General features: G+C 36.1%; 11 protein-coding genes across 14 annotated transcripts; 6 read left to right on the top strand and 5 right to left on the bottom strand.

Annotated features, from left to right (window-relative positions):
* Positions 1-1,932: 1,932 nt before the first annotated feature.
* Positions 1,933-4,818, top strand: LOC131000873 (uncharacterized). Of its 3 annotated transcripts, XM_057927004.1 has the most exons (7): positions 1,960-2,206; positions 2,622-2,663; positions 2,732-2,848; positions 2,927-3,185; positions 3,836-4,015; positions 4,125-4,280; positions 4,359-4,818. In XM_057927004.1, the coding sequence occupies exons 3-7, from the start codon at positions 2,763-2,765 to the stop codon at positions 4,536-4,538; spliced, it is 861 nt and encodes a 286-aa protein (XP_057782987.1). In that variant the 5' UTR covers positions 1,960-2,206; positions 2,622-2,663; positions 2,732-2,762; the 3' UTR covers positions 4,539-4,818. The 3 variants fall into 3 exon arrangements, with proteins under 3 accessions (XP_057782986.1, XP_057782987.1, XP_057782988.1); XM_057927003.1 differs by having other exon boundaries at positions 1,933-2,206; positions 2,622-2,848; XM_057927005.1 differs by lacking the exon at positions 2,622-2,663.
* Positions 4,819-11,160: 6,342 nt separating this feature from the next.
* On the top strand, positions 11,161-15,023 carry LOC131000858 (polyadenylate-binding protein RBP47-like). Its single transcript, XM_057926979.1, has 6 exons — positions 11,161-11,700; positions 12,519-12,996; positions 13,543-13,574; positions 13,651-13,781; positions 14,469-14,565; positions 14,665-15,023. Exons 1-6 carry the CDS (start codon positions 11,383-11,385, stop codon positions 14,785-14,787), a joined length of 1,179 nt encoding a protein of 392 aa, XP_057782962.1. The 5' UTR covers positions 11,161-11,382; the 3' UTR covers positions 14,788-15,023.
* A 1,634-nt stretch (positions 15,024-16,657) lies between these two features.
* Positions 16,658-18,785, top strand: LOC130998055 (serine carboxypeptidase 1-like). The gene is made up of 7 exons (XM_057923492.1): positions 16,658-17,018; positions 17,120-17,227; positions 17,310-17,581; positions 17,654-17,899; positions 17,984-18,102; positions 18,182-18,274; positions 18,341-18,785. The coding sequence occupies exons 1-7, from the start codon at positions 16,658-16,660 to the stop codon at positions 18,591-18,593; spliced, it is 1,452 nt and encodes a 483-aa protein (XP_057779475.1). The 3' UTR covers positions 18,594-18,785.
* A 4,281-nt stretch (positions 18,786-23,066) lies between these two features.
* LOC131000926 (uncharacterized) lies at positions 23,067-23,810 on the bottom strand. The gene is made up of 2 exons (XM_057927076.1): positions 23,601-23,810; positions 23,067-23,529 (listed from the first exon to the last, which is right to left on the bottom strand). Exons 1-2 carry the CDS (start codon positions 23,745-23,747, stop codon positions 23,236-23,238), a joined length of 441 nt encoding a protein of 146 aa, XP_057783059.1. The 5' UTR covers positions 23,748-23,810; the 3' UTR covers positions 23,067-23,235.
* A 2,774-nt stretch (positions 23,811-26,584) lies between these two features.
* LOC131000844 (serine carboxypeptidase 1-like) lies at positions 26,585-28,812 on the top strand. Its single transcript, XM_057926963.1, has 8 exons — positions 26,585-27,143; positions 27,244-27,351; positions 27,431-27,702; positions 27,778-28,017; positions 28,093-28,202; positions 28,278-28,373; positions 28,454-28,559; positions 28,633-28,812. Exons 1-8 carry the CDS (start codon positions 26,801-26,803, stop codon positions 28,789-28,791), a joined length of 1,434 nt encoding a protein of 477 aa, XP_057782946.1. The 5' UTR covers positions 26,585-26,800; the 3' UTR covers positions 28,792-28,812.
* A 44-nt stretch (positions 28,813-28,856) lies between these two features.
* On the bottom strand, positions 28,857-31,875 carry LOC131000827 (pentatricopeptide repeat-containing protein At5g39710). The gene has a single exon (XM_057926927.1). The coding sequence runs from the start codon at positions 31,772-31,774 to the stop codon at positions 29,456-29,458; it is 2,319 nt and encodes a 772-aa protein (XP_057782910.1). The 5' UTR covers positions 31,775-31,875; the 3' UTR covers positions 28,857-29,455.
* Positions 31,876-39,994: 8,119 nt separating this feature from the next.
* LOC131000917 (uncharacterized) lies at positions 39,995-40,949 on the top strand. The gene is made up of 2 exons (XM_057927064.1): positions 39,995-40,350; positions 40,427-40,949. Exons 1-2 carry the CDS (start codon positions 40,116-40,118, stop codon positions 40,684-40,686), a joined length of 495 nt encoding a protein of 164 aa, XP_057783047.1. The 5' UTR covers positions 39,995-40,115; the 3' UTR covers positions 40,687-40,949.
* A 1,375-nt stretch (positions 40,950-42,324) lies between these two features.
* LOC130998057 (uncharacterized) lies at positions 42,325-43,955 on the top strand. Its single transcript, XM_057923493.1, has 3 exons — positions 42,325-42,394; positions 42,766-43,653; positions 43,753-43,955. Exons 1-3 carry the CDS (start codon positions 42,325-42,327, stop codon positions 43,953-43,955), a joined length of 1,161 nt encoding a protein of 386 aa, XP_057779476.1.
* Positions 43,956-45,533: 1,578 nt separating this feature from the next.
* LOC131000868 (peptidyl-prolyl cis-trans isomerase CYP40-like) lies at positions 45,534-50,192 on the bottom strand. Of its 2 annotated transcripts, XR_009093809.1 has the most exons (10): positions 49,778-50,192; positions 48,813-49,313; positions 48,620-48,707; positions 48,458-48,510; positions 47,587-47,691; positions 46,457-46,532; positions 46,307-46,344; positions 46,150-46,210; positions 45,929-46,049; positions 45,534-45,829 (listed from the first exon to the last, which is right to left on the bottom strand). XR_009093809.1 is itself a non-coding variant. In XM_057926997.1 (9 exons), the coding sequence occupies exons 1-8, from the start codon at positions 49,949-49,951 to the stop codon at positions 46,157-46,159; spliced, it is 1,089 nt and encodes a 362-aa protein (XP_057782980.1). In that variant the 5' UTR covers positions 49,952-50,192; the 3' UTR covers positions 45,534-46,049; positions 46,150-46,156. The 2 variants fall into 2 exon arrangements, 1 of the variants encoding a protein (XP_057782980.1); XM_057926997.1 differs by having other exon boundaries at positions 45,534-46,049.
* Positions 50,193-53,494: 3,302 nt separating this feature from the next.
* Positions 53,495-55,727, bottom strand: LOC131000856 (la-related protein 6C). The gene is made up of 8 exons (XM_057926977.1): positions 55,121-55,727; positions 54,970-55,051; positions 54,789-54,883; positions 54,657-54,728; positions 54,512-54,591; positions 54,345-54,426; positions 54,222-54,269; positions 53,495-54,147 (listed from the first exon to the last, which is right to left on the bottom strand). The coding sequence occupies exons 1-8, from the start codon at positions 55,466-55,468 to the stop codon at positions 53,764-53,766; spliced, it is 1,191 nt and encodes a 396-aa protein (XP_057782960.1). The 5' UTR covers positions 55,469-55,727; the 3' UTR covers positions 53,495-53,763.
* A 6,414-nt stretch (positions 55,728-62,141) lies between these two features.
* On the bottom strand, positions 62,142-64,143 carry LOC131000861 (transcription factor HHO6-like). Its single transcript, XM_057926984.1, has 5 exons — positions 63,659-64,143; positions 63,331-63,536; positions 62,855-63,245; positions 62,693-62,769; positions 62,142-62,615 (listed from the first exon to the last, which is right to left on the bottom strand). Exons 1-5 carry the CDS (start codon positions 63,861-63,863, stop codon positions 62,337-62,339), a joined length of 1,158 nt encoding a protein of 385 aa, XP_057782967.1. The 5' UTR covers positions 63,864-64,143; the 3' UTR covers positions 62,142-62,336.
* Between the last annotated feature and the right edge of the window lie 4,785 nt (positions 64,144-68,928).

The following is a 68,928-nucleotide window of genomic DNA, read 5'->3' on the forward strand; positions in this document are numbered from 1 at the left end:
TATAGTGAGTAAAATGGGGGCTATGAATAGAATTACCCAACAAGAAAATGTTAGCAATTATGCGTGGCAACTGATTCGGTGTTAATTGGGCCTCAACTCTTCTTCGTGGCTATGGCCGACTGATTTTGCATTTTTATGTCGTGGAGATATACTGAAGCCCAATTTAAGTTGTTGGTTTGCACAATTCGAATTTCACAGTTTTAGGCTTCTAGCATCATGCATTCCTGCGTATTTGCTTCCAATGCCTAAACAAATTAAAAATCAAACATATCTACGCATGAAAAAATAAAAACAAAAATATACTGAGAATAATATTAAAAGTAGAAACTGTTGAATTTATGATATTATGAGCCAAACTACCTAACATAACACCAACTGACTGAGATGGTATTTATGTGTTTTTGATGTGGACCTGTATTTATGTTTAACTCAAACGGAAATAGATATGGTTGGTAATTGCTTCCATTTTTAAATGTATAGGTGTTATTAATTATATTTATACGCGGTTTAATTATTCTTTCTCGAAACCTTGTAGTTTCTTCAGTTGAAATTTAGCTACTTTTATTTAGCTTTAGATTAAGTTCGCTTCTTTAGCAAGTTTTTGGCGAATCCAAAAATCAAAATTTGTTTTGTCTAAAGTTATTTGAACATAATATGCATATAATTAAACACAAATATACATATATGCATCTAAGTAAACATAAATATATATATGTATAAGTCAGAGCTTCCCGTGAATGTAATGATACACATGCATCATGATGCATGGATGTCCCGAAAAAAAAACAAGAAGCAAAAAATCATAAACTTAGTGTTGTTCACGGGCCGAAAACCCTCGGTTCCGAGCCTAAGCCGATGGTTCACAGTTCATCGAAATGGTGAACCATAATCGGCCCATTTGAGTAGGGGAACGGTTTCGAGCTAGGTGTTGAACTGGCGATTCAAGGTCCGATTCCAAACCAACGTAGATCCTAATGATCGAATGACTAAAAATGATTATTCGTTCTCATTTTAAATAAAAAATTCTCATTTAAACCTTTAGGGATTGATCAAATAAAATCTTCTCTTAACATAAAAATAGCAAATCACTTGCCCTTGTCCTATATAGTACTCCCTCCGTCCCAAACGAAATGTCCTGTTTTTTTTTTTTGGGTTATCCCAAACGAAATGTCTTGTTTTCTTTTTGGGAAAAAATAAGGGATAATAAGTGTCTAATTAAGTTTTTAATTTAGTCTTAATTAAAACCTTAATCTCTTAAGCCTAAACTAAATGCTTTATTGTAGGACCCACTAAATTTTTAACTTTACACAACACCACTTATATACTCTAATTAATTTGCTCCTTAATAACCGTGCCCAAAATAAACAGGACATTTCGTTTGGAACGGACGGAGTACATGCAAATTCCAAAGAAAATACAATTATATGATCACGAAAGTGCAATTCATTTATACATTAACTACATTTACTCTAATAGTTTATTATTATTATTATTATTATTATTATTATTATTATTATTATTTTAGGCAGTTACTCTATTAGTTAAATGCAAGGTTCATGGTTAGTTTTTAAATTACATACGAAGTAGTATATATTTAAAAGAATCATGCCTAATTGCTGTTGTTTGATTGGCAAACATCTTCAATACAGTATGGACTAATAGCTCTAAATGAACTAATTAAACCTTTTTTTACTAACCGATTATATTGGTAATGACATTAGACAGCAGTGTTTGAAGAGGATTTATTGTAAGAGTAATCCGTGTCAGTAGGAATTTTTGTATAATCTACAGTCTAATAATTAGTTTTCATAATTTACGTTTACATTATTTGGATTATCTTTTTATAATTCTTGGGCAATTGATGCTAGTAGCTTTCACCTATGTAGCAAAATTAAAGCTTTATACACAATACAAATCCCCTCATTCTAGAAAACAATATCGAAAAGGGAGCGTGGCAACGGTCTTTACAAGCACATCATCATAGTTGTTTTCACGAGAAAAAGTCCAGTCCAGACCTCTGTCCTTCTCTCTCTAGCTATAGATACACATATACGTACACATGCCCATATATATATATATGGCCTGTTGCATGTCGAGAGTCACTAAAGGAAGAAGAAAAATGCTCAAAGCAAAATGGTAAAGACCACCTGTTTAATCTGAGCTGCCCTTTTTAGTCGTAAGCAGAGAACTCATGCCAGAGGACCTGGTATGCTCTATTTTCCCCGCATTTTCATTTTCTTTGTTAATAATCGGATTTTGGAACACTCCAATTTACCTCAAGATTTGGTATTTTGATAAATTTGATCATCAATTATTCAATGTATATCTCTCGTTTTGGATCTCTGCACGATGGAATTCCGTACAAATGGGACTCTTTTGCTGTTAATTCAATTTGAAGATGGTGTGTGTATTGAAATTATCTAGTGCAATATTCACGGGGCTTCCAAAATTTGTGACTTATTTGTATCTGAATGTCTAATTTGAGGCCTCGTTCATTGTTTTGCTACTCTTGAAGCAAAAACATAAAGACTATATTCTTTAGTTGTGATCATTTGGGGGGATTTTGGTTCTAATCCTAGATTTCAGTTGATTTGACATTGAATAAATTGATTAAATTTCAGGATAGCTTGATGATTATCAAATCTTCTAAGAGAAAACCCCTGGTATTGAGGATGGTGGTTATAATTTTCGCAATGGCATCTGGTATTTACATATGCTCAATCTGTCTTAGGCAAATTGGTGGACATTCAATTGGAAGTTCTATGAGCATTCAAGTTGTACGGAGGCCGTGTGAAGCCACAGATATCGAACCTTATGTCCATTTCCCCAAACCAAAGACTTTCAGCAGGTTAGATTGATGATACTTTGAAGCTGCATTCTTGATCCAGATCACATCTGTAACTGAAGTCGTGTTGCTGATTGATAGGGACGAATGTGCGTGCAATCCTGTACGATACTTTGCAATTTTATCTACGCAGAGGTCTGGGAGCGGATGGTTTGAGACACTGTTGAACAGTCATGTCAACATAAGCTCCAATGGGGAGATATTCTCGGTTAAGGTCCGGAGGAGTAACATATCCACTATAGTAGAGACTTTGGATCGAGTTTATAATCTTGACTGGCTTTCGAGTGCATCAAAGAATGAATGCACAGCTGCTGTTGGGCTCAAGTGGATGCTTAACCAGGTTAGGAGGCTTTTTTTGTATAAACTCTCATATTCTGTACCTCAACAAACAGCAGACACTAATCTTTGTATTTAGTTATATGCAAATGAACGAGAATTTATACATTGTTTTTGGCAGTGGCAATATCTCTTAGAGTTAGAGGTTCTCGGCCTTCTGCTTATTGTAGCATGATCTGCGTGACAATTGAAAGGATAGAATGTTTAATAACAGAAAAATGACAAGGACCTACTGCCTACTATAGAATATAAACAGAATGATGATTGCCAGTTTGCCACTCACATTAATGATTCTGCTTTGGTGGCTCTTGACCCTCTTTCTGTACCAAATCATTCAATTAGACATTATTATCAACATATGTATTTGACATCTTCTCTTTGTACTCTATTCGACTAGTTGATATTGATTAATTATCCGACGGACCAATGCCAATTAAGTGTTGCTTTTACATTTTCTATAACGCTAACCCAATTCTCTGCACTTTGTTTCATCTTCTTGCTGTTTATTTTCTGGGCAATTTTTCTTAGGTCTTAGCCTGTTGGGAACTGTATTAGGCCAACCTTTTCCTAAAGAGTCGTTTTCATTTGAAAATTACTCCGTTAATTTGTCTGGCAAAGGACTTACACTTATTCCCATTCCTACACTTGTTGCAGGGACTGATGCAACATCATGAACAACTAGTGGAGTACTTCAACTCCAAAGGTGTCTCAGCAATTTTTCTTTTCCGGAGGAATCTCTTACGCCGAATGGTTTCCATACTTGGAAATTCTTACGACCAAAAAACGAAGCCTCTCAATGGGACACACAAATCTCATGTGCACTCGATCCATGAGGTCCCCTTTCTCTGTCTGTCTCTCTCGTGCAAAAGGCCAATATACTGTAGTATTATAGTAAACAAATGAAGGGGCATCGCAGATCCTAAATACATTTAAACTGGTGCAGGCTGAGATGCTGGCTAGATACAAGCCAACTATAGATACGAAGCTGCTTATACCCAATCTCGAGCAAGTGGAAGACCTGGTTATGAGATCATTGCAGTATTTGAACAGCACCCGACATATCATCCTCTACTACGAGGACATAAGAAACAACCGAACAGTAAGGCTTGATGGCTGAAAGTTTGCATTGCATTTCCTATGTTTCCAATGCTTGCTTCACATCCTTTCTTTTTTTCAGAAACTGGTAGATGTTCAAGAGTTCTTGAAGGTTCCCCAACGAGAGCTAAGTAGTCGACAAGTCAAGATACACAAAGGAGCCTTGTCCTCCCAGATTGAAAACTGGGAGGAGGTCGAGAGGACACTGAAGGGAACGCGTTATGAACGTTTCCTAGATGACGACTACAAGGTATATATGTGAGGTGCAGTGTGTGTATATATATAGAGCTTTTAATTAGCTTAGCTTTATTTATTGGTTGATTGTTTCTTTTAGGTAGCAGGGCTTTTCTCCCTGATAAAATTTTCGCCATTGTATTGTTGCCTCTACTTGTCTTCTTTTCCCTAGACAAGTATGGTTTGGTTTGGCTAAAGCTGATCGTTTTAGAATTTGTGCTTTATCTCGACAAACTTAGCAAATGAATTGGAGAGTTGGTAACTTAAAATATGCAATTCCGATGCTGATACTCTAGCATTTTGTTGAATCTTTTCCTTTTTTTCTTTAATACATTGAGAAAACACTTATAATCAAAATTAAATCGTCGGTCCCGTTAGATGGTGCGACAGCGCGGGTACTTTTTAGATCAAACATCTAAAGTAGGGATGTTAATAAAGTTCGAAATCCACAGGCCAACCGACCGATAAAGAAAGAGGGGGCTGGAATTTTTTAACCCAAAAAAAGTTCAGTCTGAATGGTCTGAATCGAAAATAGCTTGAGTCCGATAGGGTTGGCCCGATCAACCGAATTTTTTCTTAATAATTGATTTTCAAACTTTATTACATTACATTTTAATTCGATAATAAGATTTTGATGTTTGTGGAATGTGTTTTGGTTTTCTCCAACGTTTAATAACAAACATTTATGACGTAAAAATTAAAGAAAGATTTTTCAAAAAAAAAAAATCAAAGAAAGAAAGATACTAGTTATTTAGGTTATCAAATTCTTATAAGTAAAGAAGTTATATATTAGTTATTACGTAAATTTACGTTGAAATAATACTAATTTTTGTATTTAGAAAATGATGTGAAGTGAGGGGCGGAGCCAGACTTTTGTTCTAGGGGGGTCCAAATTTTTTTTAAATAAAAATAATAATTAAATTTAAAAATAATAAATTAATTAAAATAAATTAAAAATAAATAATAATCATTAACACAATTATAAATATCTTTTAAATTACAAAAATACATTTTGTTCATACAAAACAACTTCAAAAAATCAAGATGGATAAAACTTGGGATTTTGGCAAATAAAATCATGAACGATTTCGAATTAACAATTTTAATGAGACTTTTAAAATGTGACGAATTAAATCATTATCTTTTCAATTTTTGCAATTTTGTCCTTCGCAATTTTTTCTGATCGTCGGATTGTTGACTTGGATTTTTTGTGGATTAATTCTCCACGTAATATTCATGTTACGAAAATAATTCGCAATAAAATTACTAAATATTGAAAATTATGGTGCAAATACAGGATACATCCCTTGCTTATTTAAAGAATTTTTTAATTAAATTGTATGAAACAACGTCGTTTAGACCTCACAAAAACTGTAAGAAGATAAAATTAGAGTATTTTTTTAATACTAAAATTACGAAAATATACCTACTATTTTTTAAAATTCCAGGGGGGCCCAGTGACCCCCCTGCCCCACCCCTAGCTCCGCCCCTGAGTGTCTTGATTGAAAAATACAACATATTTTTCTTATAAAAATATGATTATCAATTAAAAAAACATATATCTAAAAGAAATTATAAATTTATAGGCCTAACGATCTAGACCGAAATCGAATGGGTTAAAATCGAAATATTTTAACCTAAAAGAAAATTAAAAAAAAATGATTAATTCGAATCGAAAATAATTCAAAAGGGAATGAACTAACCCAAAAGTCCAAAACCGAGTGAATCGGCCTATTAACATCCCTGATCCCAAATTAGAGAGTATGAATTTACTCGGTGCATTGAAAATAACCGCAGCGAGTTCTCGTGCATAAATTTCAAAGTAGTTGAAATTTATAATCTACAATATATTAAAAGAGGATTTTGTAATTTAAAATCAATTTTAAAATTAAATGATAATTTTGTAATTATAATAAAATTAAAAATTTATTTGTAAATTATCTTTTTTTTTTGTTTTTTGTTTTTTTGCTTTTTATCGTTTTCGACATTTATATCAAATTAAAGATCACTCACAAGAGCTTTAATTAAGTGATCTTTAATTTAATATATTTTATGTAAATATTAGGTTTGAAATATAAACGTTATATTTATTTAAAGATTAAAACTTAAAAAAATATGTCTCCTTTTTTAATAAATCTATTTTTAAATTTTTTCGCTTTCATTTTCATTTTCATTTTAATTTTTTGTTTTCATTTATTTTATTTTCTTAATTTTTTGCTTTTTCATAATATCAATTGTTATTATTGTGAATTCTTTTGATTATTTTCTATATTCATTTCAAATATGTTCAATTAAAATTATATATTTTTATATATTTATAATTTTTTATATGATAATTAAGTTGGTACCAATTATATATGGAAGAGTTACCGTGAGAGCACCTCTTAAAATAAGAAATAAGAGCTAAGAAAAATGTATGAATTTTATGTAGAACACGTATGAATTCGTTGTATAAAAGTGAGAATTGCGAAAAATAAATTTTTGCTATCTTTGGGATTCGAACTCAGGAAAATGAATTCATCCAACATGATGATGAATCAACCGTATATCTTGATGATCTAATGCCTGAAAATGATTCTTATTTTATATTTTAAGAAGTGTACTTATTGTAGCCCTCCACTATATATATATATATATATAGGGGCGCGCTCCAGTGAGACCCCCTATTTTTCGTGTAACATGAGTACAATGAATAAGACATATAATACTAATAAACAAAACGTATATCTAATGAACAAGATGTATATACTGATGAAAAATAAAATTTAAAAAATTCGTAATGAATAAGACATGTATACTAATGAACAGGGCCGTATATACTGATGAACAATGCAGTATATACTGATGAATAACAAAATTTAAAATATTCTGCTCCCTCCAGGATTCGAACCCTGCGAAAAAAAATCACCCTCCAGATACAATATCAGCCATAGGATTGATAAAATAAACGTACCAGATCGTGCCCTAGATCTCACTAAAATTAGGGGGTCTCATTGGAGCGGCCATATATATATATATATAGGGGCGCGCTCCAGTGAGACCCCCTATTTTTCGTGTAACATGAGTACAATGAATAAGACATATAATACTAATGAACAAAACGTATATCTAATGAACAAGATGTATATACTGATGAAAAATAAAATTTAAAAAATTCGTAATGAATAAGACATATAAACTGATGAACATGGCCGTATATACTGATGAACAATGCAGTATATACTGATGAATAACAAAATTTAAAATATTCTGCTCCCTCTAGGATTCGAACCGTGCAAAAAAAAAAAATCACCCTCCAGATACAATATCAGCCACATGATTGATAAAATAAATGCACCAGATCGTGCCCTAAATCTCACTAAAATTATGGGGTCTCATTGGAGCGGCCCTATATATATATATATATATATATATATATATATATATATATATATATATATATAGAGAGAGAGAGAGAGAGAGAGAGAGAGAGAGAGAGGAGTTCAACAGAAAATACCAAATATTTAGAGAATGGAGAATTCGTGAAACAAAAACGAATAGATCTATAATTTTGATGAACAAATCAATGTACCGCATGAACAACATTTTAGCCTGGGTTCGAATCCTGATGATAGCGAGTTTTTCTCTATTTTTACTAAATACATCTGATCATTAGTTATATTGATCTGTTCGTAAAATGTATATATTTGTTCATTCTCTCGAAAAAGATAATTCTCTATGGAACTCAACCATATATATATATATATATACTATACACTATATACTCCCTCCATCCCGCCCAAGATGCTACATATTCATTTTCGGGCCGTCCCAACGAAGATGCTACATTTCTATATTTGGCAAAAATAAGGAATTTTAAACACTTAATTAACACTAATTAAGTACTCCCTCCGTCCCAAACGAAATGGCCTATTTCTTTTCGGCACGGAGATTAAAAAATGTGTATAAAGTAGATAAAGTTGGTTGGTGGAAATTATTTAAATATTAAGTATAGGGAGAGAGTGTATTGCCAAAAAAGAAAATAGGACATTTCGTTTGGGATAGCCTAAAAAGGAAAACATGACATTTAATTTGGGACGGAGGGAGTATTTCTTTATTACATTCTCTCTCGTACTTTATCACTTTATTACATTCTCTTTCTTACTTTATCACTTTATTATTACACACTTAAAACATTAATCTACAACTCCTTAAATCTCGTGCCGAAAAACAAATGTAGCGTCTTGGCCGGGACGGAGGGAGTATATAAAGATATTTTTATTGATCAAATTGAAGCCGGTCAGATTAAGTTTAATCTTTCATATATAGAATATAAGGTAAATGTCACTTTTTCTCCCACCGTTTAAGCGAATTCTAAAAAATGTCCCAACCTAAAGATATTGACAAAACGATACACAACCTACCCAAAAAATATTATTTGTGTCTTATTAAAAAATTTCGGTTCCAAAAAATTGACGTGAATTGTCGTAGAGCCTACACAAATTGAAAAGAAAGGAGATAAAAACGAAAATACACATTTCATTGCTTTCTCATTTTTTCTCTCCAAAACCTTTTCTCAAAAGCAAATCTTGTGCCACCCCAACAATGGCAAAAAGGTCTCAATTAAAAAACAATGGCGGAAGGCAGAAAATACATCACCGACGACGAGCTGGCCACCCACATCACCTTCGATGACCTCTGAATCTCCATCCAGGGCAAAATCTACGACGTCTCAAACTAGATCAAAACCCACCTCAGCGACAACCTCTCTCTTCGGTCTCAATTTCATGACGATGTCCCTGATTTCGTTGTCTTCCACCACACGATGCCGATTCCAACAAGGCAGATTGCTAGAGAGGATATGGATGAATCGAATATGATTAAGGGTGAGCATGGTTCGATAGCGGCCGGATTCGTGGTAGAGGAAGCCGCCACAGAAGGCGTGGATGGGGGGTTGTTTTGCCGAATAAGGCAATTTTGGTGAAGTCGTGGACAAGTTTGCGGTAGTCTTTGGAGATTTTGAAAACAATGTAATTTTGGAGGTGGAAGGCAGGCCCGGTCGGGGTGGTAGGCAGCGTTAAAGAGGGAGAGTACGATGTCATTAACAATTTTGTTTAGGTTATTTCATTTTTTTTAATACTATATAACCTACATTCCATGTAAATTAATAAATCCATGTAGGCAAGCCGAGTAGGAACTCCGACAATCCATGTTAATTTTCGGGAGCTGAAAATTCTTAGTAGGACACAAATAATATTTTTTTGTAGGTTGAATATCGTTTATATCATTAGGTTGAAAATTCGCTAAATAATGTACTCTCTTCGTCTCACCTATCTTAAGGTTTTTTTTGAGCCGTCTTACTTATCCGAAGACATTTCCTTAGTTGATAAAAATTTTATTTTTTATTTATTTTTTTATTTTTTCACCTACTACAATACACTAATATTAATTTCTTAAATTTCTTACTCAAAAGTTTTATCTCAAGATATATGGGGCGGATGAAGTAATCAAAAATTACATTTACCATAGTAATATATTAAATTATTAATTTATTGATATAATATCACCCTTAAAGTGTCCGATCCGCCCTATGGAGATCGAAAATGAACCGTCCATCAATTCAAAATCAGCAGTATTAGATCCAAATGGCAATGGGCCCACCCACGACTCCAACGCCGCCGCAAGTTGCTATTTATTAACCTTTCCCGTCATTGAACGATCATCTACCAACGGTCTAGATTCGGCGGCGCCGAAATCAATGCAACATCATATTCCTTCAAAATCATCAACTATTTTATTTTTTTTATTTTTTTTTGAAAAAAATCATCTATTTATTTTTTATTTTTATCTTTTCGCATATAAATCTATCCTTGAGGAATGGGATTAGGATGGTCTAGAGTGAAAGGATAACTGGATAAGTATAACTTAGAAACCAAATTTTCAACGATATCCGTGAATTAAAATTAATCTGATTATCATAAGAAATTAGTGTAGTAACAACACATCGATGGTGCACATATTACTTTGCACTTGTACATTAACAAATCAGTTTTTTACTTTGGCATTTTTTATGACTATTAACCTTCATATATATTCATTCCCCCAAAATGAGATTAACACTTACATAAGTACTTTTATAAAAAAAAAACACTTATATAAATACTTCTAATAATCTAAACTATACTCATATACACAAAAATAACTCAACTATTGATGTTACTAAAGATAATGCAAACTATCCATTTTTTTCTTTAATAAAACATCTATTAATTTATCATGGCCGAAACTATCAGGACTGATAGACTCCATTCAAATTTATTAATCTAAAATCCAAAGGAAAAATACAATCAAAGAAGTCAAATTATATTGTTTATAACCAAATTACTTATACTGTTATAATTATTTAAAAATAACCTAAGCTATTTTTTTTCACTTTAATTTAACATTTATTAATTTGTCATGAACAAAATCTTCATAATTGGCTAAAAATAACGAATGACGAATTAGAATAAAAAATTAATAGTTTGAACTATTTCTTGATAACAATAATAATAGAGGTCATATTTTGTGTAAATGACTAAATGAGTATATATAGTTTAAATTAGTAGTACATGTTATCAAGAGTTTTGAAATATTAAATCAATATATATGTGTAATATTTAGAATTTGTAACATAATAAAACACGAAAATCTAAACTAAATCCTATTCCTATCTGTATAACTGTATTAGCATTAGAAGACCTCTCTCTTGGAAAATAAAAATAAAAAAGGAATCCACCCTAGATCCCTAAATATCTCTCTTTATTTTCTCGTCACCCAAACTTGACAAAAATCTCGCTCTCTAGATTCAGAGCGGTTTCCCTACTCTTCCGTAATTCGAGTTTGAAGAGAGGATGAGCGGCGGAGATTCAAATCAGCAGCAGCAGCAGCAACAGCAGATGCTGCAGCAGCAGCATTGGGCGGCGATGCAGCAGTACCAGCAATGGTGGATGGCGGTGCAGTATCCGGCCATGGCTGCGCAGCACCAAATGATGTATAACCCGCATTACTTGCCATACTACTCCCCCCAGCAGCAACCGAAGCAGTACCCGCCCAAGCACCGCAATCAGATTCAGACTTCCGGCGAGGACAACAAGACAATCTGGATTGGAGATCTCCAGCAGTGGATGGATGAGGATTATCTCCACTCCTGCTTTTCTCCAACCGGAGAGGTAAGACTTGTGTACGCATATATTCTAGTGTTGTTTTTGGTGCTCAAGATTCTTCGGTGTTTCAATCTTGTTTTAGCCTTAGGGGTTTTGAAAATTTAACTTCGTTCATGTGTTGCACTCTCGAATTCTTTGATTTGATGAATGATGTCATAGATCTCGTGTGTGTACAGACACACACCACCGCTCCTACAATTTATATAATAACTAAAGATAATCAATTTAATAGTTCTTAGCTTTTCGGAACTTAATTTGAATTAGATTGGTATGAATCACTATCAAGATAATTATATCATGCTATGAACTTTGTTTAATTTGAATTAGATTGGTATGAATCACTATCAAGATAATTATATCATGCTATGAACTTTGTTTCGTTAAGCTTATAGAATATATGGAGACGTCGTTATGTATCATTTGATACAACTAAGCCAAACTAAATGATATATATGAAAACTTCACTGGCTGGAGACTGAGTGCTGATAGATATATTTTACTAGTCAAAGGGACCTGCAGATGAGAATGAATTTGCGTAGCAAACCACATAGCCAATTCTTAGATTATAACCATAAAGTCTTTTTCTTTTTACATCACAATGAGGGGAGATGGAGATAATATAGAAAATGAATTTTATCAATTTAAGACTGGGAAAATAAGTTATCTATCAGTTCGTGACCTAAAAGATGAAAACTATTAATCTTTAAGTCTATAACTGGAAAAAAACATGTATTGCATAACATATTTTTATGTTATCGGTCATTGTCATTTATTATGGTTGTTGTTGGTATATTTGATTTGATTTGTTAAATCAAAACATGCAGGTCCTTTCTGTAAAGATAATTCGTAATAGACAGACTGGTCAATCAGATAGATATGGATTCATTGAGTTCAATTCTCATGAGGCAGCAGAGAATGCTCTGCAGAGCTACAATGGCACCATGATGCCCAATGCAGATCAACCTTTTCGCTTAAACTGGGCTGCCTTCAGCACTGGTGATAGGCGCCCTGAAGCTGGTTCTGATTTGTCTATATTTGTTGGAGATTTAGCAGCTGATGTTACTGATGAACAGTTGCATGAAACCTTTGCTAGTAGGTATCCATCTGTCAAAGATGCAAAAGTGGTGGTTGATTTAAATACTGGACGTTCGAAAGGCTATGGCTTTGTCAGGTTCAATGATGAAAATGAAAAGTCTAGAGCTGTGACTGAAATGAATGGTGTTCAATGCTCTAGTAGGCCTATGCGAATTGGTGTAGCAACCCCCAAGAAATATTCATCTCAGCAACAATATTATTCTCAAGGTGCAATGTCATTCCTACTGTTATATTGCTGTGAATTTTGAGCCGAGAAAATTTCTCCAGATTTTCGGTTCCTTGATGTTTTTTCACATAAATAAATGTTTATGTTTTCCCAAAATCTGATTTCCCCAAGTATCTGTGTTATTTCAATAAATAACTTGTTGCTAAGTCGTCAATATAACTAGTTTTTCCAATTTTATTACAGGCCTCTGTGCTCCATTTATGTTACTCCATAAATCCTAATATTGCTTTAGTTATTGTGCATTTTACACTTTAAGTCACATCTCACATACAAGTGTGACAAAGGTAAGTGTGAAAACTTGTCAATTACCATCATCTAATTCTAATATTGCTTATGGCATCAAAAAAGTTTCACCCATAATTTAGTCTTTTCTTTCTCTATTTTTGGTTTAATTTGGGAAATTGCTTCGTTATATTTATATTTCCATGTGAGCTATATTTATTCTCATACTACATTTATTCGAAGAATCCTGACCTTTTATTTTGTCCCGGCTGGTTGATATCCTTCAAATGATGCTGTATGTGTAGGTCAGTCAGAGAATGAGGCATCCAGCACAACTGTAAGTAGAGCCCTAATATTGCTAGTTATTGGAAATTTGTATCACAGTTAACCCGATATACCTATGCCTGTATTAGATTTTTGTTGGAGGGCTTGACTCTGAAGTCACTGATGATATGCTCAGAGAGTCTTTTATTCCATTTGGTGAGATTGTCTCTGTGAAAATACCAGCTGGAAGGGGATGTGGTTTTGTACAATATGCAAAAAGGTAATTTTGTTGTGTGGTTTGTGCTTGTGGCTGCAACTTCTGATATGTTTTTTTTCTCCGTTTTTCCCTTTCTGGTTTAGAAATACAATTTCTATCTACATGTAGATTTCATGAAAACCATTTGTTAAAGTGTAAAATAAGAACCGGGTTGATGACCTGATTGTGCTGCTTTATACATTAAGGGCTCCTTTGCTATGTGGTATGGGATAATGTGTAATATCTTTTGAGTGTGATATCTATTAATTTATTAGATATCAATATCATGTTTGATAAGATATATAAAAAAGGTGCAACACCATCACACCTCCCAGATATACCAAAAGATATGGATAGTAGATAATAGGCCATTAATTTATTAAGGGCTTTGATTTTTTAAGCAAACAACGTATAAGGGTGTGTTATAGGTATCTATCCCACACTTATCAATTATCATGCATAGCAAACAAGCCCTAAGAACATCCTGATTATGGAGAATGTGGTGAATGATACAAATGAAATATATGTATACATATTTATGGATTGTTTCTGCCAAGCAGTTGGAGACTGTTTTTCTTATACAAGTTTTACATTATGGGTGGGCAACAAGGGTTTGCTATTCACTAAGCCCTGAAGAAAAACACCTCTTGATAATTCTGCATATTTGATATATAAACAATAAATGACCTATTTACTTTTCCATTTCAACAGAAGCAATGCCGAGGATGCAATTCACAGATTAAATGGGACAGTTATTGGTAAGCAGAAGGTTCGCCTTTCTTGGGGCCGGAGTTTAAACAACAAGCAGGTAATTCTGAAGTCTAGGATAACAGTTGTTTAGTATGTTGGGTGAAATATTTGTAGAGGCTCCCATATTATGTTTTATTGGTTGATTTGTCTTTGGCAGTTGAGAGGGGATCATAACCAGTGGAGCCCAAGGCAGGGTTACAATGGATACGGTTATGGTGGTCCGGCCTATTGGGTGGCTTCTTCAAATGGTCGTAGGAGCCGCGAACAGTCAGTCAGCTAATCTCAATACAACGATCGCGGTCAATGTTGTAGTTGAACCAGTTATCCAGTCAGAGGAGTCTTTTGTTTGTTTGTTTTCTTTCTTTATTTAAAAAAAATAACTACAAATTTGGATTAAAAATTTTGGTTTGGAAGAGCTTGCTGGAATTGGTTAATTACTCATTCTTTGTAGGTTTGCAGTGTTAAATTTAGCTCACTGTGGATTATCTGTGGTATGGTATATTATGATTTATGAGATGATAATGGGTTTATCTGCTTTTCTACTCAATAATAATGAGGTGATAATTAGGCGCAATGCTTATTTTCTCTTCAAATCTTAGTTGTATATCAGGATTTACTAGTAAGACCATCCGTGCGCACGACGAAATAGAAATTAAATGATATGTTTAAATAAATAAATATAAATATTAAACAGAAACAAAATATAATAAATGCAAAATATGGTTTAAAAATAAAATACTAATTACTCAATAAAACTTCGAATATAAAAACGTAATTTTCAATTATATATAAAGTGTAATGATAATTATTGTTAATAAATTATTTTAAATTATTTGATAATGAAAAATAATTACAGATTATTATTATAGATTATTTCACATAATAATAAATAAATAAATATTTTCATACACAAACATAAATAAAAAATTGTAAAATTTTAATAAAGAAACGAAAATAAAATATTTTAAAATTTTAATAACCTGTTCTTTTTAAATTCATTTTTAATAATTTTTGTACCATATTAAAGATCTTCTAATGAACTTAAACTTAAGATGTATTTTTTATAAATTAAATTTGACAATGTTTTAAAAAGAGCTAAAATTGTAAGAAGAAAATAGAAAAAAAAAATATTAAAAGAATTGATGGGGGAAGAGAGAGAAAAATAGTGGGAGAAAACTTCTTTTATATATTATTATATAGATGTTTTGTTTTTGGCTCATGGTTTGATTTGAATGGAATCGTCTTTTGTTCAAGATTGTGTTTTTTTTTTTTGTTAAATTTGTTGGATATTGTGCCAATCATGATAGTGTTGAGTTTACATAGTACGTGAATAATATTAAGTACAACATAAAATGCAATTTGAAGAAAACAACAATTTAGCATTTTTATTTTTTTGAGTTAGCATTTTCTATACATCTTTGCTCGCCAACGCCAATTTCATCAACTAGGCACCCCAAGGGGGTTTTAACTGTTACAGGTATATATATTTTCAAGTTTATGAGTATCCTTTTATTTCATTTAATTATTTTTTTTTTGAAAGGGGTATGTCATTTAATTATTAAGATGTAATGACATGCCTCATAAAAGTACATGTATGGTGATGACCTTCTTGTGTTAGCTCCAACGTTCAGGGTTTAAATCTCATCCTTCTCCTTTTCTACGTCCAAATAAATAATTGTAGCCCCCAAACTAAATAAATAATTAAAAAAATATTATTTTACCTTTATAGTCCCTAAATTAAATAACATCTTCATCACTACAGCCTCCAAAATCATTAAGATGATCACAAATGAAGTCAGTGTAGCTATTACATACTTGGAGATGAGTATATGTGAAGTTGAAGGCCTCTTAATAGGCATCATCATCTTATCATCAAATCACTACATAAAGTTAAAACACACTTAATTGGCAAGTAATGAGTAGTGGCATTAGTGTTTGGATATTGGGTAAATCTCCAACAATTTGCCTAATCAACATCGTCCAACAATCAACTACATTATAAACAAAACCAAGAGCCGGCTGATGTTGTGAGTTTGGCATCATGACAGCAATCATACTCACATACAGCCCTCGATCACTCTAAACAATGTACAACTCCCATCACCCACCAACTATAAAATCCACCCAAAACTTACATATCCAAATTAACAATGAAGTCTGCAACTGCAACTATTTTGCTGCTCTCTCTTGCATGTCTTACAGTTTGCGCTCAATGTTATGGAGGGAGAGCATTTGATCCTCTCACCAAATTTATGAAAGCACGAAGGACAAATACATCACCAAATTATGGTACCACTAAAGATGTCTCAGGCGAATACAGACCAGTTTATGCTGATGAGGGACTCAAGGCAGCTGATATGGTTGTAGGATTGCCGGGGCAACCGCAAGTTAACTTCTCTCAGTATTCAGGGCACGTAACCGTTGATCCTGATGCCGGTAGAGCTCTCTTCTATTACTTTGCTGAATCAGAAGACTCTTCCACAAAGCCTCTTGTCTTGTGGCTTAATGGAGGTAATTAATATGCTTTCTTTTTTAATTAGTGTATGTTTTTAGGATATATTTTGCCAAAAATTAAATGGTTTAGTTAGTGAATGAATGTTGTATAAGTGCAGGGCCTGGTTGCTCATCTCTGGGAGCTGGAGCAATGACAGAGCTGGGACCTTTTCGAGTGAATCCAGATGGCAAAACTCTTTGGTACAATCAATACAGTTGGAATACTGGTAATTAAGTTGATATAAATCAAACTTGTTTATTTATATATATATGAGAATCGATGTTTAAACAAAATCTGTGCTGATGCAGTTGCAAATGTTATCTTCCTCGAGTCCCCGGCTGGTGTTGGATTTTCTTACTCCAACAGATCATCAGATTACAACACCGGAGATGCACAAACAGCAAAAGATGCTTACACCTTTCTAGTTAACTGGTTGGAGAGGTTTCCAGAGTACAAAAGCCGAGACTTTTACATAACCGGAGAGAGCTATGCCGGCCACTTCGTGCCTCAGCTTGCTTCACTCATCATGCAAAACAACAAAATCACTAACCAAACTGTCATCAAGTTGAAAGGAATTGCTGTGAGTTGAGATATTAAGAATCATATATATATAGCTTACAAGAATGTGATTTTAGTTTAGAATTAATTTCAGATAGGGAATGCATTGGTTGATGATGAGGATGAGGATAGAGGGTATTTTGAGTATATGTGGACACATGCTCTCATATCTGACGAAATCTATCAAGGGATCGTAGAAAACTGCAACTTTACACCAGGAGCCAACATATCAAACATGTGCGGAAATTACGCATCTGAGGCAGAAGCTGCACAAGGCCATGTCTTCCCTTATAACATTTATGCTCCCTGGTGTTCCTCCACATCCTCAAACTCTTCTTCGGTAAACTAAACCCTAATCCATGCACTATCAATTTAAATGTTGGTTTGCGCTGATAAACATATATGCATGTTGTTGATGGTGTAGATATTCGGATACGATCAATGCTCTGATAATTATGTGGATTCATACCTAAACACTCCTCAAGTACAAATGGCCCTTCATGCTAATGTGAGCGGCATTCCGGGACCTTGGAGCCTCTGCAGGTAACTTCATATTCATGTTCATTTCCTAATGTAATTAATTCCACTAAATAATGTTGTGTATGGTTTTGCTTTTGTGCAGTTCTAATTTAGTTAACTGGATGGACTCACCGGACACAATACTACCTAGCATTAAGGAGTTGATGGCTGATGGTCTTAGAGTATGGATATATAGGTATGTGATCAATGATGCACTAAATTTAATATTCATCACAAAATATGATGATATTGGTGTGTGCAGTGGAGACACAGACAGCGTAGTGCCAATCACAGCAACGAGGTATTCCATGGCCAAACTGGAGACGCCGGTGAAGACTCCATGGTACCCCTGGTACATCCAACAAGAGGTAGGAGGATACGTTGTTGAGTACGAGAATGTAACGTTTGTGAGCGTGAGAGGAGCAGGACACTTCGTACCCAGTTATCAGCCACAGCGCGCTCTAACTCTCTTCACTTCATTCTTGGAGGGAAGGCTTCCTCCATCTCACTCTTAGTAGCCATCAACAAATGTGTCAATAATGTACTACCACATTAATAAGCTGGCATTTGGGTAGAGTCAGCCACACCCCAAAGGGGTTTTGCTTCAAATTCCCATGTATAATAAAATGTTTGTTTCCCTTTTTTATATCTATATGATTATAAGACAACTGCGATTCAACTACAAAAGTTGATTCATTATCTGTATTTGATGCATTATCTGACAATTCGAGTTCGTGTTACATGTCTTATCACTTATTTTCATAGACATAATTCGAGACGAACCAAAATAAATGTCTTACAATTTAACATAATTCGACAATTCGAATTCGTGTTAAAATTACTACAATCATGCATTTTTAAAAAAAAATCAAAATTGGTCCAATGTTTGTGTATTTATGCCTCAATAACCCTTTATTATAAACGTTTGATTTGTCCACATTAGCAGATGTGCCAAATCAGCTTTATTTGGCCGAAACAGAATTCATTTTAAAATGACTACAATTAATAAATTGATGTATTTTTTGACACTTTGTAAAGTTCGTGTTAAAAATCAGAATTGGTCCAAAGTTTGTGTATTTTTGCGCCAATAATCCAAATCTATTTGATATATATTTGAAATTCTTTTTAGAATATATACTAAAAAAGATAGATATTAATTACGTTAAAACACACGAACTTTGGCCCGATTTTCAAATTTTCCATATACTTTAAATTTTGTCTGGATTTCCCTGAATTTAGACCCGCGTTCAATTTTTCCACAATTTTTGCTCCGGCCAAGTGCCGAACTGACTTGTCTCTGACGTGTCTCTTACCTGGCAGTATAGACGACGACGTCGTTTTGCGAGCAATATTAAAAGACGTCGTTTACATAGTAAATAACCTAAATGACGTCGTTTCAGGCTAGGGTATGAAAATTCTTGGTTTACCTTAAACTTATTACTGTTCCCGCTGTAAATTCCATTTCACCATTGTTGACTTGCACTGTGGAGACGATTTTGACGCGGAGAAGACGACGATAACTTTGACGAAAGGAGACGCTGACGAGAAGTTGTTGTTGCGCTGAGAAGCAAATTTTGACGAGAAGAACCGCGAGTTGAAGGCTCGAAAATCTCGCGTTTGGTATTTCGATTTTGGAGGGAAAAATGGACGACAGGTACGAGCTTCACTCATTTCATTTGTTTCTTCATTTTCATCGCCTATTGCTTAGTCCATGAGAGCTTCTAGGGTTTAGTTGAGTTTCGAAGTTCCGAAATCTGTAAGTCCATTTCGACCTAAATCCTCTTTTTTTGTGTTTCTTTGGCAATGCAGCGATGAATTTGGGTTGTGTATATATCACGGAGGGAAGTTCGCTACGATAGGAACAAGCAGCAGATTGTATTCTGGTGGTGAATTGACATCTAGATATGGCTTAGATAGAGATAGGTTTGGCTATCTTGATTTGGAGGAGGAAGTACAGAAATTAGGATACGTATCTTGGAAGTGTCTAGCATATAAGGTCCCTAGAACTCTTGTTTATATGGAATTATCTGAGGATAAGCATGTGATGCAAATGTTGAAGCACATCTCCAGGTCTTGCCGATCTATCTCTGTTTATGTAGATGATGGGAAGAGGGAAGTGGTTAAGGCTGTGACTGAAGTGGTTACTAAGACAGTGACAAAGACAATCACTACTACTAAGAGGAGTGTTGGCAAGGGAGGGGGGAAGTCTGAGAAGGTTAAGGAGAAGGTAGATGTGGGAGGGCAGAAAGTAGACAAGGGAAAGGGTAAAGTAGAACAGGGAGGGGAAAAGGGAGAAGTGGGAGATGATGTTGTGTCACAATATTCCCAATTGACAGATGCAGCAGAATGGAGCACTGATGAGGATGATGATGATTATTGCCCAGGGGAGGAAGATGAGGAGTTAGTGGAATCTGAAGACAGTCTAGGAGATATGGAATTAGGTTCTGACGATGATGAATATGAACAAGCTAGGGTGAATCTGAGAGAGGGTTTAGGTGTCTTGGGAGATAATATGTCAGATAATGAATTGTCACTTGAGGCTGAGAACTCAGATAGTTGTGATTCTGATGGGCAATTAGTTAGGAGTAAGCAGCCTAAGGTGGTATATGATCCCAAAATGGATATTGCAGATTTGCAATTGGTACTAGGAATGAGATTTGAGGATGGTTTTCAATGCAAAAAGGCATTAGTTAGTTGGAGCATAGTGAAAGGGCATCCTATCCATTTCAGGAGGGTCAACAAAGAGCAATGCGAGGCCTACTGTGAAGAGCCTTGTATGTGGAGGGTATTTGCAAGCACTGTTCAGAAGGAGAAGAGTCTTGTAGTTAAAGTGCTTGGTGATGATCACACTTGCACATTTGCTGTCGAGAATAGACAAGCAAGCTACAAGTGGATTGGTGAGCAGTACATTGAGGTGTTTAGAGTAAGGCCTCAAATGATGGTGGAGGAGTTCAGAAATGATGTCAAGAGAAGGTTCAATATTGCTATTCCTAATGGCAGATTATATAGGGCTAAGGCTTATGCTCTAGAGACACTGAGAGGATCAGTGACTGGCCACTATGCAAAGCTAAGGAGTTATATATCTGAGCTTATGAGAGTTGACAGAGAAGGGAGATTTGAATTACTGGTAGGTGATGGTACAATATTTAAAGGGTTGTATATAGGTTTTAGTGCTCTGAAAAAGGGATTTGTGGAGGGATGTAGACCCATCATAGGCCTAGATGGTTGTTTCCTGAAGACTCATCTAGGAGGGCAGCTTCTTTGTGCTATTGGAAATGATGGAAATAACCAGATGTATCCAATTGCTTGGGCGGTTGTTGAAGTGGAAAATGAGGCATGTTGGGCATGGTTTATCTCTATGTTGCTTGAAGAACTTGGTGTTACAGATGGTTCAGGTTACACGTTCATATCGGATCAACAAAAGGTAAATAATTCTACATATACTGAATTTGTTGAATTTACATATACAGATGTTACATTTACTTATACAGATGTTATTGAATTTGTTGTAGGGTTTGACAAATGCTATAAAGGATTTGGCTCCTTTTGCTGAGCATAGGAACTGCGCACGCCATGTTTATATGAATTGGAAAAAGCAGTTCAAAGGAGTAACACTAAAGCACATGTTCTGGGAAGGTGTTAGAAGTTCATACAAGGAGGAGTGGGATGCAGCAATGGACAAGTTGAAGGCAGAGAACATGGTGGCTTATGAGAATTTCATTGAGAGAGACCCATCCAGGTTCTGTAAAGCCTTTATATCTACTGCATGTGTGAGTGATATGGTAGATAATAATGTGTCTGAAACCTTTAATGGGTACATACTAAATGCTAGAGGGAAGCATATAATACATATGTTGGAAGCAGTTAGAAGTGGCCTTAGGGAGAGACAATTTCAGAAGTTAAAACATGTTGAAAGTGTGTCTGATGTGTTAACACCTGCTGTTAGAAAAAAAGTTGAAAAATTGAAGAGTTTGGCTAGGTTCTGTACAGCTCACCCTGGGTTAGGGGGTAAGTTTGAGGTTGAGAACAAGGATGATAGATTCATAGTTTCTTTACCTGAAAGAAACTGCAGCTGTAGAGTTTGGGAGCTCACTGGCATTCCATGTATCCATGCCATTTCTGCTATCCATTTCATGAAGGAAGATCCAGCCAATTATGTCCACAAGTACCTGACTACTGAGACCTACTTGAAAGCATATTCATATCCATTGGAGCCAATAAATGGTGAAAGACAATGGCCCAAGGCAGTAGGCTATCCAGTTCAACCTCCAAAAGTGAGGGTGATGCCTGGGAGGCCAAAGAAGAAAAGGAGAAGGGATCAGGATGAGAAGGATCCCAAAAATCCTTCTAGACTGACTAGGGCAGGGACTGTTATGACATGCCAAAATTGTTTTCAGTTAGGTCACAATTCCAGAGGGTGCAAGAATGAGACTGTGGAGAAAGAGAAGCCAGAAAAGAGAAAGCCAGGAAGACCAAGGAAACACCCTAGGCCAGATGATGATGTGAACTCAGGTGGAGCAAGTAAGAGTAAGAAGAAGAGTAAGAGTAAGACCCTAGCTATGGAACGAGCACAGGTACAAGCATCATTTTCATATTTTCCAGTCATGCAGAATTTGTTTGATTCAATGTTGATTCTAACTATGTTTCTAATGCTTGTTGTAGGCATCAAAGGGTGTAGGGCACTTTGTGGGAGAGGAGACAGGAAACTCTTACATTTGCTCTGGGAGTATAGTGCATCAAGTACCAAGAGGGGAAGAACTATCATCTCAAGTGCCAACCCAACAATCCCAAACCAAGAACTGACTGTTGAAGCTGTCCTTATTTTGAAGTGGTTTTAAATGTCCAAAGTTAGCTCAGAAACTTGTTTTTGAAGTTCAAACTTATGAGACTCCTATTACTATGTATTTTGTATTTTCTTTTGCTGATGAAAGACAAATTCCATATTATATGAATGGAGCCATATTTTATTTTGAAGATGCCAATGTGTCTAATACAAAATGCCACTGCAGATTTCCATATTTTCATTACCAACAATTCAATGTCCATTGCACTTGAAAATTGGACAATACAATATGTATATGAAAATAGGATACTAAACAACAAGTTGAAGCACTAACATGTTCAATCACTAACCATAGCTTAATCTAGTAATCATTTCTACAAAATGAGTGACATCGAAACTGCATAAACCAACACTCCAAAACAAGCACCATACATGAATTGCTTCATGTTGACGAATAGCTTCTTGTTGTCTTTCTTTTTCTTTTTGAGATGCTTAATCTCAGCCTCCAACTGTCGGATTCTCATCATGTCCGCTTCAAGATACTGTTGTTGTCGGTAGTATTCGCCAATCCAGAAAGTTAGTTTCGATTCACCATCATCTTCTTCTTCTGCCTCTCCTATCGGAGTCTCGGGATCAACCCAATGCCAAAATCGACACTGAGCCTTAATCTGCATAATAGGGTTATACATTGTGAAAATCGACACTTAAACTAAACCCATTAATGAAAATCGACACTTACATCTTTCTTCGGACAACATATGAACCTCCGTCCAGGGTTTTGTTGTGTTTGCGACGTCATAAGCACGACGCGGCTTCCGCAGTAACACTTTGTGGTCGTGTCGAACATGGCCGAACCGCCGGAGGAGGAAGATTTAGCACAAGCCATGGTAATTGTTGTGAGAGGAGAATGATCGAGAGAACCCTAATTCTCACAATTTCATTTGATTTGGAATTCATAAACATAATCTCACGAAATAAGTAGATGATCAAACAACACAAAACGACGTCGTTCGTGTCTTTTAGAACGACGTCGTATAATATCCCGTCCGGCGTGTCCACGTCAACTTTTCGTTCAAGCAAAATATGCCATGTCAGCTTTATAATAAGGCCGGAGCAAAAATTGTGGAAAAATTGAACGCGGGTCTAAATTCAGGGAAATCCAGACAAAATTTAAAGTATATGGAAAATTTGAAAATCGGGCCAAAGTTCGTGTGTTTTAGCGTAATTAACCCTATAAATAAATTAAGTACATATCACGCATACACTAAACTTGGCCAGACCACCCAATGACCCAAATGGGTCTGGGCTAGGCTTGAGAGATTGCAACCCTATCAATTTTCGGGCTAGGCCGGCCCGACCTGGCAAGTACCAAAAGTCCTGGGCGAGTCGGGTTGGCCCGACCCACCCATTTTGCCACCTCTATTCATAGCATCCGTGAATAACTTATTCTAAAACTCGTACTAGGGGTTGCTCAACATGTCTTAGCCGTCGTCGAGTTTCACATCCGACCGCTTGCCGCCCCTCAAGACGTGGGTGGGCTGTCACGCCGCTCTTCGATGGCAGCATTGTCTGCAACAATCATGCTAAGTGCCATTTTATCTCTGATGAAGTGGCTGAGAGCATATTCTGGCTGTGGTGGATCAAGAATCACATGATGCCGCAGACTTTATTTTTAACAATGCCCACGGCGATGCTAGGTCAGAGAGTGAGCCAGAGCCTCCCAAATTTTCCAGAGCAGCTTGTATCTCGAGTTCCACGGTGACCTTCACCACTTTTGAGTTGATGAATACGATGGCTAATTTCCAAGCATATGCTTGAGCTTCCACCTCTTCAATTTTTGGACTCTTATACTATCTTCAATTTCGTAGATGAAGTGTGGTTATAACGAGAACTGTATTTTTTATGAGAACGTGATGAATTCGTTGTAAAAATTAATACATTTACTGTTAAAAAGTAATGTACTAGAAAAAAAAAATCACTTCCTTCAAGATTCAATCTAAATGATGATCCAGTAAGATAATGCATCACTATAAATCTTAATGATTGAATAGTTGAAAAAATTCTCTTTTCTCATTTTTATACAGTGGTTCTTATAGGAACAAGGAAAGAAGAACTACATTATTATCATGTATCTTACAAAAAAATAGTAAAGGTGGATGCATAAAAACTGCTTACTATCCATCCTATATAGGAAAACTTAAAACGAAAATAGTGAAGGCGCTCAAGACTTAACAATTAATCGTTTTGCACAGTGTATTACTTATAAATCGTTGAGCGTTCAAGAACATGTTTGGATCACTTTTATTGTAACTAGCAAAATGAATATACATTGTACGTATAATTAATGTTATTTTATTTGATAAAAAAATATATAAATATAATATTTGATAAAATATTAACATTATGAATACTATGATAACTTGTTAATTAATTAACTACAGTATATTTCTCCCAATTAGGGTATATAATTAATTTTATTTTTATTTGTTAAATATTCATTATTAGAGTTGATAAACCTAAAGTTAGGGTATTTAATTTTTTTTTTAACTTCAATTCTTTAAAATAGAATTAAGTATGATTCATAATATTAGTAATAAATTTTATTTTTGGCGGGAAATATAATTTTTTTTATAATTTTTACTGAATATCTTTTTCTTTAGAATTTTTTTTCCTTCTTAAATAGGATCAATAATGGATTTCCATTTGAATCATTCTCTCGTGACTCAAACTCTCAACTTAATAATTGAAGATAAATCTTTTATCAATTGAGTTGCGCTTCATTGACATTTTTTTTAATATTGCTATTACTCGGAACCTTTACTTGATATATGTTTGCCATTTCCCTCTAATTACTTTTTTTTATATGTTTGCCATTTCCCTCTGATTACTTTTTGAACAATAAACAATAAATAATAAATCACATATAGAAAACAAGCTGTTATGAGTCACTATAATAATTAGGCTATAAACGAAACCAAGCCAGCTGCATTCTTGTGAGTTTTGGCAAGATGCATCAGTCTTCATTTGCTACTTTACTAGGAAAATAAAATTCGACTTCATCTCTGATAATCCAACAGACAAGAACAACCACAACACGACTTGAGAAATTGTGATTTTTATCACCTATCTCTTCCTTCCCAGCTACAATTTATTTTGAATTGAATACAAATGCACCTTTGTTTTCTCTAAAAGACAAGAAAGAATGAAATAAGTTGAGGAGCTACGAGGAATTGCAAGTTTGGGTAGTAATTATGTTAATTTATTTATAATCGGAATAAAAAGAATAATTAATTACTACACGTTTCTTGTTTCTACTAATTATGGATAGGGTATGATGAAGCGAGTAGGGACTTCAATTTCAGGTTTGGAGTGAGCAAGACTCCAACAACTCTCACCACAAGAATGTGCAAAGCACAACATGACTATCATTCATTGCTTCAAAATACAAAATACAAAATATACCCAAACCACTATTTAAAACAATAATTAACCAATTTGGCTACTGATAACAATTAACAAGAATAGGAGATTACAATATTACGATACAAAAATAAAAGATTACGAGATCATATCAAAATCAAATCCCAACCACTAGTTTCCTGAAAAGAGAGGAAGTCTGCCTAGCCTGCTGTAATATAAAGAGACTGGGCACAGCTGAGTTCTTCAGAGAAGCTGCAATGTATTACAAATGGAAAGCCAGTTATTAGGATTTAGGAGTGACTATTTAAGTTTATAAACAAAACCAAGCCAGCTGCATGCGTGTGAGTTTGGGCAACATACATTACAGCAATCACAAATATGCTCTCTAGCTTCATTTGGTATTTTACTAGGAAACTAAAACTCACCTCCAAACAACAAAACTTTAACACCTGAGGCCTATATAAGGATGCTCCATTCCCTCTCTACGTACAGCATTGAGAAGGAAAAAAGAAAAATAGAATGAAGGGTGCAAGTGCAAGTATTTTGCTGCTCTCTTTTGCATGTGTTTCTGTCTGCGTAGAATGTTATGGCGGGAGAGGATTTAATCCTCTTCTCGAATTTATGAAAGCGCCAAGGACAAATACATCACCAAATTATGTATCAGGTCCTGTTTATGCTGGAGTCCAGGAGGGACTCAAGGAAGCTGACATGGTTGCCACTTTGCCGGGGCAACCGCAAGTTAACTTCTCTCAGTATTCAGGGTACGTAACCGTTGATCCCAATGCCGGTAGAGCTCTCTTCTATTACTTTGCTGAATCAGAAGACTCTTCCACAAAGCCTCTCGTCTTGTGGCTTAATGGAGGTAATTAGTATGCTTTCTTTTTTAATTAGTGTATGTTTTTAGGATATATTTTGCCAAAATTAAATGGTTTAGTCAGTGTATGAATGTTGTATAAGTGCAGGGCCTGGTTGCTCATCTCTGGGAGCTGGAGCAATGACAGAGCTGGGACCTTTTCGAGTGAATCCAGATGGCAAAACCCTTTGGTACAATCAATACAGTTGGAATACTGGTAATTAAGTTGATATAAATCAAACTTGTTTATTTATATATATATGAGAAATGATGTTTAAACGAAGTCTGTGCTGCAGTTGCAAATGTCATCTTCCTCGAGTCCCCGGCTGGTGTTGGATTTTCTTACTCCAACACATCATCGGACTACACTACCGGAGACGCACAAACAGCACAAGATGCTTACACCTTTCTAGTTAACTGGTTGGAGAGGTTTCCAGAGTACAAAACCCGAGAGTTTTACATAACCGGAGAGAGCTATGCCGGCCACTACGTGCCTCAGCTTGCTTCACTCATCATGCAAAACAACAAAATCACCAACCAAACTGTCATCAACTTGAAAGGAATTGCTGTGAGTTTTTGTAATTAGTTGATGACTCAAAATATGCATGTTTCCCAGCTGACAAGAATGTGATTGGTGTTTCAGCTTGGCAATGCATTGATTGATTTTGAGGATTACAGGAGAGGGTATTTTGAGTACCTGTGGACACATGCTCTCATATCGGACGAAATGCATCAAGGAATCTTAGATTATTGTAATTTTAGTTCAGGTCCGGATTTATCAGACAAGTGCATGAGTTACAAATATGAGGTTGATGATGCAGTAGCCGATGTCTACCCTTATAACATTTATGTTCCCTGGTGTTCATCCCCAGACTATTCCTCCGTAAATCTTCATCCTTGCCTATCAATTTATCCTAAAAACTAGCAGGGTAATATAAACATGTTGTTGATGCTGTAGATATCAGGCTATGATCAGTGCTCTGATGATTATGTTGACTCATACCTAAACACCCTTCAAGTTCAAACAGCTCTTCATGCTGCGATTACCAGCCCTTGGGCCGCCTGCAAGTACTTCACCACCCTTGTTCATTTCGGTATTACCATAATTTCGACAATTAATTAATCCTGTTACAATTTGTGCAGTCCTAATATAGGGAGAAACTGGAAGGACTCACCAGACACAATACTATCAACCATTAAGGAGCTCATGGCAGATGGTCTTAGAGTTTGGATATATAGGCATGTGAATATGATGCACTACATTTAATATTCATCACAAAATATGATGTTGTCATAATGGATGATATTGGTGTGTGCAGTGGAGACACGGACAGCGTAGTGCCGGTCACAGCTACAAGGTATTCAATGGCTAAACTGGAGATACCGGTGAAGACTCCATGGCAACCCTGGTTCATCCAACTAGAGGTATGCAAATGCAATGCAACAAACACACTCTGCTTGCCATCGAATTATTTGTTTCAACGATGATTGGTTTCAGGTAGGAGGGTACGTTGTTGAGTACGAGAATGTAACATTCGTGAGCGTGAGAGGAGCAGGACACTTTGTACCCAGTTATCAGCGGCAGGGCGCTCTAATACTCTTCTCTTCATTCTTGGAGGGAAAGCTTCCTCCACCTCTGGCTCTGTCTCAGCCCTAAACAAACATCTCTCTACTGCAATAAACTTATACTGCATTTCTTATCCTCGATTGTATATGTATTCATGTATGCAATGTCTAATGGATAACATTCAATAATTTATCAACACTTACAGGTATATTTTGATACATCGCTACCTGCATGCTAAATAATGCTCAATAAACCTGCGCAACTACACTAACTCGTGATAAAAATTATACAAGAAAATATATCAGACTGATTGTCCAAAATCGAGACAAATAATATTGATTTCTCTATGAGATATATTTCACAATACAGATGAAGCAACTCCTGTCATCATCCTATCTCTGTTCATAACTCTAAGCAGTTCTTACCTCCATTGAAACGAATATGTCACTGATTCACCATTTTCTTTGGCTAGGAAAAAGAATGGCTTCTACTACTCCACCATCACAGTAAGTCAGTAAGCTAGCAGCCATACTTCTAATCTTCTAAAAACTGGCTCAGTATCAGGACACAATGTCATAAATAACAGAACAACGCCCTTAAAACTTCAGTCAACTTTAGTCCAGAACAAAAAAATGATGCGCGAGCAAAAGCTTGTCGGACGTCTGTAGCATATCCAACCCATTGTTCTGATGCAATATCACATCTGTTTTACACAGACAGCTGAGTGATGCCATATAAAATCACATTCACAAGCCTATGCAGTCCTAAAATCATTGGGAAGTAGGCCATCCTTGGACATCTCCTGCAGGATGTGAAAAACATTATCCATGTTTCCTTCTTTGTAATTCACCTCCAAAAGGACTTTGGCTCGGTCACCATCAATAACCTTACAGCTTCTTAAGGTATCTTGTAAAATTTGATTCAGCTCTTCCGTCCTTCCCACTTTGTGAAGTTCCCTAGCAAGAGCAATAATAGTAACTGCGTGAGGAACAAGTTCGATTTGCACCATTTCCCTGTATAAATCGATTGCTTTCTGCAAATTTTTAGCTTTACAATGACCATGTATGAGGACATTGTAAACTGCTTCACTAGGCTTGTGGTTGCTCTGAAGCATTGCCTCAAAAACTCGATCAGCTTCATTCATCAAACCTTTCAAGCAGAATCCCTTCATGAGAGCTACGCCGCTCTGAAATTCAATGCTAGTACAGCTTTCTATCAACAAGTCACAAGTGACATCATAAGGAACATGCTCTTCATAGAACAGCTTGAAAAGAAGCCGCTTTGCTTCCTTACTGCGAACCTGCTTATTAAGCCCGTTTATCAACACACTGTAGGTAACAACATCAGGAAGAAAGCCCTTATTGATCATTTCATTGTGGAGATACATTGCACTTTTCATATCATCTTCAGCACAACAAGCATTGATAAGAGTAGTGTATGTACACTTATCGGGCTGCAGACCTAGTCGCCACATATCTTCAAACATTTCACGAGCATCAGTTAGTCTCCTCTCAGCACAAAGACCTTGCATCAAAGATGAATAAGTAATAGCATCTGGAATAATCCCCTTCTTAACCATCTCCTCTCTCATTTGGAATGCCTCCTCCAAACGAGAATCTCTACTGAAACCAGATATGATTGTACTATAACTTACTACATCTGGAGATACTCCTTTTGCAGTCATATCTTTAATCACGTCCACTCCATTGTCGATTCTACCTGCCACACAATGCCCGTTAATCAATGCATTGTATGTCACTATAGAGGGCGAAAAGCCCCTAGCTATCATTTCATTCAAAATTCTGTATGCTTCATCCATAAACCCCTGTTGGCAGAAACCATCAATTAAAGTTGTATAAGTTTTCTCATTAGGATTCAGTCCCCTGACCTGCATCTGGTCGAAGAATTCCATGGCACGACGGAGGTTTCTTGCTTTACACATACTATTGATCAGAGAAGTATAAGTGACTACATTGGGAGACAAGCCATTCCTAACCATCTCCGCGTGCAAAACAAGAGCTTGGTGAAAATTCCCCTCTTTACAGTACCCGTTGATAAGTGTATTATATGTAACTTCATTTGGAACCAAGCCTTGATCCTTCATCTCCATAAAAACCTTGCTCGTCTCCCTCATCCTCCCTTCTCGACACAATCCATTTATGATAACGTTGTATGTAATCACATTCGGCTCCAAATTCTTTTCCCACATCAGTTCCAGCAATGCATACGCCTCGTTGATGTTGCCCGATTTACAATAGGCATCTATCAAGGTATTATATGTAACCACATTGGGCAAACAACCCTTTTTCTCCATCTTCTCAAAGAAATCCAATCCCCTATCTATATTCTTATTTGCACACAGCCCTCTGATCAATATATTGTAAGTGAAAACATTGGGTGAAACATCTTTATCTATCATGTCATCATACACAGTTTTGGCTAACTCAACACACCCACAAGCCTTACTCCGAATAATGGCCTCCAAAATCGAATTGTATGACAACACACTAGGCATGAACCCGTGACTTCTAGCCAAATTCACAAAATTCAAAGCTCTATCAATCTGCTTCAAATTAGACAACGCTTTTACCATCAAATCAATCACCGCGGAGCTGGAGTTGCAGACCTGGTACGTGTCGACAAGACACGAAAAGACCAAATCGCCCCTTTCGTCGGGGGGAAAAGTCAGGGCGGCTTCGTCCGCCAGTGATTGGGCGGTTTTGTAGAGCTTGAAGCGCGTGAGAATGTGAATGGAGAGACAGAGGCATTGGAGCTGGTTGCTGAAGAAGGGAAATTTGCGAGCCCAAGTGAGGAACTTTAGGATTAGGGTCTGGTTGTTTTGGGATTGGAGGAGTAAACAGGAGGTGGCTGCAGGGGTAAATTTGGGAATTAAGGGGTTGAGGAGTGAGGGATGGTGGTATTTGAGGATTGATATGGCATTGTCAACGAGGAAGGTATCCGGCGGAGAGGAGTAAGGCGGCGGCGGCGGCGGCGGCGGATGTAGTGAATTGACTGCTTTGGATTGGCAAGTGAGGGCGTGGAGCGCTCTGTGTAGAGATTTTGGGAGAGGCATCTCCGACGAAAGCAAAATCACAAGTCGTTTTGGCGCCGTCCAACAAATATACCAACTAAGGGATGCGTAAATCTAGCCCCAAAACTTGAAATTTTTAATTCCATAAAATTTGAGTATGAATGATAATCCAATAATCTGATATAGTTGACCTGAAAACAGTTCTAATTCTATAAATTGATTCGAAAACAATGTGTTGGTCAAATTATTACGTGATTATATTTTGATTCAATATTTAAAAGTTATATTCATTATTTTACTTTCATATGTTTTTAGTCATTTAAGAAAAAAAGAAAAAAGAAAAATGTGTGCAACATTATTCTTCTAACAGTCATATATAAATTGATGTTAAAATGTCACTTGTTTATTTGTATATTTATATGTTACAATATAGAATTGACAATAGGAATATATTAGTTAAATTTTTTTTATAAAGCTTGAAGCCTGACTAACCCGATGGGTCAGTCCGAAATCCAAAAATTTAAGATTAGGATGAAGAATTTATAATTTGAAAAAAAAAATCAACCAAATAAATGAATAGAAGTGGTCCAATTAACTGACAAACATGATTTTTGTACCTCAATTTTACATGATTTGTTGTCATTTTCCTTCATATTTTGCTTGTGAATGCTTGTTTGTGCCCTAATGTTGAGTTTTATGAAGATTTGATTTTTTGGTGTAGTTTTGGAGTGATTTCAAAAAAAAAATAAAGGATTAATTGAAGGATTTTGAAGACATGATATTGAAGTATGTCTCGAGAGAAATCCGTGAACGCAAACGGCGACCAAATCCAAGTCCGGACGAGGGAAAACGGAGCAAAACCAGCGGACTGCGCATAAAGCCCAGGACCCCGCGGGCCCCTGCTCCAGAAGCGCCAGAACGCGCCCACGGTCCGGGCCGCGGCCGCGAGCCCCTCCAATAGCTTTCACACGGTCCTGTACCGCGGTCAAAAGGTGGAATTGCTCATTTTGTGGGCCCTAGGCGAGATTTTCAGCCCATATACCTTTTCAACCTTCAATTTGGGGGATTCATCACATTCTCTACCATTCTTCACCTCTCCAAACCCTAGCCTCCAATTTTCTTCTCCAACCCATCATTTTCTTCTACCATTTTCTCTCTTCCACACATTAGAACAACACCAAAATCAAAGAAAGAAGGGAAAGACTTGGAAATGAGTTCATCAAGACTACATGATTGAAGATCAAGATTATAGGATTTGTCTGTGAATCTCTATCTCTCTATATCTTTATTTAATTATGTTTTCTTATGACTTGAGATTTGCTTTTATTATGAATATGATTGGTTAAAATCTCTTATCTTAGGGATTAGATTAGATGGATTTGTAATTGATTGATTTCTTTGTTCAATTTATATCTTGATTGTGCTTATTGTTATCTTTTCAAGCCCTAGATTTATCTATTGTATGATTGGTTGGCCACCTTTTGTGCATTTCTAATTTGTGATTTGAATCGGGAGAGAATAATTACAATAGATTAGCTAGGAGTTTGAAACATATCATCTCAATAACCGGGAGGTTGAGAGTTGGGTGAGGGCTTGTTGATCTTTTGTGCTCTTGGGAATTATAGGTTAGAAATTGAACGGCGACGGCAATTATGACCCGTAGTCTACTGTTTTAGTCGTCCGGGATGGGGCTAAAACTAGTGGGGAGATCGCCCTAGATAAGTAGATAACTTTCCTTCGAGTCATTCCCCAATTTATTATCTAAGTTTATGTTATTGGTATTTAGTTTACTTGCTTTAATTTAGTTTTGCTTTAGTTATCAACATCTCTTGATTTTGGTTGTCTAAATAGAATGAAAACAACTTATTAGTATTTAGAAGTTTGAATTCACCAATCCTTGTGGGATACAATCTTACTTCCACTTATTGCAACCATGCACTTGCAGCGTAGCAAAAATAATAGCGAACAATATCACATGCAATCTCTGCTGCGTTCTATATATTGAGTTAACCTTTAGCTATGGAATCCATCAAACTATAATAACCCCCTAGCCATCGATTTATTCTGCTTCATTTTCTAGTAAACATTATATATTGATAAATGACGTCATGGCAACATCACTGGAGAATGTGTTGGGAAAAGTGGTGAATAAATATTCAAGAGTGTCAAAATAAATGACACTTGCACAGCGGAACCAGGATAATGCTTTTCCCTCTTGCTGGATTACAAAATGGGATCCAAACCAAGAAAAATATTTGGTGCAAAATATAAGAAAATATGAGACAAGAATTTTTACGTGGAAAACCCAAATTGGGAAAAACCACGAGACCGTAGTCTAGAAATCTTCCACTATGTATATAGTAGGCTTACAAAATTCTCCCTACACAAAATAGGGGAAACACAAATCTCAAGTTTAATAACTTGGAAAACACAAGAGGACTGAGCTACTATTTTAAGAGAGATGAAAAATCCTATGATTTTTCCTCACACTTTTCTTCTCTCAAAAAGCACTCACCACACTCTCTCTTGTTTTGCCTCACACTTCTCGCACTTCTGCACATCTTTCCTTCTGCAGAATGAGCTCAATTTATAGAGGAATTGAGCTGATGTTTGTTGAGAAAATGAGCAGCAATTGTTGAAGAGTGAAGGTGGGCTGCAGTTACCAATTGTTGAACAACAACCTCAAATGTCAAAAGTTGTTTTCATTTGTCAAAAGATGTTGGCCCACATGAAGTGGAAAGTTCTCAACAATTCTCCCCCTCCACGTCATGTGGAGATTCAACTAGACCTGCTTCACGTTTGCAGATCTCAAACTTATCTCGGGGTAAGGACTTGGTAAACATATCTGCACCATTCTCATCGGTGTGGATCTTCTCGAGCTGCATTAGTTTTCTTTCAAGTGCATCTCGAATCCAGTGATATCTCACATCAATATGTTTCGAAAAACTCGAATTCTTACTGAAGTGAATTGCGCTTTGACTGTCGCAGTAAAGCACATACTTCTCTTGCTTCAAGCCCAACTCTTGTAGAAACTTCTTCAACCACAACACCTCTTTGCAAGCTTCCGTCACAGCAATGTACTCAGCTTCCGTTGTGGATAATGCCACGCATTTTTGAAGTTTCGATTGCCACGAGATAGCTCCCCCTGCAAGTCTCATCAGGTATCCAGATGTGGATTTCCTGGAATCTATGTCACCAGCCATGTCTGCATCCACATATCCTTCAAGTAGAATATGGTTATCACCAAACTTCAGACAAAGTTTAGAAGTACCTCTCAGGTACCGAAATATCCATTTCACTGCTGTCCAATGCTCTTTTCCTGGGTTTGAGAGAAATCGACTAACCACACCAACTGCGTGAGCGACGTCAGGTCTAGTGCATATCATAGCATACATTAGACTCCCCACCGCAGAAGCATATGGAATCTTTTGCAGTTCTTCCTTTTCTGTCTCACTTGTCGGGCATTGTGCTGAACTTAGCTTCATATGACCCGCAAGTGGAGTGGCGACTGGCTTCGACTTGCTCATTCTAAATCTTTCAAGAACTTTCTCAATATATTGTTCTTGAGATAACCAGAGCTCCTTGCTCTTCCTATCCCTGAAGATCTTCATTCCAAGGATCTGCTTAGCCGCGCCTAAGTCTTTCATCGCAAAAGACTTGCTTAGCTCTTTCTTCAGCTTATCAATCTTGCTGGCATCATGGCCTACAATTAACATATCGTCAACGTAGACTGACAATATGATAAAATCACCTCCTGTGAACTTCTTGAAGAAAACACAGTGATTTGAGGTGGTCTTGTTGTAGCCATGGGTTGACATGAAGGACTCAAACTTCATGTACCATAGTCTGGGAGCTTGTTTCAGGCCGTACAAGCTCTTCTTCAACCTGCATACAAGGTTCTCTTTTCCTTTGACTTTGAAACCTTCAGGTTGGTCCATGTAGATTTCTTTGTCTAAATCTCCATGTAGAAATGCAGTCTTCACATCAAGTTGCTCGATCTCCAGGTCCAAACTGGCAGCAATCGCGAGCACCACTCTGATTGAAGACATCTTCACCACTGGTGAGAAAATCTCTTCAAAATCAACACCATTTTTCTGACTGAAACCCTTCACAACCAGTCTCGCCTTGTACCTTGGTTGTGAGCTATTCTCCTCAGCCTTTAATCGGTAGACCCACTTGTTTTTCAGCGATCTATTGCCGGCTGGCAACTTCACTAAGTCATAGGTGTGATTTTCAACTAAGGAGTTCATCTCCTCTTTCATGGATTCTAACCACTTCTCCTTTTGGTCATGCGCCATGGCTTCTACAAAACTCTGTGGCTCTCCTCCATCAGTGAGCATTACATACTCATGTGGGCTATATCTGGTAGAAGGTTGTCTTTCTCTGGTAGACCTTCTGACTGGAGGGACATCATCTTGTACAGGTGGAGTCTGATCGTCACCTGCTTCATCATCAACCGGATCACCATGCTCCGATTGGGTATCTCCCCCGTAATTCTGGAGTGTCGGTGAAGGAACTGGATCTAAGTTGACAGGAACTTCTGAATTAGATTCAGGCTTTTCCTTCGCATCATCAGGAACTTGATCTTCAAGGAATACAACATCCCTGCTTCTGATGACTTTCCTGTTAACTGGGTCCCATAATCTATAACCAAACTCTTCATGAGCGTATCCCAAGAAGATACATGGTTTGGTTTTATCATCAAGCTTGGATCTCTCATCTTTTGGAATGTGAACAAAAGCCCTGCAGCCAAACACTCTCAAGTGTTTGTAAGACACGTCTTTCCCTGACCAAACTCTATCTGGAATGTCACCACCCAGAGGAGTTGATGGAGAAAGGTTGATCAAGTCAACTGCGGTCCTCATAGCTTCACCCCAAAAGGATTTTGGCAGTTTGGAGTGCGACAGCATGCATTTGATTCTCTCACAAATTATTCTGTTCATCCTTTCTGCCACGCCATTATGTTGAGGGGTCTTTGGGACGCTTTTCTCAAGCTTGATACCATGGTTCCTGCAGTGTTGCTCAAACGGGCCTTGGTACTCACCGCCGTTGTCTGCACGAACACACTTCAGTTTCCTTCCCGTTTGTCTCTCGACTTTTGCTTGAAAATTCTTAAAGACCTCCAACGTTTGGTCTTTGGTTTTCAAAGCAAAACACCAGACTTTCCTCAAAAAATCGTCAATGAAAGTGACGAAATATAGTGCGCCACCAAGAGTTCTGTCTTTCATGTAGCACAAATCTGTGTGCACCAAATCAAGAGGTTGAGCTCTTCTTGAGGGAGAGAAGCTCTTGAATGCAACTCTGTGTTGTTTTCCGGCCAAACAATCAACACAGGTTTCCAAGTGCATTCCTTTAACCTCAGGGATGAGGCTTCTTCTAGCCAAGATCTCCAGACCTTTCTGGCTCAGATGCCCAAGCCTCTTATGCCATGTCTCAATGGAGGAATTTTTGACGACTGCATTCACCTCTCCATTGGACAACGTTGCATGCATCATGTAGAGAGAATTTTGCTTTCTACCCTTTGCTGCAATTAGAGAGCCTTTGATTAGCTTCCACTTTCCTTCGCCGAAATGGTTGATGTAGCCATCATCGTCGAGCTTGCCAGTGGAAATAATATTGAGTCTGATATCAGGAACATGTCGGACATCTTTTAAGATAAGCTTACATCCAGTGTCAGTAAGCAGGACAATGTCTCCTATACCAGCAACTTCTGTCACACCATGATTGGCCATTCTGACTTTGCCAAAGCTGCCACCGGTGTAGGATGCAAACATATCACGATGTGGTGAAATGTGATATGATGCACCCGAATCAACGATCCAGTCTGTTTGTTGGCATGACGAACTCACAAGAGCATCATCGCAAACTACGACAACATCGCCATCAGTTGCAACTGCTGTTGTGTCTTTCTCAGTTTTTTTCATTATTTCCACGCGCTTGATCTCTTTTCTTCTTTCTGCAGTCTCTCTCATAGTGGTTTGGACCACCGCAATAATGGCATTTGAAGTCTTTTCTGGGTTTAGACTTCCCCCTGGATTTATCTCTCGAGTATTGAGAGCCTTTACTTTTACTTCTCCCTCGATCTCCGTTTTCAGCAATCATCGCCTTTGTCTCAGAAGAACGTTCTTGATCTTTTCTTCTGGATTCTTCATTAAGAAGACAATCTTTGACCATCTGCAAGGTCAGTGCTCCACCTGGAGCCGAGTTGCTGATTGACACTACAAGAGTGTCCCAACTGTCCGGCAACGAACTAAGTAGCAATAAAGCTACGACTTCATCATCAAGAGAAATCTCCATGTTGGTGGATTGGTTGATAAGACCCTGGTATGCATTGAGGTGCTCCGTCATGTTGGCACCCTCCGCATATCGCAAGCGAACGATTTTTCTGATGATGGAAGCTTTGTTTAAAGCATTTTTTCTTTCAAACATAGCTTCCATTTTCTTCCAAAGAACGTCAGCTTTTTCCTCATTAGCAAAATGATGAAAAATACTGTGTTCAATGAAGCGCCGGACGTAACCAACTGTTTTTCTGTGCATGATGAGCCATTCATCATCACTCATATCCTTTGGTTTGGCATCATCTCCATGTAAGGGCAAATAGAGATCCTTACAATAGAGAAGATCCAACATGCTTGGCTTCCAAATTGAGTAATTTGATCTGTTCAATTTGAACATACCACCAAGCGACGACGATTCCTCCATTTTTAATCCGCCTCAGAACCAAGATAGCTCTGATACCACTTGTTGGGAAAAGTGGTGAATAAATATTCAAGAGTGTCAAAATAAATGACACTTGCACAGCGGAACCAGGATAATGCTTTTTCCTCTTGCTGGATTACAAAATGGGATCCAAACCAAGAAAAATATTTGGTGCAAAATATAAGAAAATATGAGACAAGAATTTTTACGTGGAAAACCCAAATTGGGAAAAACCACGAGACCGTAGTCTAGAAATCTTCCACTATGTATATAGTAGGCTTACAAAATTCTCCCTCCACAAAATAGGGGAAACACAAATCTCAAGTTTAATAACTTGGAAAACACAAGAGGACTGAGCTACTATTTTAAGAGAGATGAAAAATCCTATGATTTTTCCTCACACTTTTCTTCTCTCAAAAAGCACTCACCACACTCTCTCTTGTTTTGCCTCACACTTCTCGCACTTCTGCACATCTTTCCTTCTGCAGAATGAGCTCAATTTATAGAGGAATTAAGCTGATGTCTGTTGAGAAAATGAGCAGCAATTGTTGAAGAGTGAAGGTGGGCTGCAGTTACCAATTGTTGAATAACAACCTCAAATGTCAAAAGTTGTTTTCATTTGTCAAAAGATGTTGGCCCACATGAAGTGGAAAGTTCTCAACAGAATGATTTTACAAATTGCAAATTTGCCAAACATACGACCTTCCATTTTCAGGTAAAACCACACTTTGATAATTCTACTGCACATTCTGTCGATCGATTACTTCTTCCGCCTCAATTAGTCAATTTCACTCGCAAGACTTGTGACTTTATAACGCTATAAAAGCATGCGCCTGAGTTTACTTCCAGTTGATTTTTTTGACCTTTATAAGTTGACTATGCTGTCAACATTTTAATATAAATTATTTCCTTTATAAAATACTTATTTTTTTACTTCTTTGAATAAGGAAGTAGAAAGTATATGTCACGTATTGGTTTTAATTATACATAGCGATTTTAGTAATTTAATTAAATATCGGAGTGTATTATACTGATACACGATCTATTTTCTTGCTACAGTTAATTAATGAGCTGTATATCTTAAAAAGATTCTAAATCATTGTATAGTTTGTAATAGGCATGTAGAATATAGCATAGTCTTTTGCATACGGTCCATATATATATATACTCGTGATATATTTGCTGGAAAATATATCCGGTCCAGTATTTATCCCTATCTTATTCCAATTAATTTTTCCAATCCATCACATTAATTTACAAATATAAATTAAAGAGCCGCTTTAAAAAAAAAACTAACAGAGCACGGGGGTACATCTTTGACATCCAATCACACATACACTTGCATGAGTATATACATTTAAAATAGATGATGATAGAATCATAGAAGTATTACGTATATCATAATCGATGAAAAAATATTCATAAATCATAATGGGTTTCTTCTGCCTACAAAATGAAAATGTCATGCGTTAATCATAAAACTGGAAGAAATTGGAAAAGATAGAGACCTTAATTATAAATTTGATTATAATACTTATTTTACCAACCAGCAACGAGAGGGTTGGGGGATTACAACTTGCACTCATACGCGGTAACTACCTAATTTATCTCTCTATATAAACCCTAAAACACCTTCCTTGAAACACCACGATTTCCTATAAACATTTCGAAAAAAGGAAAGAAAATGGGTGTGAAATGCGAAGGAGCATTTGTTCTTATTGTTATTGCATCGATGTTTGCAGCGGGTGCAGCAAACAAGGAGTGGAGCAGCGTGGCCGGAAACTGGAACCACAGCCACAGCCATCCAAATGCAACTTCCAACAGGTTCATAGTCGGTGGCTCCGAAAACTGGCATTTCGGCTTCAACTACACTAAGTGGGCCATCAACACCGCTCCCTTCTTCCTCAATGACACCTTAGGTAATTAGCTAATTACTAGTATTACAAATGAGTATTTAATTGTACGTGCAGTAATTAATCAGTATTTGAGATGCAGTGTTCAAGTACGACCCACCAAACGACACGACCTTCCCTCACAGTGTGTATCTGCTGCCGGACTTCTGGAGTTTCAAAAACTGCGATCTGAGAAGAGCGCGGAAGATCGGAGAGGTGAGTGCAGGCGGCGGCGACGGCTTCGAGTTCGTGTTGAAGAGGTGGCAGCCCTACTATTTCGCGTGCGGCGAACACGGCGGTGCCCACTGCAAAGATGGCCTCATGAAATTCGCCGTCTGGCCCTTGATCCGTTGGTTCTACTGAATGCAGATTATAAACTCACCAAATTAATTAATTAATTAATTAATCATAATCTGAATAATATAAGATAAGATATTTGTTTGCATGTGTGCCTGTGATTTTGATTGTTTTTCTTTTCCACAACATCTTTTGTTACTCATCTTGCTACGCTACGCACCGTGAAGCAAAATTTGTAACAAAAGACTCCTTTTATATTGTTGTTGAATTTGTATTCTTGGCTTTCAAATTTATTATTAATGAAGTGATGACGTTGTTTGGCTTTTTTATTGCTGAGGGAGAAAATAATCTTCGTACTTGCACATTACTACTACGATATTATAAACCACGTGCTGCGGAGGAAATGCATTTAATTTCTTAGACGTGACTAAAAGAGATAATTGACAATGGTCATTTACTCTTTCAACAGAGTTTCAAGCATGATCAAATATTGGTCTCTCCTCGCGTATTACCAACAAATTACCTAATTCAATATTTTGTAATTGTAGACTAAATAAAATGTCCAACTTCATCCAACACCATTGCCATCCTTCAATTAATTACGGGAATTTATGATAAATTTGAAAATTGATCTTTCCACCGTGTATAAATCTCTTTATCCTATTTTATGAGAAACAAAAAATGAAGATTTCTTTTTGAAAAAAACAATCAAACACTCCGACCTATAGGGGTGGCCCAAAGAGAGACGAAATATATAGTTAGAGCTGGAAGCAAAGCAAATAGTTAAATTATATTCATATTGTCACTTAGACCAAATATTCTTTTCTGTTTACTGGTGTTATTCCCATTGAATTCTAACGGAGCTTGGACGGTTGGACCTAGTGAGTAGTGACCTTGATGTTAATTAAGTTTAGTTGGTAGGTTATAAATAAGGACCTTATGTTCAAATATCATAAGTAATTCATAATTTCCTTACTCAAAATAAAAACTCTTTTTTCTCTCTACACAATAATGCAATTCGAATTCAATTTTTCCTTCGATGTCTTAACTCCATTTCATTTTCACAAATTTTTAAGAATTTATCCGGACCCAACAGATACCTCACATATATACAAAAACCACAACATATATATGGAGTATATATGTTAATTACTGTAGATGTGTAGGATCACATTATTAATATAAATAGTAACATTTCGTTTCCACCAATAGTTGACAAAATACACCATTCCGTTTGTAGCTTATTTGAGATCTTTTTGGTGTCCTAGTGAGTAAACACGTTTTGGTATGAGGTTGCGGAAAACTTACGGTTTTGAGGTGATAGCGCACTAGTTACAAATTCAATTCAAACTAACCTATTGATGGATTATTTCTTCCTCGTTTAACTTTTGTTTAGTAAACTATTGTGGTAATTTGACTTTGATAATTAAGCGCGGGACACACCGGAGTTTACTTTGATTCCATTCTTAGAGCTGTTGCGTTTATGTTTCTTTTGTAATGGGAAAGCTATTGCGCATATTGTCTTCTCTTTCTTTGGTAGGAGTTGGTTCAACTTCTTTTTAGAACAATTAGTCAAATTATGGAGAACTTTTTACACTCTCAAAACACAAAAACCCGATATGGGTTAAATTTGTGTGATGGAAGAGCATCAACATCGGTGGGTGCGAAGCCGGGATCGATCCCGATCTATCGCACCCGCAACCGATGCCGCACCCGGGTGCAATGGAGGTGGAGCTATGGAACGCTCCTGCTGCGAAGGTGGAGCGAAGGGGATGTGTGTGCTACACGCGCCCCATTTCCGTAACTAAAAAAAAAATTAAACGGATTAAAAAAATAAATAAACGGTCAAATGATTGCCTTCTCAACGGTCGAATTCGACCAATTTTAATATTTTTTTTTCTTTTTCACCTATATATAATCACATATCCCCTTCCTCAATCACAAACACTATATCAAACTACTCATTTTCTCTTCAATTCTTAAAGAAAATGTCTTCATCCACCAATTCTTCCAACAATTATTCTTCCTCAAATTCTTCATCCGACAAAGAAGTTCATGTTGATCCCGCACAACTTCCTCCTCTTCCCGATCCTACTCAAGCCCCCGATTTATTTTTTATGAGATGTGCTGTGAATTTTATGACAGTGGCAAGTTCATATCGTTTCGATCCACCACCATCACGTCCGAGGAAGAAGCGGACAGTGGTTCGTCGTGACCGTGAAGGTGGAGCCGAGCGCCTCCATCGCGATTATTTTTCTGTCGATCCTGTTTATGGGCCACAATTCTTTCACCGTCGATTTCGCATGAGCCGAGAGTTGTTTCTACGCATTGTTGATCCTTACTTCCAACAACGTCCGGATGCTATTGGCCGCTTAAGCTTCTCCCCGATCCAGAAGTGCACTGCCGCTGTTCGACAATTGGCATATGGAACTGCTGCTGATTGTTGTGACAAATATCTCCGTATAGGAGAGACGACGGCGTTGGAATGCTTGAAGAAATTCTGCAAGGCCGTCGTTCGTATCTTTGGCAGCACGTATTTGAGGCGGCCAACAGCTGCCGATGTGCAACGCATCACTGCAATGCACGAAGCCCGCCATGGGTTCCCGGGAATGTTGGGGAGCCTAGACTGCATGCATTGGGGATGGAAGAATTGCCCCGTGGCTTGGCACGGCGCCTACACTCGAGGGGATCAAGGCGAGCCAACAATTATATTAGAGGCTGTTGCTTCACAAGATTTGTGGATCTGGCATGCATTCTTTGGAGTCGCTGGGTCCAACGACATCAACGTGCTCCACCAGTCCATGCTATTCAACGATGTTTTAGCAGGGCATGAAGCGGTTGTGCACTTTCTCGCCAACAATTCTCACCACACTCGAGGATACTACTTAACATACGGCATCTATCCGGACTGGCCGGTGTTCGTGAAGAGCTTCCAGTTTCCGAACGATGAGAAAAAGCGGAGGTTCAAGGTGATGCAAGAAGCTGCAAGGAAGGATGTGGAACGAGCTTTCGGTGTTCTTCAGGCTCGGTGGGGTATAATCAGAGGACCGTCGCGTTTGTGAAAGGCGGAGCAAATGAGTTCGATCATGTTTGCATGCATCATATTGCACAACATGATCATTGAGGATGAAGGTGAAAATGCAAGTAATTTTGACGATGACGGCGGCGAGGGATCAAGTTTTCCTCCTCAAACACAATTCAATTCCGGAGCACCACCGGAGTTCGCCGCCTATTTGGCACGGAATGCAAGCTTGAATGATGCACGATTGCATGCTTGCCTCCGCGATGATTTGGTTGAGCATCTATGGGCACGCTTTGGTCCGGTTGACCCGTAGTTCGGCGGCTTTAAATTTTTCAAAAATTGGATGTTTTAAATATTTGTTGTTTTTTTTATTTGTAATGTTTGGATTTTTAATTGAATGAATTTTATGTTGTTAAAATTGAAGTTGTTTAATTTAAATTGAAAAAAGAATAAAAGTAAAGAGAAAATGAAATTAAAATCTATTGAGTCCGGGCGGGTGCAATACCATTGCTGGACTGGGTGCACGGTTGTTGATGCTCTTAGGGATGTTAGGGTTTGGAGAGGTGAAGAATGGTAGAGAATGTGATGAATCCCCCCAAATTGAAAGTTGAAAGGGTATATAGGCTGAAAATCCCGTCTAGGGCCTACAAAATGAGCAATTCCGCCTTTTGGCCGCAGTCACAGCTGTGACCGCGCTACAGGACCGTGGGGAAGCTATTGGAGGGGGCCGCGGCCCGGACCGTGGGCGCGTTCTGGCACTTCTGGAGCAGGGGCCCGCGGTCGGGCACGTGACCGCGGCCCGGGACCGCGGGGTCCTAGGATTTATGCGCAGTCCGCTGGTTTTGCTCCGTTCTCCCTCGTCCGGACTCGGATTTGGTTGCCGTTTGCGCTCACGGATTCCTCTCGAGACGTACTTCAATATCATGTCTTCAAAATCCTTCAATTAATCCTTAATTTTTTCTGAAATCACTCCAAAACTACACCAAGGAATCAAATCTTCATAAAACTCAACATTAGGGCACAAACAAGCATTCACAAGCAAAACATAAAGGAAAATGACAACAAATCATATAGAATTGAAGTACAAAAACCATGTTTGTCAGATATCAAGAATTAAGTATGAACCAATAAGGGGTGTCTCTCAGCATACACTTATGATAGATATAATTTCTCCGCCCGTCAAATAATTATTCATAATTTTTCTTTTTGATAAGTGTACCACTATATAACTCACTCACAATAAAAGTGAGATTTTTTTCACTCTCACATACACTCAATCAAATTTTTAAAATTCATGTCATATTCAAATGGATACAGTTATATGAAGGACGAAGGGAATATTTAGTACTCTTTCCGTCTCATTAGGCTTGTCACATTTCTTTTGGGCACGGTTATTATGGAGAATATAATTATTAGTGTAGTCAAAGTGGATAAAGGTGCACGGTCATATTGTTTGTAATGTAAAATCATTACTAAATATAGAAGCAAAACAAGATCAATAGGACAACCCAAAACGAAAAACAGGACAAGATTAATGAAACGGAGGGAATATATTTTAACCTCTATATGTTATATTTTAATAGTATGTCACAAAATATGCATACATGCGTTTTCTATATTTGATAAATAAATAAATAATAATTAACACTCGATTACTAAGTTATCTGCTTATCTTGATACATGCCACAGAATTTTATGCCTCAACCATTATTTGACCAAGGGATAGGAGTTATTAATGCCTAAGATCAAAGACAAGACTTTAAATTCAAGTTTACCGTAATGCAGTCTTTAAATTTCTTATTTAATTATTAATCTACCAAAAAATATATATATACACAACAAATGATTGCAACATAGTATAATTAAGAAATATTAACCGAGACCAAATCCCTAACAAATGATAGAGCCCCCTCGTTTGTCATATTTATTGTGTGCGTTACTAGTTGGGTAGAGAAATATAGTGGTACATGAAAAGTTTTCAAGTGAAAGATGAAAAAACATAGTACAAAAAAGTAGGAATTTTGCAATTGTAATCTAGCACGAAAGTCTAAAATTTTTCAACGTTACAGATTGCATTGCAACAATACAAAAAAGCTGTGCTGCCTTTAAGAATGGTCCAGGCATAAAATAATACTGTCGTATGTACCAAGAAGGGGTCTGGTTTCTCAAGTCTCTCATTTTCAAGACCTGTAAAAACTCAAATCAGTATAAGAAAAATATTACACAAGAACGACTAATTTAATGTGAAAACTAACTAATTTATGAAACTGAAGCAACAAAACTTACCAATACCTACAGTCAGCTGCCAAAATCTTCTGCAAATGAGTAGATCTTTCATAACAAGTTCAATACCTTTAGACCCCTTCAGGTGACTCGAGAACAACAAAAAAGGCCTGAACCAATTACCCTGAGTAGCCAAAGAGAGACAAAGTATTCAATCAACACACAGATAGTTGAAATCTATACATAGGTTATAGAGTTGGAAAATTTATGTTATGAGGTCTTACTCGATCACTATGGGAACATCTTGGAGTACGCTTTCCTCTCCTGATTGCGCCTATCAGCAACCTATTATTCCAGTATAAGAAGCAAGCAAATATTTAGCACACTGCACTAGTGTTGGTGATTTCAATCATAAAAAAGAACTCAAAAACGGGCCATCACCTTCTTCTTTGCAGCGGCAAACTCCTTTTTTATTGCTCCTATAACAAACGCAGTAAAGACTCAGCTAAATAGTCATAGAAAGGTCATAAACATGCACAAACAAACACATGTGCATCTGAGTGAGTGGAAAGAGAGAGATCAGTCACTAACCATCATTTGGTTCCAATTCCAATGCCTTCCTAAAGCTTTCAACTGCAGCATCTATATCATTGAGAGCCACATGTGCCTGGTCAATTTAGGGGATACAAGAATCAGTACATAAATGATGAGAAGCAGCAAGAACAGTTATGCTGCAATGCCTGACAGGGGCAATCAATGACATAGCTTGGAAAAAGAATAAATGAATGTGCACCAGAAGAATCAGGACATCATTGCCAAATAGTCAAATACAAAGACCAGATTCCATATGCTCTAAACAGGTTTCAAGTGGATAACTTAAAAGGTGCGGGCAACAAAATTTAAGCTGCAGGCACACTTCAAAGTAAAACCAGAGAAAAGTCCAACATCTCATGACTAAGTGAAAACTATCATTAAGTAAATTGATCTAATTGAAACAGTAAGTATATAGTCCCTGCATTAGGTATGCAAACTTTTCATTAACCTTCTTCGTGAAGCAAAAGAAAAGTCATCCATAGGTCAAGTACGACAATGCAATCCATATTCATGCTGTATTTTAACAATTATCAACACATTCTCAAAGCCTTTCCCTTCCAAAACCTATGTTTTATGCACAAGTTATACCAGAAGCAGTATATGAATGAAGTTTTTTCTTTCGTCAGCATCTTAAGCAGCATTAATGCACAACATCACCAAAAAACAAAACGGATCACAAGTCATATTGATTGATCTTTGTGTTATGTTTTGCAAGGGACCAAGGGTTGAGGTGCACCATCAATTGATTGAAAGATAGAAGTAGAACTATGATTTTTCCATCCAAAGATATCCCAGCTTTTAGTAAAAACTATCTAAATAAACCCAGATCATCTCTTTCATGGTACAGATTTATTTGTATAATGGGTTTCTCTGGTAAGGCAACAAACTGCCAGATCAAGCACCACAAAACATAACAAGGCACTCACATTAATGACAGAGTTCTACAAAAATAAAAAAACAATAGTACCCAATCCAAATGAATTTGTAGATGAATGTGGGGTGTTCTCAATCAAGTTAAAGTACAACATCCATTTAATATGATAACAACCAAGTCAACTATCACAGGACACATGAAATACAATTGTCAATTCATCAAGCATATTTACACTTGATGACACAGTACCAACCTGGCCCTGCCGGAACAATGCCTTAGCATTGTTTCCACCATCACGCATTGCAAAATCTGTGTCCAAAAGTGCTCCCTTCAAGTCTCCTAGTTTTAGTTTACATGCCTAGAAAAAGACAATTGTATTTGTAAGGAACAATAGAAACCTTTCTAAAGGATAATTCAGCAGAAACAGAATGTTAGTAGTCAAATATAGGGCCATAATTTCCAAATGGGACAGAAAATGTTTCCAGAAAGATGATTTGAATCTTGAACTGATTGAAGTAAACTGGTAAAGTAACTGCTGCTAAGCTAAACACTTGAAACCAATAAATGTTGAACTGGTAACTGCATAAGCATGTTCAGAAAAAATATCTTGCTACACATAGTGTGTGTGTGTGTGCGTCATTAAAAAATCATGGGAAAATGTTGAACATTTCTACATGACCTTTTTACATCTAATAGTTGTCAAAAACAAATAATTTTCGGTGTAATCTGGTGTGCCATGAAAAAAATCAAATATAGGATATGGGCGATTCTGTGGGGTAATTGGGTAAACAGAAAAAGAAACATGCAATAACTCAAGCCAAACAACAAATGCAGAACAGTAGGAAGCAGAAATAAGAAATAAGTAGCATTAATCATACAAATCCATCATCATATTGATTTGAACAGTTTTCCCTATACATCTAATTTAAGGTTCCCTATTTCTCTAACTGAAACCAGTGAAGCCATAGCAAACATGTGGTGGGTAGAGTAACTCTGGAATTAGGTTGGAAGTTAGCAATTTGAGTTCAGTCAAAGCATTCTCCTCAACTTAAATTCATTCCAGGAAGTAAAAGGAAAATCTTAAAATTGTAATGATGTGATGGCAATTAAAAAAGGGAACTCACAGAACTATTGGTGAATATCTGCCCCTTCATCTTTCTCAAATTTTGACTCTTATCTGTCCCAAAAAAAAAGTGCAAGAGTGAAATCATCCCTAATAAAAGGAGGAGGAAGTATAAAATGAAGATGCTACTTTTAAATGGAACAGATGAGAACATTCTGACCACCTTCATCAATCCCTTCCTTTTCCCAGCACACATCCAAATAGCGGAGAGCCTTGCGGTACTTCCGAAGAGCCATCTTGTAGTCTTGCTTCTACAAACACCAAATATATAAAACTTAAAATACAATTCGATAGGAGCAACAAGGAGAGAAGGCAAAGTATTATTATCAATTACTGATTCAGTGTACTCTTATCACCTTAAAATGCTCATTTCCATATCCTTTTATTGATTCCACAGCTGTTACCCACCAGGATAGCTCACTAGAGTTCTCATCAAGATCCGCAGGCCAGTCAGGAAACAAATCACCATCATGGAAGAAATTTGCTGTCCCGTCATCAGCCCCCTCTAGGATTTCTCCACAATCAGAAATAACAACATCAACTGTGGGACAATCATTTTCACCAATAGTGACGTGCTCAGCTGATCGAACTACTCCCATGCCTTTGATGACCCTCCCGAACACAACGTGCTTTGCATCCAGATGTGATGTCCGAGTTGTGGTGATGAAAAACTGGGAACCATTAGTATTGGGCCCAGCATTGGCCATGGATAACATACCCTTCCTTTCATGTTTTAGTTCAAAATTCTCATCTTCAAACTTCAGCCCATAAATGGATTCCCCTCCAGTTCCATCGCCAGCAGATATATCACCACCTTGTACCATAAAACTTTTAATGACACGATGAAAACGGGACCCCTAAATGAACGCAAAAAAATCATAAGAAACTATCATGAAAATAAGCAATTGCCTAATCCAATCAGTAAATCTCGTGAAACGGAACTAAATAAAAATCAGAAACACTTAATCTCTTCTGCACAGATAGCAAACCTAAACTAAAACAAAATAAACTCAGTGCAAAATCCATGAAACAGAGGCAGCAATTAACCTCATTTCTTCCACATTCCATGTCCTACAACAACTCTAAAGTGTAAATTCATGTCAGCGAAACATCGATGGCCTAATCATACCCACCGAAAACGTAATTTTATCACAAAATTAAAAAAAAATAACCATCCAAACAGTCAGTTACACGACGCTTTCCAAAAAACAAACAAACTCAAATTTCAAATATAGCTTATGATCAATGAAATCAAAACAAAAAAAACGCACATTCACAAGCTGAAGTATGAGAAAAACACGAGAAATGGACAACAGTAAACCTTGTAATGCAGGGGAACACCAGTGTTGGGGCCAATGCCTTTCTCTCCAGTACAAAGTGCCCTGAAATTCTCTGCAGTTTTGGGGACTACATCATTGTACAGTTCAACAATGATCCTCCCTTCCAACTCGTCTCCGATGGTAATGTCCAAAAAACAGCGAGGCCTGCCACCCATGGCTATTCTCCTTCACTCACAGTGTACGTTGACTGTGGGTCGTTTGCCTGTATATATAGGTGTACGTATAGGCGAGCAGAAGAAGAGTCTGGAAGAGTCAAAAAAATAAAACCCTAAGTCCCGCTTTATATGTATTTCGAATTCTTGGAGGCTTCTGTCATTTTGGAACAAACAACTCTTGGAGCTTTCTTACCTTTTATTCAGCTCAAATGTCCACAGACTTAAGCTGCTGCCTCTCGCTAACCTGCGCCGCATGTATAGTGTTATGGTATTTCGCAATTTTCTCCTCGTATAATTAATTTTAGCCCCAATCTTATCTACCCATTATTTGTAGTGAAATATACTGTAGCAATTTTTTTAGTCATAGCTTTGTATTTATTACTTTTTGTTCTTTCAATTAAGTGTGGTATTAGAATTTTTCAGCAATTGTAGTACTTTAAAATTATTGGTAAACCATTAATAAAGTTTGGAAAATTCAATTATGTGAAATAAACGACTGACAAGAGAGAATCAAGTATGGACATTTTCAAAGTGAGTATGATTTAGTCTCAAATGACACTTCATATGAAATACTCACGTTCACGTTAAAAAAGAAAAAGAAAATAAGATAATGGCACCTAATAAAAGCAAAATTTATGGTATTTTCTACCAAATTTAATTCTTTCGAAAGTAAACTTCGAGTCCAAGTTTTTCCAGTGCGTATCATGATTAGCGTCTGCATATTCTCACAATATTTATAACAAAAATTAATCAATTTTGCATTGGGATAACAGCCAAGTCTGATAAGGTTTTATTGGTGCGTGCATTTATTATGGAGTTACGCCGAATAAACCGATACTCAATTTGAATTATGATAGATTTGGTTGAGTGTGTTTGGAGGTGGTAAATAAATTTAATTAATTAAATTTATTATTCATTGTTTGATTTAAGTAATAAATTAATTAATTTATTACTTAAGGGTAATTCAATCACTTAATTTATTATCCCTTAAAATAGAAGAAAATAAAAAAAAGTGAATCGCTTATTAGTGATTCATTTTCACTCAATAAAGATAATAATTATTATTATTATCATTTTACCCATTTATTTGATTCTATTTTCTTTCCATTCATCTACTTGAACCAAACGAACACTAAACAACCATCATTTATAAATTTATATACGCCACCAGCATCCATGTCATATATGCTAACTCAAATATTGTACTTATGATATATTGCAAATGCTCTTGAACCATAAAACCAAATTACCAAACATTAATTAACTTATTGGAGTGAATAAATATTGAACATAATTATAAGGGTACAATATTAATCTTTTGGATTTATTACGTTGGATAAAGTGTATAACGTAGATTTTTCCAAGGCTGTCGTGGTATTGATGAAGTGTGTGTGTTGATTTTGCGAAGAACTACTACATTGGAACGATAGCCAGATGTGTTTTATGCCTAGTTAATTTTGTCCACTTCTAATGGAAAATCCAATCTTCCTACTTATAAATAATAAGTGAGTAGTCCGTCAAATTTTGATATTTTACTTTATAAATTTAATTTAAAATTAAATTATTTTCTCATTTTAATGTAATAGCATTAGATAATTCACTAAAAGAAATTTTAGAAAACAAATAAATTATAATAGAGAAATATAAAGAGCATGTGATGAGGAGTAGGGATCTCATCAGCTCAGAGCTCATGAACATATATAAATTGTGTGATAAACTAACAGCGCATGCTTTTAATAATCACAGGGATCCAAAGCACGGAAGCCCTGGAATGATGCTCCTGCGCAGAATCAAACCAAATGACCAAGCTATGATGATGAGCTACCTGCGCAAACTTAAAGCAAGAGACCAAGCTACATGGAAACACCTCCTGCGCAGCCGTAAGGCAAGAGACAAAGCTACGTGAAGATGTCGCCTGTGCAGCTGCTTTACACAGCACTATCATCAAGAGCATGTCTGGGGAATGAGGAGAGGACAACATCACATCACGGGCTCCAAACACAAGTGGGGAGAACCAAGAGAGATGATACCTGCACAGGCGAGTATGATACTTGCCTGCGCTGTCATGTGGAGCACATAGTATTTAAAGCGGCAAAGTTAGCTAGCAAGGAATATTTGTCTAGATAATGACCCTCGTTTGTATCACAGCGTGAAGAGTGCGTGAGTTGATGTGGAAAGCCGAATGTACCCTTCGCCCTTGTAATTCCTTATAAATACCCCTTGTAATCTTCTTCAGACGTCAAGTTGAATGAAATAGAAAAGTTCTGTGTGCTAAAAGTTTTGATTCTATCAGAGTTTGCGAGTTTCTTCCGTTTTCTTCCACAACACAGGTGATCTTCGATGCCTTTATACGTGTTTAGATTAGGTGTTGGTGTAAGGTTTCACCAGCATGTTTTTTATTTTTCTCTTTTAAACTTATATATTTGAAAAATTCATATATAAACTCGCTGCAAACCAAACTCGTTACACGATAGAAAATAATTTCATCATGTGTTCTCGTTTCAAACCCATATAATAATATTTACTATATATCTTTGGATTTGTTTAAATTTATAAATAATTTTTTTTACAATAATTGGTTATGCATCTATATTCATAACTACATTTTCCTTTTTACCATAAAATACAAAGAAAAAATAGTAACCTGTGGTGAGTAACACAAAAATGAATGGAGAAGGTCTCGAGCTTTTATGTCTACATTTATGCCAGAGCTGATGTTCATGTATTGCTTCAGCGGTGCGATATCCAAGATTGAGGACCGTCGTTCTAAGACCTTGTCTCTAGAAATTTCACCCATGAGTCATGACCAGTCGGAATAACAAATAAGATTTTTAATTTTAAATCTCAAACCAAACCAATTAAAAATTTTAATGTCATACGGAAAAAGGAAAAGAAGATCTAAATGTCAAATATAGAATGAGCGTTTTTGGAAAGTCTTGTAAAATAATGCTATAGATACGTACCTAATAGTTTGCATCATTAAATGAAAAGAATTGAGGGAAGAGATTGATGATGGCATATGAGAGCAAATGGTTGATGCTTCTATTAGTCTATGATTGAATCCAGCCAAGGCCGACTCATCCGCAACCAATCGCATTTACAGCAATTTGCCACCCCTTTCCTTTCCATAAATAATTAAGCAGAGGAGCTTGGTTTTTATGGCAAGTGGATTCCAATGTCAACTATTTTTTTCTAAATTTAATACTACATTGTTTCAGTTCTTCATTAAAAAAATGAGATAAGAAGAATGGGAGGGAGGGATTAATATTAAATTTGAGGGCAACACGCCACAATTGTAGAATAGAAAATGTCATCCCAAAAATCCAATTCCAACAAACAATACGCTTTGATAAGTTTATCGATCTAACAAACCCATCTCGACTGAGTAGTTTAAGGCTTTATGTTATGCTTTTTTGAAACGGGGCCTAAATTTGGTTTCACTAAATCAGAATTTATTTTCTTGGGAAAAAACTTAGTATATCCCAAATAAGTAGGCTCATAAAATCAAACAAATATGTAGGTAGTGGAGAAAAACAAAGCACAAGAACCGAAAAAGAAAAATGTATAAAAAAAAAAAAATACAATATGGTTATAAGTTATGAAAACATAAAGTTCTCTCCCATGTACCCGAATCCTAACTCCATGACCATATGATCGAGCGGAGCAATGCAAAAGTAGAAGGGACTGAAAAATGAAAAAAACAAAAGAAACTAGGAAAGCATCCATCAAAAGAGATCGAGGATGAGTGGTCTAGGAGCTAATGGAAATTGAAAACCAAAACGAACTACATTCCTTGTCCGAAAAAGAATGAATCAAACTTGGATGGCAAGCGGCTTTCCTCTGCCCATGGTGAAGCCTCGAGTGCCGTCGGGCATCCTGGGGCCCTTGACGGGGAAGTTGGTGCCGAAGTGCGATGAAGTGGCAGGCAGGCTGCGCGTGGCCTGCAGCTGCGGCCGCTGCTTCGCCTTCCCTCTGTTTTTAGACCAGCTCCTCTTCAGCGTCGCTCCATTCTCATCAGCCTCTGTTTCCGAGTTGCTCAGGCGGGACGGATCCTCGTGGTGGCTGCCTCCCTCATCCTCCAAACACGCCTCGAATTCTGACTTGCGGCACTTGAGCACAGACTTGGGCGACCGCCTCAGCATCACCCTCACACGCATCCCCTTTCTCCAGTTCCTTTCGTCGTTCAGCTTCTCCGCCTGATCACATTCATCCCTTAATTACATTATTTATTAAAATCATATATGGAGTCGCGCGCAGTGAATTAACGTACTGCTCTCTCGGCTGTCTCTGGATTCTCATACTCGACCAGCGCGTGAAGCTACAGAGCAAATACATAATTGAGATGATTAGTATTGATGGTTTAATTATAATTATAATTGTATTGTGTGTTTACCTTGTTGCTGATAACTATATCGCCCTTTGAAGAGCGCGACGAATTGTGGTCCTGTGGTTGGCATATGCGGATCGACTTGATACTGTGTATGTATTACTATATATAATCAATATGGTATGCTTCACCAATCTACAAAACAAGCAAGCAAACCAAAAAGAGGTTCCTACTTTCCGACCACATTGAACATTTTCTCTATCTTCTGATGGGAGTGATCGTCAGGGAGATTTTCAGCTATCACAGTTCGCAGCTGCAATACACATTCACTCAAATTATATCCTGGAGACGATGATGATGTAAACATATATATATTACCTGGAGCTCCTCTTTTTCTTTCTCGGTGAAGGGATGCTTGCGTTTCACCTTCTTCCCATCACTGCTCACGATCTACACACCACATTTACAATTTACAAACAATGAATATTTAAGCATATTTGGAGTAATTACCAGTTTTGATGAGCAACGGAGAGCCTGCGCCACCATCTGGTTGTTGACGTTCAGGGATTTCAGTTTCTTCAGAGTGGAGACGAAATTTATAGGCACTGTCCATGCACAACCCCAAAACACATCAAACTGGAATACCGAAGATGAGATTAATTAGGGATATATTTTAATTAAAAATTCAGACCATAGCCTTCAGGATCCTTATTGACATGTTTGACGAGGGTTTCATTGGCCAGCATGCTCATGTCGCTGAACATGTATTCCGCCTGAACATGCAAAATGCAATGCAATGAATTGATGATGCATGAAGAATAGAAATTATCAGCAGAGCAGACCTGTTTGATGATCTTTTGCTTGAGCTCCTCGGAGAGGGCGGCTTCCTTAGGCTGAGCAATGTGGGGAGAGGCCACTTTGGCGCTAGGTTTTGGCTGAACCAATGGGATCGTGATTTCTTGATCGGACACGTAAATCCAGCTGCCCGTCGTGCCGTCCATCGACTGGAAGCACGGGTAGAAGTACCCAGTTATGGGCACCTGGGCCGCCGCAGGGGCCGCCACCATCGTCGGCACGAACTCCGGCGCCGCCACGTTAAACTTGAACGCCCCGCCGCTGCTGCTCCGCCGGCTCTCGCTCTTCGATTCTTCTTTTTCTCGAGCATAATCTTGTTCGCTCATTTGCGCCATTCTGTTTGTAACCTTTTTTTTTGTGAATTTTTTTTTTGTTACACGAGAATGATCTTTTTGTTAAAAAGATAAAGGGAAAAAATAAAAAAGTAAATAAATTATTTTGGATCAAAGCTGTGGCTTTGCTTCGACTTCTTCATGCACATTTTGGGAGTGTTGGTTTTGTAGTAAGGTTGGGATTGGTGGTTGTAGGAATTTGAGGGGAAATTGGTTGTTTTCTCCTCAATTGTAGTGTTGATTCAAATGATTTGTATGTTTAGAGTGGAGAAGTTCGTGGCATTTCGTTCCTACAATATAACCGTCATTTCTGGAATTTTGACTAATTCCGTTTTTTCTTTTTTCTTTTTTTCTTTTTTTAAATACTTTTTTTAGGGTTCCGGAAGTATACGGTCCATATGTTGTTCGTATATTTTAAATTTATATATTTAGAGAGATGAGTGCCGTTGGAATAGATCGAAACCCCACGAATTTCGACAACTGCGCGCTGGCCCATTAAAGCCCAGCTATGGAAAACTTGGGCCTTTTGGCTGATCTAACATTCAGCCCATTCTGGTTAATGAAAGGGTACAAGTACTGTGGATGACCCAGTAATTTTCATTTTTTGTGTTAATTTTTTCGTATTGTTTTCTTAACAAAATGAAAATGTGTTGACAAACTTACGAGTGAGTTATATTTTCACATTTTACGTTTGTCAGCAGATTATATTTTTTTTTACAGAAATTAAAGACAATAACTATATTATGGACCTTCTAGTTTGGTATTATGATACAAATTTACAAATGCACGCGATACAGTTTTGCGACATGAAATATGAAATGTTACAGTTGAAATAGAATCATGGTGCGGGTTATGTATGGTGAATAATATTTGAGTTTTATAGTTTATGATGTCATGATACTTTTGTGACTTTTGAAAAAAAGATTGTGGTCACTATGAACTTTAAAACCAAAAAATAGCTAACAAAAAACCGACAGATGTGTTATTTATTGGGGAATAAATATATAGATACAAACTCGTTGAAATGGGCATTATTCCATTGGAACCAATTATGGGTAAACATTTGCTAGGAATCTAATGAACATGATATGGGCACGTTGGAAGTCATATGCTGCATAGTATCAGATTCTCTTTTCCAACAATAAAATGTTCAAATTGGGAATTAGCTGATTTTGAAAATGGAATCTAATCAATTGGGGGACAAGATAGGGAAAAGCAATTAAATAAAAAACTTTAATAGATTAAATGAATTAAATTAAGGAGAACCCTTAAGAAGTATGAGAAGCTAAAATGAGGTGATTCCACCCTTTTCAACTAAAAAACAATTCACCTAACAATTTTCTCGGCCAAATATTATATCGTGACCCCAAGATTCTCCCTCCATTATTTGCCTATAAAATGAATATTTTTTTAGCCATTGACGTAAAAGGGGAGTGGAATATATATGAATATCAATCCTTAGGATAATTTTGTTTTTGTCCATGCTGGAATAAAATATTTTAACATTGTATTGACCCAACTTAATTTCAAGTGATTATTTCCTCTTTTAAATATGTAGCTATGCTTCTAACAACTACTAGCATTTACCAATTTAGTAATGAGGTGGTATTGAGTACAATCGGATGCATCGTACAATCAGATTAACTCGCACTCAGAATTTGACCCGCATCTTAACCCAAATAATATAAATGACAGTATTCAGTTATACAAATAACACTACGTGTAATTGACACTATTTTATTATACAAATGATAATACATATTAATGACACTATAACAGTTGTAAGTGACATTGTGTATAATTGCTACTATTCAGAAATATAAATGACACTTCCTGTAATTGACACTATAAAATTGTAAATGATACTAAAATATTTTAGATGACACTATAAAATTGAAAATGCCACTATAACATTTTAAAATTTTACAATGTTATTTATATAATTGAATAGTATCAATTATAGATATATAGTGTCATTTATCTGATTTGGATCAAAATGTAAGTTTAAATCAGGATGCGGGTCAGGATCTGAGTACAGATCAACCCGATTGTAACTAAAGTTTTGTGTTTACTAATTTAATAAAATTAAATTATTCCTCCCCAGTCTAACACGCAACTATTTTATAATCTACCCTAATGTAGTATCCACTCATATTTTCATTAAGCTTCCTAATTTTCAAGTAAAATTAACCCTTACACATCATTCAACTTCAGCCGAATTTACATGTACCAATTGGTTAAAATCATAACTATGTGCCAACGAAATGTATGAAAGAGTAAATCCCTGCTGAACTTTGATTTATTCCACCTTCTTTTTCTTCTTATTATTTTATTATTTATTAGGATTAATTACATATAAATTATTGACCTTTGAACAAATTCTCATTTTGCATACGAACTTTAAAATCTTTATTAAAATTACTCAACTATTTCTTCTCATTTTGCATATTTGCTCATTTTTCATCGTGGTGACACGACATAAATATACTCACTTGACATGAATGTGTTTGCATGGCATAAATATAACCTTTTGAAAAAATAGATCTGATGTTGTAATGTATAATTGGATGAAAATGATATCATTTTAGTCTCAAAGTTTGGTCGAAAAATGGACAAATATGTAAAATAAGAAAAAATTAATAGTTGAATAATTTTTTTAATAAAAATTTTAAAGTTAAGGTGGAAAATGAGAATGTGTTAAAAGTTCACTAAATTATATACAATTAACCGTATTTATTAATATATGTTGCTCTTAAGCCACCGACTGCACATGATAGGTTTTTATATTTAGCTGCCATTATTCAATTTTATCTCAAAACGGACCGAATTGATACAGTTCTAATTTCTAAACGATTCAACCGTATCAGGGAAATTTTATCCATAGTTCCCCTAAAGGCTAAAGCACTGAGCGCGCACCTATAATTTTAAAAATAAAAATAAAACGTCACTCAAATTAAAAGTAGGAGTATAATATTATGTACTTCCAAAAATTTAAGATGGAAAAGGATATTGAAAAATTAAAGTCTCATCGACAAACAGTAGTAAGTCGAACTACTTGCATCTTTAATTTTAAGAGCAGGATTTTTTTTTGAAATTAAGTGTTTAGACACATAATATGTGACATAACATGAATAAATGAACAATATGTTAAGCTAGTATGATAATAGTCTTTTTTCACTCCGATTTGTTTTTATCTCATCTGTCAGGCATTATAAATTTACATACTACTATCATTTTATACATTTAGGACTATTGTATAATTATAATACGAAACTAAATAGAAGTTTTTTTTAAAAAAACAATCAATGGTTTTCTTAAACTTAAAGTATAGCATGTACGTAGTCAAGTCTACAAAAAAATATTCTAAAAACAAGTCTACAAAAAATTGATTAGATTACTACTAGCATTTGCACCCAGTTCAATACATAGAAAATATTTTTATATTTTATATTTGTATAAAATTGATATCAACTAAAATATTATATTTACAAATATAATAAAAAATACTAATTTTTACTTGACATATTTGAGTTGAAATATTGAAAAAATAAAAAAATAAAGAAGAATTCAGTATAATAAAAATTGATACTATGAAAAGGCAAAAAAAAAATTAAATATATTTATTCAAAAAAAAAGATGAGAGAGGAGAGATAATTATTTTAAATTCTAATCTTTAAATAAATATAATTTTATATTTTAAATCAAATATTCACATAAAATATATTAAATTAAAGACATTATCGTGATCTTTAATTTGAAATGCATATTAAATATTTATAATTAGTCGAATTTTAAAATTTTAAAAATAAATAAAACAAAAAATACAAAAATAAATAAGAAAAAGAAAAAATATAGTCTATAAATAAACCTTCAATTTTATATAACTATAAAATTACCACTCAATTCGAAATTAATATTAAATTATAATCTTAACTTTTTAATATAGCCGAGATTTTGCAATAAAATGTTTCAACTAATTTAAAAGATTAGCGTCTAAAGTCTCTAATATTCCAAAAGTACTGTGTTTACAAGGTCAAGAGTGGAAAATTCGGCATTATTAATTCAGAAAATAAGTCGTATACAGCAGAAAGATAAAGATTAGGGTCTAAATTGGCAATTAAGAGAGTAATTAGCTAACTAATGATGGATTGACGAAAAGGAATTAAAAAGGGTTTCCTTTTTTTATCTTTTTGTAGGAGAGAGCTCGTGTTTGAACATAACAAGATTCTCGTCTGTTGTCTATCTGTGAACCATTTTCTTCACATTTAATAGTCTAAAATTTTTCTTTCTAAAGATTCCAACAAATCAGGCAAAGAATTCTTTTTTCAACTTTTTGATTCTCGAACGTTGCCTTTATTTGCAAGACAGATGGCAGCAGTAATAGCACGGAATCTGCGTGCTACAAAATAATCTAATTAAATTCATACAACTACAATATGAATACGAGTACTGGAATATTACTATGGATAGCAAAAGTGGTACTATTATTTCACTCTTTAAATTGGAATTATCAACCACTTTGATCATATAATATGACTACCTTACCATTGACCTCTTCATATATTGAGTTGAGTTGTCAGGGAAATTTAAATTAGGTTATAGAAAGAATTGTTCGATTAATTATCTCAAATTGTGCAAATTCGTAATCAACTGTATCCATAATAGGTAACTATATTCACAAAAATTAAGATAAATCCTCACCACATGCGTGGCCTAATCAAATCATCTTTATTAAGTAAATAGGCCATTTCTTAATCTATGTCACTAACGTTTAGAAGTTGTGATTTTTGTTCAAAGAATATATATATAAGACACAGACGACAAATTAACAAGGAAGAACTGAAAAATATAAAATAATAAGTAAGATTTCACGCCTAAAAGAGATGATGAAAAGAAGAAAATAAAATATAGTTAAAATAATATTTTTTTTTTAGATAATTAAAAGAATAATTAGACTAGTGCGTTTTAAAATTAATTAAATTTGCGAAAAACATAATTTACGTTATATATATGAAGATCGCCGAAATACTATTTCCGCCTCATTTCAATAGGCTCATTTCTTTTGGGCACGAAGATTAAAAAAATTTAGTAGTGAAATGGTACTAAAGTGGTGTGGTCCACACCAATTAAGTAGTATAATTTTTTTACTCAAAAAAAAAATGAGTTTATTGAAATAGGACATTCCGAAAAAGAAAATGAGTCTATTAGCAATGGACGGAGGAGGGAGTAGTTAACTGTGTAGTCCCTACCGACCGATTTGAATTGATTCATTTTATTAAGCGGCGGCAATAAATAATAGAAACAGCAAAATCTTGGTAATATCTTAGATGAGATAAGTAGGAATCTTGTCGGTTTATCAACCTTTCGGAAAAGTTAGAAGTATCATCATATTTATTGGTCATACATCATTAATTTTTTATATCTATTAGGAATATCAAAAGACAAAAATAACCTTGTTGCTTAAGCGATATCTTCTTCGCCATCTCAAGAGTTCAATTCTTTTTTTTTTTTTTTTTTTTTGATCGGAAAAAGCAAATTATATAAATAATAAAAACGGGTACCAGAGGTACCAAGAAAACAGAGATTACAAGGTTTACAAGATTAGCGTCTCACAAGAGCACCACTCCGAGAAACTGGAGTCCAAATCAATAATTTTAAAAATTTTGTTCCAACTCCAAAGTCTACCCTTAATTTCCTGAACCAAAAGTTTACTCTCCCAAACCTTTCCATCAAAACGGCTTTCATTCCTAGCCTTCCAAAGGAGCCAATTCTGTCCAAATTTGTCCAATTCTGTCCAAATTTGATTCCCACAGGATCTTAGCATGTACAGAAGAAAAAGGGGACGAGATTCATGAATGCCCCATAAAATTATGTTTGCCATTATTTAATATCTCTTATAAAAATAAAATTATTTAACTTTTATTTTAAAATTTTAAACTTAAAAAAGTTATATTCCCCAACTTTAAATTAATCGACCTGCCATTAACTAATAAAAGTGAAATTAAATGATAATAATTGTAGACTTCAATTTGATAGAATGAACTTTAATTAATAATCATAAAATTAAACAAATGCGTATAAAATTGAAATTGGATAAAAAAACATGCAAGAAAAAAAAAGATGAATGTGAAACACCAAATATAATACGTCCACTTAATTTCAAGTGAAAAGAATGCATAAGTATATGCTCCAGTAATTTGTCGATATCAATATGTCTGGTCTCCACCACATTCTTGAATCGGACAACTCCTTACAAATATATATTCAAAATATATCCCATACATTCACAGTCCTTCTATTACAGATGAAGTTTAATGAAGAAATGAGCAACTTCGTCTCATTATTAATATTTAGAAGAAGCCATGCACCGAGGAAAACTAATAATACTCCCTATTGTAATATAAAATGAAGTTGAAAAAAACTGAAGCAGTAGTGATCATAGATTTGAACAAACCTTTTGTCTTGTGGTAGACAAAAGGTCGTTTTTTGGTGTTGGCCAATCTTGAAAGGCATTCCATTTTGATGTCCAAGATTACATTCTTCAGTCTTCATATCAAAGGAATAGGATAACTTAATCTATACCCTCCCCCATCCAAATAAAGGAGGTGGGGGGTGGATCGGATGCATTAACCACAAGAATTCGCATCTCCCAAAATTAACATGAATTGAAAAATAATTTGAAGAAGATGAAATAATTTTCGATTGAAGAGAAGCCGGAGAGGAATGTGATAAAGTGCAAAATTTGATAGAGGGATGGGGCTTTCCTTTCCTATGTTTATTGTACATGAACATGATAAAAGATTTTATGACTGACGATCGATCAAATTTAAGTCCTCTCTCATCTGTATCTGCAAAACTTCTAGTATGCTTTCTATACATCGCTCTCTCTCTTAGATGATCTACTCTTCCAGCTGCGGCTCTCCGATTTATTGTCTTCGTCTTCGTCTTCCACGCTGTCGCCGCCGGTGACGGAGGTGCCCCTTGATGATCCGGCTAGGTGAAGAGGGCCTTGCGGCGAGCTTGAGTGCGAATTGCTCGGCTTCGACGACTCACCGCATTGCTCTTGGGACGCCCACAGACCTCCCAGAACGCCGCCGCCGCCTTCCGTGTTTGCCGTCGGAGGAACTCTCCGCGTGTGGAGCCGGTATTTCTGAAATGTGAACAAATTTCAACATTGATTATTTAATATTGAGTTAAGAGTTAAGAGTTAAATGAATTAAATCGCACCTGCAAATGACTCTTCACTTCGTCGTTGGTGAGGCCGTCGACTTGCATAAGCTCTCTGATCTGTTTTGGAGTTGCAGCTGCAATTCATATACCAAATTCAAGTCAGATCTAGGCTGCGTTTTTATAAACTTAATTATAATCAACTAATCCAATTGATCAAACCTTGAGCGCCTCCGAGCTGCTGCAGGGCGCTAACAAAGCGGCGATGGAGCTCCGGCGACCAGCACCGCCGCTGCTTCCTGCCGGTTTGCTGCGAGTCCGCCTTAAAACTCGATTGACTGTTAGTTCCGCACGATGATCCCGACCTACTAGAACTAGATTTCGAGCTAAAATTATTGCGAAAAATCTCCTCCGTCGAATTCTTAATCTCAGGGGTGCGAAGCGAAAGCGACGGCGCTCCCGGAAATTCGTCTCTGCCCTCTTTTCCGACCGTCATCGCCAGAAAATTACTGCATCCCTTAAAAGGGGAGAGCGCCTTTCCCGCAGCCCTGCTGCTTTTACCGGTCCGAAACAGCTCGCCCATCGCCGCCTGATCAACTGCTTCTTCCTTTCTCTGTTCATCAACAAAACAACAAATCCGTAAATCAATTTGAAATTTTCTTTTTAAGAAAAAGACAGTATTTTGCCGCTTCAGTTACCTTTTTATTGCTATCGGTGTTCCATAACTGCACAGAGCTCATCCAATTCATTTTCTCTCTCCTATTTACAATGTCTGTTTCCTTAACGTCACCGGTTTTCTCATCCTTGTCGGAGCTACTTTTCTTCAATGGTATGAACTCTTCCAAAATCGGTTCGCAATTTGAGCTCTGGCATCGCATTATCTCCTCCTTCATTCTCGCAATCGCTGTAATTAAACCCATCATCAGAAAAAAAAAAAAAAAAAGATCAGAATTTAAAGCTTCAAAACCCCTATCCTCGAACAATTCGGTTTGGTGAATTAGGGGGAAATTAGGGAGAGGAGCTGACCATCATTTAGGAGGATCATGCAGAGAGGTAGCTCGCGCTTGAAAGCATCGATCTTCTTCATCTCATCTTGCAGCCGATTGACGTAATCATCGAGCTTGGAAATCTTCTGGGTTACGCTATCCATCCTGGAAACTTGTGCGAGAAAGTCGCCCGTGGATTTCGGAGACGGAGGACTGCAATCTAAGGTGAGTCCCTGCGATCCCATTTTGTTCCCAGATCTTAATGTGGGTGCGCGATGCTTTATATAAATGTGAACGGAAGGAGTTTAGAGAGAGAAAGTAGGGCAAGAAGATTCTGTTGAACAACGCCGAGTTTTGACAGAGGTGAGGCTAATATGCCTGTTGTGAGTGGATAATTATATCAGAAAATAGGAAAAAGTCTTTTTCAATTCGTCGCATATTTTATCGTCTTGCTTGCTTCCCATTTCATCTCTCCCTCTCTCTCTCTCATTTTAAGTGAGAGAAACTGAGTGTGGGAATATTTTGGACCTGCAGAATTAAATTATTTCTAGAAATAAAGCTGTAAGAAAAATATCAACACATATTCTATGTAACCTGTATTTTTATTTTCTCATATAGCATATCGGCATAAATAGAATGATTTAAAAAGCTTGCGATACGATAATAAATGAAATAATCTCGCCTCACCTGAATTCGTTTCTTGATGACACTTTATGACAACACTCTACGATAGGACTTTTTCCTTCAATTAAATAACAAAAAATATTTTAATTTTATATCAGTGGATCTTCACAATTTTAAATTTATACAACCCATTTATGCCCACCTAACAAATCGATGTGCCAAAATCTAAAAATGAAGGTAGCATTTAGGTTCAGTTTCATATAAAATTTTCAAATATATATATTGAATTAAAAATTTCAAATATATTGAATATACATAGTTTTAAACTCTTGGATCATTCAAATTTAGAAAATTAAAAAAATTGGCAAATGTTTGACGTGCAAATGTGTATACATAAGCTGCATACACATAAGATTAGTAATTAAAAAATTAATCTGCATTATTTGTCTTTATGATATATATTTTTGTGTTAATAGGGGAAAGTACCCACCCCATAATATGTCTATGAAAAATACCCACCCCCTAGTAAGGGGGTGGGTATTTTTCATAGACATATGGGGGTATATTTTTTTATATAAATTACAACAATGTATCTTTTAATGGCAATTTTAGATCATACAAGATCAACAGTGCATTCAGTTTAATTTTTAATTAGTTATTATAGAAGAGAAAATTTCTGTTTGATCACCTCTTTAGGTGTGTGCGTGAGCGATGTAAGACCGTATAATTAGTACTCCCTTCGTCCCACGAATCTTGACACGTTTGAATTCGGCACAAGAATTAAAGAGTTGTAGATTAATGTTTTAAGTGTGTAGTTAATAAAATATAAAAGTGATAAATTAGGAGAGAGAATGTAATAAAAGTGATAAAATATGAGAGAGAAGGTAATAATTATTACCCAAAATGAAAACATGTCAAGATTCGTGGGACAGTCCAAAAAGGAAAATGTGTCAAGATTCGTGGGACGGTCCAAAAAGGAAAATGTGTCAAGATTTGTGGGACGGAGGGAGTATTATCCACCCTTTTATATAATTTCTTTATTTAATCAAGTAACATAATTAACTTTTTATTAAAAAGTATCATCAACTACAGTTTAGTTGTTTTGATAAGGGAACGAATATACTTACATATTTTACTGCAAATTTACAAATGATGCGAACAAAATGAATCATGAGGATATTAAACCGGATTTATGAGCAAAATTGACGCTATTTTATACTCCATATATATATATAGAGAGAGAGTTGGGCTATAATAAAAACACATCTTTTTGTAAAAACTAAAAACGGCTGAATTCTATGTAGAACACGTATGAATTAGCTGTGTAACTGTATGAATTGCGAAAGGTCCTGAATTCTATGTAGAACACGTATGAATTGGCTGAATTCATACAGTTACACAGCTAATTCATATGTGTTCTACATAGAATTCAGCCGTTTTTAGTTTTTACAAAAAGGGTAGGGGTGAGCATCGGTTCGGTTCGGTGCAAAACCGAACCAAAAACTCAAAACCGAAAACCGAACCGACGGTGAAAATTGAAACCGAACCGCACCAATAGGGGGCCCGGAACCGAACCGGTAAAACCGTCGGTTTCGGTTCGGTTCACCGAACCGAAATGTGTGCAGTTTTTTTTTTTTGCTTTTTTCGAAATTACCTATTAAAAATGGTAAAAAATGCACAAACGTAACGATGAGGGTAGGCGGCAGGCCGAGCCGGAAGGGGAGTCTAGCTGTTGGCGACGCGGAGGAGTGGCGGACGGCAGGCTGCAGCGGAAGAGGACGGCAGCGCCGCAGCGGGCAGTGCCGCAGCGGGCAGTCAACAGTCGCGCCTGGGAAGGGAGCTGTCACACTCGGACTCGCCTGAGCAGGGGGCTGTCGGACTCGCGCCTGGGCAGGGGACGAGGACGGCAGTCGGCAGCGGGCCTCGCGCCTACACACGCGCCGACGATCGCCGGAGACGGAGGGCAGAGCCGCAGATCTGGGAGGAGCGGTCACAGATTGTAGAATGGGAGGGAGGGAGCGGCGCTCAACTGCTCAAGAATGGGAGAAGACGAGTTGACTTAGGGTTTCTTAGGTTAAAACTTAAAACTAACATTAAATATATTATAAAATATAAATATTTAATAAAATATTAATATTAGTCGGTTCGGTTCGGTGCAAAACCGAACCAAAACTTCAGAACCGAAACCGAACCGAATTTTTTCGGTTTTTGAATTTTGGAACCGAACCGAACCGACCACCAATAGAATTGGCACCGAACCGCACCAATACGGTTCGGTTCGGTTCGGTTTTGACTATCGGTTCGGTTTCTGCTCACCCCTAAAAAATGGTGTTTTCACCCTAGCCCAACCCTATATATATATATATATATATATATATATATATATATATATATATTGTATTGGTGTGTATGTATATGTAGTAAGTGGTGTTGAGATAGGTAGAAAAGATCATGTGGAATACTAACCCAAGTACACGGAATAATTCGAGTGGTTCAACTCTTTTACCTAAACGATATTAAATAGCTGATTTATTTGAAACCGTAGACATTAGATTCCTCAGTGCATTATGCATTTCCAAGACAGAAAAAGAAGGCAAGGGAAGGAAGCATGTGAACCATTACTTTTTTCCTATAATAATATTCATTTTTATCATCAAATGAAATAAAATAAAAATTCAGAGAATATATATTTTTCTCTAACAACGAAAAGATAATACTTAAAGATGTTATGTAATGTCTTGATTCTTGAACCCAAGGGGTGGAGCTAGCTAGCCTAATATTGTGGCATACACAACAACTTAATTACGATAATTATTTTATAAAATGATAAACTCAAGTTGCTAGATAAATCAATTCCATTTTATATACACATTCAATTTCGATTTATATCTAATGAGGGTTAATTGTTCTTATGGACTCAAGAATCTTAATAATGTTATATAACTAGTGCTGGAAACCTAAATAATGACGTTCAATTGGCCTCTCTAATTAAGCTCTAATTGCTTGAGTTTAGTCACTTTAGCAATACATGAAGAATATGAATTAACTAGCTATGTATTCACGAAAAATATCGTAATATTCTATTGATACTGAACCTTACTGCGTAAATCTAAAACTTGCATCGTCACATAAAAACATAATAATATTAAGATAATTTATTTTTTCAAAATAATTATATTTATATATATGTTGGTAAACAAAACAAAATTATATATATCTTCACATAATACATGTATAATGTCAAGCACACACTATATAGCCATGTATAATTGCATACTAGATTTCAAAGACATACTTGTGAGATAAAGTGCCGAAATGAATATATGGCATCAAAGTCAAAATAAATCAGGGAGATGCACATTTTTGGCTCGACAGCATTTATAAGTTTGTGAAAGTATTTCAAATATGTTTTCCTCCTAAGCAAGGACAATTCACATGACACAATAAATGTAACCCGAAAGCTTGAATGAATTCCAATTATATTTAATCGTAAAATGACTACAATTTGAATAGAATACAAAACACCTGGACCACAGCAAGTAGAAAAAAGCACATGAGAATCATGATAAATAAGTAATTAAGAGATCGATTTTAAAAATAGTATTAAAAATGCATAACAAAAATAATACTAGTGAATTACTTCTTTGAGAAACTTAAGTAAAATTCCAAATATACTCCATATATTATGCAGAAAAAGTTTTGCACAGAAAGAGCGAAAAAGACAAAAAAGAAAAGGCTGTGCAGATTAGTTAGGAACATAAAAGCAAATTGAGTATTTGTACAAAGTATAGGGTTAAAATTAGATAATATTGGAAAATAAAGTAGTAATTAAAAGAGTTGGGAAATCGATAAGGATAGGAAATGCGTATAAGACAAGCGTAGGTAGAAGTAGAATGTGGTGTGACATTTGGCAAGGGCTGCGACGCACAAATAATGCGTGTGGTACAACCAATCTGCTTCTGTTTTCTGGTGCTTAGAGATAAGGAATCCGGTGGGACAAACTCTGCTCTATTCAGAAAGCGAGAGCATGAGAGAGAAAAAGATTCCCCATTTTCTCATACCTAATTTTAATTATGGAAATTTGATTTAGATAAATATCAATCAAATGAACAATATATTCTTTTATGGATTCTAATTCATCTTTATGTGTTCTTGTTCTTTGTCATGTACATAAAACATTGCATGCATTGCCTTTCAATCGGGTGTTGGATTTAGTTATAGTGTTCATAAGTTTGATCTTAATTTATGTTGATTATATTAGTTTATACTTATAATACCCGATAAACTAAGTAAATTATGTTTTCAAACTAAAAAAAGAAAGTTATCTGTTCATCTTACAACAAGTGTTGCCTTGATTAAGTTGATGGTTCATCTTACTAAAATTAGCAATAAATCAATCAATAACTAAATTCCTTTATCATGGAAAACTGTAATCAGATACAATAACAAATGAGGATTTCTTTTCTAGCTAGGTCAGACCACTTGATGGTATGAAACCTAAAAAAGGCATCTTTAAACAAACCAACTACTATTCATGTGTGAATATTAAAATTCATCTATACTTAAGATGCTAATTACAAGTTAGAACCCTCAACTGTATTGTTTTTCATAGTAATAAATTACATGACATAGACATGCATCAAATTTATCTATCTATGTAAAAGTAAAATACTATATATTTAAAAG

This window comes from Salvia miltiorrhiza, chromosome 8 (assembly GCF_028751815.1).
Source record: "Salvia miltiorrhiza cultivar Shanhuang (shh) chromosome 8, IMPLAD_Smil_shh, whole genome shotgun sequence".
NCBI lineage: Eukaryota > Viridiplantae > Streptophyta > Magnoliopsida > Lamiales > Lamiaceae > Salvia > Salvia miltiorrhiza.

Excerpts from the sequence above, each read along its gene's own strand:
- LOC130998055 (XM_057923492.1), top strand. The coding sequence starts at position 16,658 with ATGAAGTCTGCAACTGCAACTATTTTGCTGCTCTCTCTTGCATGTCTT. Across the intron at positions 17,228-17,309 it reads TCAATACAGTTGGAATACTG|TTGCAAATGTTATCTTCCTC; the intron begins GTAATTAAGTTG and ends GTGCTGATGCAG. Across the intron at positions 17,582-17,653 it reads TCAAGTTGAAAGGAATTGCT|ATAGGGAATGCATTGGTTGA; the intron begins GTGAGTTGAGAT and ends AATTAATTTCAG.
- LOC131000856 (XM_057926977.1), bottom strand. The coding sequence starts at position 55,468 with ATGGCGCAAATGAGCGAACAAGATTATGCTCGAGAAAAAGAAGAATCG. Across the intron at positions 54,884-54,969 it reads TAAGGATCCTGAAGGCTATG|TGCCTATAAATTTCGTCTCC; the intron begins GTCTGAATTTTT and ends GTGCATGGACAG. Across the intron at positions 54,270-54,344 it reads ATATAGTTATCAGCAACAAG|CTTCACGCGCTGGTCGAGTA; the intron begins GTAAACACACAA and ends TTTGCTCTGTAG.
- LOC131000858 (XM_057926979.1), top strand. The coding sequence starts at position 11,383 with ATGAGCGGCGGAGATTCAAATCAGCAGCAGCAGCAGCAACAGCAGATG. Across the intron at positions 12,997-13,542 it reads GCAACAATATTATTCTCAAG|GTCAGTCAGAGAATGAGGCA; the intron begins GTGCAATGTCAT and ends CTGTATGTGTAG. Across the intron at positions 13,782-14,468 it reads TTTGTACAATATGCAAAAAG|AAGCAATGCCGAGGATGCAA; the intron begins GTAATTTTGTTG and ends CCATTTCAACAG.
- LOC131000873 (XM_057927003.1), top strand. Across the intron at positions 3,186-3,835 it reads TCAAGTGGATGCTTAACCAG|GGACTGATGCAACATCATGA; the intron begins GTTAGGAGGCTT and ends CACTTGTTGCAG. Across the intron at positions 4,281-4,358 it reads ACATAAGAAACAACCGAACA|AAACTGGTAGATGTTCAAGA; the intron begins GTAAGGCTTGAT and ends TCTTTTTTTCAG.
- LOC131000868 (XM_057926997.1), bottom strand. The coding sequence starts at position 49,951 with ATGGGTGGCAGGCCTCGCTGTTTTTTGGACATTACCATCGGAGACGAG. Across the intron at positions 46,345-46,456 it reads GGAATTGGAACCAAATGATG|GAGCAATAAAAAAGGAGTTT; the intron begins GTTAGTGACTGA and ends CGTTTGTTATAG. Across the intron at positions 46,211-46,306 it reads TTGCCGCTGCAAAGAAGAAG|GTTGCTGATAGGCGCAATCA; the intron begins GTGATGGCCCGT and ends CTGGAATAATAG.
- LOC131000827 (XM_057926927.1), bottom strand. The coding sequence starts at position 31,774 with ATGCCTCTCCCAAAATCTCTACACAGAGCGCTCCACGCCCTCACTTGC.
- LOC131000926 (XM_057927076.1), bottom strand. The coding sequence starts at position 23,747 with ATGGCTTGTGCTAAATCTTCCTCCTCCGGCGGTTCGGCCATGTTCGAC. Across the intron at positions 23,530-23,600 it reads TATGTTGTCCGAAGAAAGAT|ATTAAGGCTCAGTGTCGATT; the intron begins GTAAGTGTCGAT and ends CCTATTATGCAG.
- LOC131000917 (XM_057927064.1), top strand. The coding sequence starts at position 40,116 with ATGGGTGTGAAATGCGAAGGAGCATTTGTTCTTATTGTTATTGCATCG. Across the intron at positions 40,351-40,426 it reads CTTCCTCAATGACACCTTAG|TGTTCAAGTACGACCCACCA; the intron begins GTAATTAGCTAA and ends TTTGAGATGCAG.
- LOC131000861 (XM_057926984.1), bottom strand. The coding sequence starts at position 63,863 with ATGGGATCGCAGGGACTCACCTTAGATTGCAGTCCTCCGTCTCCGAAA. Across the intron at positions 63,246-63,330 it reads ACACCGATAGCAATAAAAAG|AGAAAGGAAGAAGCAGTTGA; the intron begins GTAACTGAAGCG and ends GTTGATGAACAG. Across the intron at positions 62,616-62,692 it reads AAGTGAAGAGTCATTTGCAG|AAATACCGGCTCCACACGCG; the intron begins GTGCGATTTAAT and ends TTCACATTTCAG.
- LOC131000844 (XM_057926963.1), top strand. The coding sequence starts at position 26,801 with ATGAAGGGTGCAAGTGCAAGTATTTTGCTGCTCTCTTTTGCATGTGTT. Across the intron at positions 27,352-27,430 it reads TCAATACAGTTGGAATACTG|TTGCAAATGTCATCTTCCTC; the intron begins GTAATTAAGTTG and ends TCTGTGCTGCAG. Across the intron at positions 28,560-28,632 it reads CCTGGTTCATCCAACTAGAG|GTAGGAGGGTACGTTGTTGA; the intron begins GTATGCAAATGC and ends GATTGGTTTCAG.
- LOC130998057 (XM_057923493.1), top strand. The coding sequence starts at position 42,325 with ATGCCGCACCCGGGTGCAATGGAGGTGGAGCTATGGAACGCTCCTGCT. Across the intron at positions 42,395-42,765 it reads GAAGGTGGAGCGAAGGGGAT|TGGCAAGTTCATATCGTTTC; the intron begins GTGTGTGCTACA and ends ATTTTATGACAG. Across the intron at positions 43,654-43,752 it reads TGTTCTTCAGGCTCGGTGGG|GTGAAAATGCAAGTAATTTT; the intron begins GTATAATCAGAG and ends TTGAGGATGAAG.